The sequence below is a fragment of the Ovis aries genome, chromosome X, assembly GCF_016772045.2.
Source record: "Ovis aries strain OAR_USU_Benz2616 breed Rambouillet chromosome X, ARS-UI_Ramb_v3.0, whole genome shotgun sequence".
Classification (NCBI taxonomy): Eukaryota; Metazoa; Chordata; class Mammalia; order Artiodactyla; family Bovidae; genus Ovis; species Ovis aries.
The window spans coordinates 82,293,726-82,365,016 of record NC_056080.1 but is presented as its reverse complement, the minus strand read 5'-3'; the positions used below and the strand labels follow the sequence as shown (position 1 = coordinate 82,365,016).

General features: G+C 48.0%; 2 protein-coding genes and 2 pseudogenes across 2 annotated transcripts; 2 read left to right on the top strand and 2 right to left on the bottom strand.

The window, feature by feature from the left end:
- Nucleotides 1-23,950: 23,950 nt before the first annotated feature.
- LOC101116546 (paraneoplastic antigen-like protein 5) lies at nucleotides 23,951-25,269 on the top strand (annotated as a pseudogene).
- Nucleotides 25,270-46,752: 21,483 nt separating this feature from the next.
- Nucleotides 46,753-47,951, top strand: LOC106990662 (EOLA-like protein; annotated as a pseudogene).
- A 1,090-nt stretch (nucleotides 47,952-49,041) lies between these two features.
- LOC101106825 (heat shock transcription factor, X-linked member 3-like) lies at nucleotides 49,042-50,505 on the bottom strand. Its single transcript, XM_004022249.4, has 2 exons — nucleotides 50,026-50,505; nucleotides 49,042-49,635 (listed from the first exon to the last, which is right to left on the bottom strand). Exons 1-2 carry the CDS (start codon nucleotides 50,503-50,505, stop codon nucleotides 49,042-49,044), a joined length of 1,074 nt encoding a protein of 357 aa, XP_004022298.1.
- Nucleotides 50,506-55,006: 4,501 nt separating this feature from the next.
- LOC132658806 (melanoma-associated antigen 1-like) lies at nucleotides 55,007-56,759 on the bottom strand. The gene is made up of 4 exons (XM_060407989.1): nucleotides 56,612-56,759; nucleotides 56,428-56,519; nucleotides 55,204-55,530; nucleotides 55,007-55,111 (listed from the first exon to the last, which is right to left on the bottom strand). Exons 1-4 carry the CDS (start codon nucleotides 56,757-56,759, stop codon nucleotides 55,007-55,009), a joined length of 672 nt encoding a protein of 223 aa, XP_060263972.1.
- Nucleotides 56,760-71,291: the final 14,532 nt, after the last annotated feature.

Sequence of the window (71,291 nt, the reverse complement as noted above, 5' to 3'; positions counted from 1 at the left end):
GTGCAAGTGGACAGTGGGGCAGAGGTGCCGGGCATGGGTTTATGCTAATGGGAGTGGTAAGAGTAGCAAGAAGACACTGATGATGCAGGAGAAATGGATGCTGATGGTGATCCTGATGTACATCTGGAGGAGAGATAAATGGGTCCCAGTTAACACATGGCAGGGACAGAAAAAGCTGAATCTGTGGGTCATTATGGAGAGGTTCCAAGGTTGGTGGGTGGAAGGATGAGGACCTTCTTCAGTAGTTGCCTCTGTTTTTCTGTGAGTGAGAAAACAGGATCACCTTTGCAGGGTGGGGATGGGTGTTGGACACTTGAGAAGAAAGGGGAGGATTTGAAAATTGTCTCAGAGACAAGGATGGTGGATGGGCCCTGCAGAGCCTGCTTGAGGTGAGGACTCATGCATTCCTTTGGAGACCAGTTAGCATGTAGTGTGTTGTTCCCTAGCCAGGCTCAACCACAGAAGTGAAACAGGGACACTGACATTGACTGGGGCAGAGGTTATGCCAGGTCAGTGGGCACAGTTTAGGCTGTGCTCAAGGGAACAATAATAGAGAGGTGATGGCAGAAACTATCCAACTGACTTGAAGGTCATGGAAGTCACGGAGAGGGGCAAATGACTTATTGGTTGTGATGAGGTCTAGAGCAGCAGTTCTCACACTGGAGCATGTAATTCACACTTCACTATACCCTGAAGGGTTTCTTAAGACAGAGTGCTGGGCCCCAGCAAGGTTTCTAACTCAGTACATCTGGGTGGGACCTGAGGATTGGCTTGTCTGACAAGTCCAGACAATGCTGAGGCTGCTGGCCCACAGAGAGTCTGGCCAGAGCAGTGGCTGAGGTAGAGAGGGGCCCAGAACATTGAGGAAAGGAACAAAATGCTAGGTAGTTGGAAGCCCTTCCATCTGCACAGATGCAGAATTAACTCAGGAGTAGAGGTGCAGACAGAGACTGTGGCATGTGGTTTGGCAAAGAACAGTCTATTTTCCTGATTCCTGGACTTATGTGAAAAGTTATTAGAAACTGTTATAAACAATTAAATACCATTAAATTGGATAACTGGGAAGAAATGGATGCATTTCTAGAAACATACAACATATTAAGACAGAACCAAGAAGAAATTGAAAGCTTGGAGAGATCAATAATGAATAGATTAAATCAGTAACCAAATACCACTTAATAAAGAAAACCTCAGGGCCAGGTCTTCACAGGCAATTCTAACAAATATTTAAAGAAAAATTAATAACAATCCTTCTTATACTCTTCCAAAAATAGAAGAAAGAACACTGCCAAACTTATTTTATGAAGCCAGCATTAATTACCCTGACAACAAAGTCAAGCATAATATTAGAAATAGGGCTATGCTATGATCCATCAATCCAACTTCTATGTATATACACAAAGGAATTGAAATCAGGCTCTCAAAGCAGTCTCTGCACTGCCTGTTCACTGCAGCATTGTTGACAATAGTCAAAATATGTAAGCAATCTAAATGTGCAGTGACTGATGGATAAAGAACATGTGGTATATACATTAAAATGGGATATGATCCAGCTTTTACAGACCGAAAGAAATCCTGTCATTTGCAGCAACATGGATGAAACTGTAGGATATTATGCTAAGCAAAGTAAGCCAGGCAGAGATGGGCAAACACTTCTTAGTACCACTTATACAAGGAATCTAAAATAGCAAAATCCTTAGAAGAGAGTAGAATGGTGGTTGCCAGGAGCTTGGGGAGGAGGTGAAATGGGGAGGTGATGGTCAACGGATAGCCTTTATGTTCAGGGGACCTGAGTCCTTGAATCCCTATGCCCTGTAACACTTTGAAGTCTTAGGTGGTACAGATGACGAACTTCCCCATGGACATTTGCAAGCTGCAGAAGCCACTATCTCTTCCTCTCAAGAAGCACCTTCCATGCAGCACCTCGCCTAAGCCCCCTAGCTGCCCTGCTAGGTCATTGGCCCATTTGGGGACAAGGAAGTAAAGACCTAAAAAGGAAAAGGACATGGGGAAGCACCTAGCTTGTAGATGGCACAACCAGGACCTCAACCCAGGACTTCAGATTCAGGTTTTCTGCCATAGTCCCCTGGGCTGCCTCCACCGTTGCTCAGATAGCATCAGATCAGGACTCAACAGCCAAGATATTCAGTAAAACAAGATATTTAGCTCGGGACCAGCAGCAAGTAAAGGCCAGGATAAGTGGGCATGTGTGAGAAGTGATGGTGCTGTCCTGGTGCTTGGGCAGCCTCTGGGCCACATGGTCAACTCTGCTTGAACACAGGTTTGCATGCTAAAAACCAGTGGAATTGACCCCAGTGTCTGAGCTTCATGGGGCCTGGTGATCCTGGCAGCCCCTCAGCCTTAGCACCTGTTCAACTAGAAGTGCAGAACAGAGTATCTTCCTTGAAGGCAATGGGAATGGGTAGCAACCAGGCCCTCCACCAGCTACGAGCCTGTTCTGCCTTTTCCCCAGAAGACACATTGATCTGGACTATTACTTCCCATGCCTGGAGCAGTTGTCCTCCCCAAAAGCCTCTGACTGCTAACTAGATTGAGTGTGTATTTTCAATCTCATGGATACTTTCTTTTACTTCCTCCAGGCTGAGAAGAAAGTGATGACTCCTGGACAAGTTTGACTATCCCCAGCTGCCCCAAGTTCCTGGTTCTTCTTCCCTCACTTCCTTCCTCATGCTTTTGTTTTCTTCATGTTTTTGCCCTTCTTAAGTTGAACTTAGATCTCTTAAAGAAAATTAGAGATACCAAGGGAACATTTCATGCAAAGATGGGCTCAAAAAAGGACAGAAATGGTATGAACCTAACAGAAGCAGAAGATATTAAGAAGAGGTGGCAAGAATACAAAGAAGAACTGTACAAAAAAGATCTTCATGACCCAGATAATCATGATGATGTGATCACTCATCTAGAACCAGACATCTTGGAATGTGAAGTTAAGTGGGCCTTAGAAAGCATCACTACAAACAAATCTAGTGGAGGTGATGGAATTCCAATTGAGCTGATTCAAATCCTGAAAGATGATGCTGTGAAAGTGCTGCACTCAATATGCCAGGAAATATGGAAAACTCAGCAGTGGCCACAGCACTGGACAAGGTCAGTTTTTATTCCAATTCCAAAGAAGGGCAATGCAAAAGATTGTTCAAACTACCGCACAATTGCACTCATCTCACATGCTAGTAAAGTAATGCTCAAAATTCTCCAAGCCAGGCTTCAACAATACGTGAACCGTGAACTTCCTGACATTCAAGCTGGTTTTAGAAAAGGCAGAGGAACCAGAGATCAAATTGCCAACATCTGCTGGATCATGGATAAAGCAAGAGAGCTCCAGAAAAACATCTATTTCTGCTTTATTGACTATGCCAAAGCCTTTGACTGTGTGGATCACAATAAACTGTGGAAAACTCTGAAAGAGATGGGAATACAGACCACCTGACCTGCCTCTTGAGAAATCTGTATGCAGGTCAGGAAGCAACAGTTAGAACTGAACATGGAACAACAGACTGGTTCCAAATAGGAAAAGGAGTACATCAAGGCTGTATATTGTCACCCTGCTTATTTAACTTATATTCAGAGTACATCATGAGAAACGCTGGACTGGAAGAAACACAAGCTGGAATCAAGATTGCCAAGAGAAATATCAATAAACTCAGATATGCAGATGACACCATCCTTATGGCAGAAAGTGAAGAGGAGCTAAAAAGCCTCTTGATAAAAGTGAGAGAGGAGAGTGAAAAAGTTGGCTTAAAGTTCAACATTCAGAAAAGGAAGATCATGACATCCGGTCCCATCACTTCATGGGAAATAGATGGGAAACAGTGGAAACAGTGTCAGACTTATTTTGGGGGGCTCCAAAATCACTGCAGATGGTGACTGCAGCCATGAAATTAAAAGACGCTTTCTCCTTGGAAGGAAAGTTATGAGCAACCTAGATAGCATATTCAAAAGCAGAGACATTACTTTGCCGACTAAGATCCGTGTAGTCAAGGCTATGGTTTTTCCTGTGGTCATGTATGGATGTGAGAGTTGGACTGTGAAGAAGGCTGAGTGCAGAAGAACTGATGCTTTTGAGCTGTGGTGTTGGAGAAGACTCTTGAGAGTCCCTTGGACTGCAAGGAGATCCAATCAGTCCATTCTGAAGGAGATAAACCCTGGGATTTCTTTGGAAGGAATGATGCTAAAGCTGAAACTCCAGTACTTTGGCCACCTCATGAGAAGAGTTGACTCATTGGAAAAAAACTCTGATGCTGGGAGGGATTGGGGGCAGGAGGGGAAGGGGACAACTGAGGATGAGATGGCTGGATGGCATCATGGACTCGATGGACGTGAGTCTGAGTGAACTCCGGGAGATGGTGATGAACAGGGAGGCCTGGCGTGCTGCGATTTATGGGGTCGCAAAGAGTCGGACACGACTGAGTGACTGAACTGAACTGAACTGAAAGTTGAACTTGCTTACATCCAGTAGCGTATCTTGATGATATTATGATAATCCTTTGTGTGTGTACCTTTTTTATAGCTGAAAAAGCACTTCCCATCCATGATCTTACTTCAGGCTCAAGCAGAGTGTTGAACAATAATTCCGTTTTGACTTCCCTAAGACTGGTTGGCTTCCTGATAAGTTTATGTGGCTTGAGTGTGACTTTGGGACTTGAAAGCAGAAGGAGACCCCCCCTGAAGCTTCTTAGTGGCCAGGTTAAAGACTGTTGACTATCCCTAGTAGGTAAATTGCAGACACTGAATGCTAGGGATTGACATAGGCTAATGTTTAGCTTGTTTATTTGCCATATATATTTTTTGAACTTTCCATATCCTTTTACAACTAGTTCGTTGCCTTCGATTGAGTTACATAGCAGATTTTAGTTACCTCCTCCTATCTACCTTTCAGTATAGCTGAATTCTTCCCTGAAGGCATGTGGGCATGTATTAGAAAGTTTACATATTAGGTTTAAATTATCTGTGATGTAATTCTTAAGAGGCTACTGACCAAATGAACATCATGTCTGAATTTTGATGGCTGATTGATACCTTTGACTTCATTTCTAGCCCCTAAACTTCACAGGGATCCCCTAAAGTAGGTCTTAGAGTGCATAAACTCCAGAAAGATTATAAAGGGAGAAAGTCAGTTAACATTCTTGAGCCCTTACTACATAGTAGGCATTATAAGAGAGTGATGGCATTAATTCCCATGCTAATCTTGTGCAGAGCATATTTTTCTCCCCAGTGTGCAAATGAGGACATTCAGGCTCAGACAAGAGGTCAGAACCATTGCTGTATCTCTCCAGTAGCTGTAACTATAGTCCTGAGCCTGTATGGAGGTTATGTGGTCCTCCTGGGGAAACTGCCCCCCTCAGACCTTCCCTGAGGCACACTTTCACAAAGAGGGGCAGGTGGGAAATTGCACTCCTCCTCTGGGCATCCTTGGTAAAATATAAGAAGAGCCAAACTGGCCCCCCTCACCCCCTCTTTTCCATGAAAACAGCTCTAAACTGAAATACTCTTAGCTGGGAAGAGATTTGACTCACCGATCTTCCCAAAGAAGTGCTCATCCACCCAGGAGAAGCTCCAGTTGGTTAGCTGATCTGAGTACAGGGACCTCAGTGACATCCCATTTTCCAGTCCAGACTCTGTCCCAAGCTAGCAGCAGCTACCAAGATCCCAGGCACTTGGAACAGGGACACCTTTTGACCAGCTGGACAGATGTAGGCCCATGCAACTGGGTTCCTCCACCTTTGGGGCCAGCACTACTGCATAAATCGGGCTTCCCTGATAGCTCCATTGGTAAAGAGTCTGCCTGCAATGCAGGAGACTCCGATTCCTGGGTCAGGAAGATCCACTGGAGAGCAGATAGGCTACACACTCCAGTATTCTTGGGTTTCCCCTGTGGCTCAGCTGGTGAAGAATCTGCCTGCAATGTGGAAGACCTGGGTTTGATCCCTGAGTTGGAAAGACCCCCTGGACAAGGCAAAGGCTACCCACTCCAGTATTCTGGCCTAGAGAATTTCATGGACTGTATAGTTCATGGGGTCACAGAGTCAGATGCGACTGAGCGACTTTCACTTTCACTGTGTAAGTTTTGCAAAGCAAAAGGACAAACTGACAGTTTTTCTGATTAAAAATGAGGGACTTTTCTCCTAATTTCGAAGAAATTGGGCTGCCTTTCTGAGTGTCTGGTGTCCTCTGCAAGCATTCAGAAGTTATTTTGTGGAAGTTGCTCCACATTTAAATAATCTTTTTTTTTTTTGATGAGTCTGTCGGGGAGAAAGTGGTCTCCCCATCCTATTCTTCCACCATTTTGGGACCACCCCTTCTCTTGATTTAATTAGAAAATGTGTCTCCATCTCTGTCCAGTTTCTGAGCCCTGTGCACATTGGATGGTGGACTTGTCCTTCTTGCAAAATGATCAGAGAAGTACATTCAATTTATTTGCATTGATGTGTATCAGATTTGCTCTGGAGGGAAAAATTGGCACAGCATGCCATGTACTGACACAAAATATGAGCAGGTTTCCCTCAAGACTAGCTCTCAGCCGGGAACTTGGCACATGGTAGGGACTGACACATAAGTGCTAAATGAATTAGTGAAAGGGAAAGAGGTCCAAGATAGGCTGGCTTCCCCACCTTCAAGATACACTCTGTCTTTAAGGGAGTTTTAGAACCAATGTGCAAGATATTGATTTCAATCTGAAAAAATCTCTTTCATGGTTGAAATGGCTCACAATTCTGCAGACTTTAGGGAAAAAGGTGGTTGCATTATACTTGCCTTCTTTTTAGTTGCCTAGAATTTTTAATCATACTTGCTTGACTCACGGTAATGTACATGAACATAATAAATGGTGAGATACTTCATGTGTAAATGTTAAGGTTTCCTTTTTTAAGTGTAATACCTTGGTGCATTTGGCTGTGTCATTAATTTTCTCCTATTACGTGAAGCTATTCTCTTTACAAAAGCAAATAAATACTTTTAAGGAATTTAGAAAGATGGCAATGATGACCCTGTATGCGAGACAGCAAAGGAGACACAGATGTGTAGAGCGGACTTATGGACTCTGAGGGAGAGGGTGGGATGATTTGGGAGAATGGCATTGAAACATGTATACTATCATGTAAGAAATGAATCTCCAGTCTATGTCCGATGCAGGATACAGGATGCTTGGGGCTGGTGCACAAGGATGACCCAGAGAGATGTTATGGGGAGGGAGGTGGGAGGGGGGTTCATATTTGGGAATGCATGTACACCCGTGGTGGATTCATGTCAATGTATGGCAAAACAAATACAGTATTGTAAAGTAAAATAAAGTAAATATAAAAATAAAAAAAGAAATATCAAATATAAAGAGAAAAGACAGAAGTATATAGAAACTATACATGCACAGGAGTTGTGCAATTCTAGGCCTGTCAAATCTTTTTTAAAAAAAATTATTTTTATTGGAGTGTAGTTGCTTTTCAGTATTGTGTTAGTTTGTGCTGTACAGCAAAGTGAATCAGCTATATATATATACAAATATTACCCCTCCCTTTTGGAGTTCCTTCCGATTTAGTAGACCAATCAGATTTTCCTTTTTTTAGACCTATCAGATCTTAATGAGTAATGTTTTATTCTTTGGGACCCATCCTTTCATTGCTGATAGGTGGCTCCTTCGTCCTTACTGAACACTTGCAATCACCAGGAGCACAGTCCCTTACAAGCCCATTCTGTCTCTGGAAATGCATTCCTCAGTTGAGTTACAACCTGTTCCCTCTAACTATCATCCACTGATAATCTATAATCCCTCTCTTATATGCTAACCCCTAAAATATGTAAATATGCTTGTTGGATTCTTCCTCTGTCAACTCTTCCCATTTCATCACCCCTGTTCCCATCAACTCTGGCAGTAATTCTGAATAGACATTTCTCAAACACCCTTCTCAAAGATGCACCCTAAACCACACATCCCAACCCATCCCCCCAGATGTGTACCAACAGGAAAGACTTTTCATCTTATTCATTAGGGCCAGTGGCCCAGGCTTTTAGAATCCTGTTGAATAGTCATTCTGCATATCAGGTGATCCATGCGTCCAAGATTTTTACCTGAAAATATAATTTACATGGAATCTATTTCTTGATCCCACCTGGGGCCAAAAAGAGTTGATCAGGAAGTCATTCCAAAGATAGAAGACATGACAGAGAAATCCTTCCACTACCAAGCAGGGATGTTGGGACCCAGTAATCAGTAGATATTGAACTAGTATCCCTGTGGCCACATTCTCACTGCAACCTCAGCCACCATCTCGCCTACATGAGTACCATTAAGAAATGAAGAAGATGCTTTATCAATTCAAAGGACAAGAACTATAACAATAGCTCCTAACCAGATATTTCTAGGACTCTCTGTTGGTAATAGTATGTGATAAAAACACCCCCCTCCCACCCGCCCAAATAGATTAGTGTTATTTTGAAAAATGACTTAGCAGAGCAGGTTCCCAGCAAGCCACTTGATCCCCATACTCAACCTTTGCTATTCCTCCTTCCCCTTTACAGATCCACACCTATGAGGGCCCCCAACCCATACACCCCATGTGCGGTCCTCTGGGGGACTCTGCTTATTAATGTATTCCACCTGTGAATTTCAACACAACACATTCCTCTTGTCCTGTTTGTCTGCACAGTATCTTTTCCTCATGAATTTCCCAGTGGAGTAAATCTTCCACTTGGGGACCCAAGAGTGGTTATATTGAATTTGAAGTTGAGATTGCTACCCGGTCATTTGAGGCCCCTCTTGGCACTGAATCAACAAGACAGGTGTTATTTTACCTGCTGGCTGATGGCTCCTGATTATTGAGGAGGAATAGAGTTACTACTACACCGTGGAGGCAAGAAGGATCATATCTGTAACCTAGGAGAAAAATATGAAAGTGTCTTTTAGTGTTCCCATATCCAATAATATAAGGTAATGGACGGCTATAATGACTCATGCAGGCAGGACCAGTAGCAGATCAGATTGGTTCAGAATAAAGATTTGTATCTTATGGCCACATAAACAACCAGATACAACTAGATGAGGTTATAGGGAACTGAAGTGCTAGTGGAAGAAGGAAGTTATAAATACTGAGTATGACCTCATGGCCAGTTGCCAAAATAACAACTATAGAAGCTACACATACTTGGTCTTGCTTTGTTATTATATGGTTGACTCGAATGCCCATTATTTTTTTATTTCTCCCATTCCCAAATGCTGTTTTTGAATTGTGTGGGTGTTACTTAATAATATAATTTAACCTATAGAGTACAGTATATCAAAGTGTAATTATGACAGAACTAGAGAAGGAACAGACATCTCCCAGAGAATGAGAGTGTATCTAACGGGACTTTTGCCATCCCACCTTGCTGAAGAAGGCAGAGGTGCATTCACTGATATGAGGAATAGACGCATCATGCTAAGCAGAAGCATGGTGTTGCTACTGTTATCATTTGGAAGAAAACCATGGAGAGAAGAACATTATGGATGATGAGTGGTCAAAGAGGTGGACCGTGCTGGATTGGCTGTTAGCAGCTAGGCTGCATCTCTGCCCCTTTGTACATTTTCTACTCAATATATTGGATAGTCCTTGGAATTACATGTCTCAGAATCCCTCATCAGAGCACCTCCAGGTTTGATTATTGAGCACTTATTCCCTGGCAGTAGCACTGGGCACTAAGGAGTGTCAAAAAGAGGTTATACCTAAGTTTTACCTGGTTTCTTTCCCAGTGACTTCTGGGAAACCTCCTGAAAATCATCCATGACAGTCCAGCCTGCAGCTGGAACCACTGGGGGCTTTTTCCTAGTGTATCAGCAGCAGCCTCCCTCCCCTTGACTGCTCCAACCTTCTACTGGTTGTGAAAGCCACTGATTTCCTGGTCTCAACCCTTCCTGCTTAGGAAAGAGTGGCACTGCTTTTCTGATGGGCTACCCTGTTAATGCTATCTCCACCCAGCCTTCCTCCGCACCATATACTCTGCCTGTGAGTGGCTTCTGCACCATGCCATCTGTCCCATGAAAAATCCCTGCACCAGGCCTTCCTCACTATACACACTGAACACCTTCTGCACAGTGCTGTAGCCCAAGAAGCACCTTGTGTGCCAGGCCCATTATCTAATGACATCTGCAGGATTCTCTTTCCTCTGAACATCCTCTGAACACAGCCTCACTCATGAATGCTCCCTGTGTTCCCTCCTCATCCCATCCCCCTCTGCGCAGTAACTCCTGTTTCCTCACCTCCTCTTCTGGGTGCCTATCATATTGTTATGAGCTATGGATAGCTTAACATAAATGAGAAAGGGTTTCTTATATCCAGCCTATAGAGCATGAAAGCATCAGCAATGTTCCAAACAAAACCCATAATCTTCCTTCATCAGTTCGTTAAGTCCTATGTAAGAAATTCTCGTCCTTCTCAGTCTTGAGTTAGCAGCCTCATGAATCCATCAGCTCGTTCCCTAGAGTTCTGGAAACTCTGGCTCACTGCAGTGATAGGATTTCAAAGTTATTTAAGTAATGGCATCAGAAACTTGTGCCTCAGAACATTTGGCATAGTCCTTTTCCTGAGGGTCTGAGACAGTCCCTTTTTTTTTTTTTTTTTTTTTTTGAAGATACAGCATTGTGGCTTGTAGGTGATTGCAAGCACTTTCAGGGAAGCATAAGTGCAAGAGAAAAGATTTAACATGCCCATAGTTAAAGATGTGGTGAGAGTTCAACACAAAAATAATGCAACTGACAAGGAAATTTGGTTGTTTCTGTGGCGTGAAACATTTAAAAAGATAACTAGAACTATGATTGATAAAACTACACTGTTTGTTGTTGTTCAGTCCTAAATCATATCTGACTGTTTGCAATGCCATGAACTGCAGCATGCCAGACTGCCCTGTCCTTCACTATCTCCCGGAGTTTGCTCAAACTCATGTCCATTGAGTCGGCGATGCCATCCAACCATTTCATCTTCCATTGCCTGCTTCTCTGCCTGCCCTCAATCTTTCCCGGCATAATGGTCCTTTCCAATCAGTCGGCTCTTTGCATCAGGTGGCCAAAGTATTGGAGCTTCAGCTTCAGCATCAGTCCTTCCCATGAATATTTAGGACTGATTTCCTTTAGGATTGACTGGTTTGATCTTCTTGCAGTCCAATGGACTCTCAAGAGGCTTCTCCAGCACCACAGTTCGAAAGCATCAGTTCTTCAGCGCTCAGCCTTCTTTATGGGCCAGCTCTCACATCCATACATGACTACTGGAAAAACCATAGTAGTGGTAGTGTTAGTCACTCAGTCGTGTCTGACTCTTTGTGATCCCATAGACTGTAGCCTGCCAGGCTCCTCTGTCTATGGGATTCTCCAGGCAAGAATACTGGAGTGGATTGCTATCCAGAGGATCTTTACGATCCAGGAATTGAACCCAGGTCTCCTGTGTTGCAGGCAGATTCTTTACTGTTTGATCTACAGGGAAGACCAGAAAAACCATAGCTTTGACTATATGGACCTTTGTCAGCAAAGTGATGTCTCTGCTTTTTAATATGCTGTCTAGGTCTATCATAGTTTTCCTTCCAGGGAACAAACGTCTTTTAATTTCATGACTTCAGTCATCATCCACAGTGATTTTGGAACCCAAGAAAATAAAATCTATCATGGTTTTTAAGTTTTCCCCTTCTATTTGCCATGAAGTGATGGGACTGGATGCCACGACCTTAGTTTTTTGAATGCTAAATTTTAAGCCAGCGTTTTCACTCTCCTCTTTCACCTTCATCAAGAGGCCCTTTAGGTCCTATTCGCTTTCTGCCATTTGACTGTTATCATCTGCATACCTAAAGTTATTGATATTTTTCCTGGTAATCTTGATTGCAGCTTGTGATTCATCCACTCTGACATTTTGCATGATGTATTCTGCATATAAATTAAACAAGCAGGGTGACTATATGAAGCCTTGACACAATTCTTTTCTAATCTGGAACCAGTTCGTTATTCCATGTCTGGTTCTAACAATTGCTTCTTGACCTGCATACAGGTTTCTCAGGAGGCTGATAAGGTGGTCTGATATTCCCATCACCTGAAGAATTTTCCAGTTTGTTGTGATCCACACAGTCAAAGGCTTTAGTGTAGTTAATGAAGCAGAAGTAGGTGTGTGTGTGTGTGTGTGTGTGTGTGTGTTTTAATTCTCTTGCTTGCTCTATGATCCAATGGATATTGGCAATTTGACCTCTGATTCCTCTGCCTTATCTAAATCCAGGTTATACATATGGAAGATCTTGGTTCATGTACTGCTGAGGACTAGCTTGAAGGATTTTGAACATTACCTTGCTAGTGAAATAAGCACACTTGTATGGAAGCTTGAACATTCTTTGGCATTGCCTTTATTTTGGACTGGAATGAAAACTGAGTTTTTCCAGTCCTGTAGCCACTGCTGAGTTTTCCAAATTTGCTGGCATATTGAGTGCAGCACTTTAGCAGCATAATCCTTTAGGATTTTAAACAGCTCAGCTGGAGTTCCATCACTTTCACTACTTTTGTATGTAGTAATGCTTCCTAAGGCCCACCTTATTTCATACTCCAGGATGTCAGGTTCTGTGAATGACCACACCATCGTCATTATGTGGGTCATTAAGACCTCTTTTGTATAGTTATTCTGTGTATTCTTGCCACCTCTTCTTAGTATCTTCTGCTTCTATTGGGTCCTTGCTTTTTCTGTTCCTTTATCATGCCCATCTTTGCCTGAAATTAAACTCTTTAATATCAGGCAAAGCAGCACCAGGACATATCATAAACAGTAAGGGCATTGACAAACCTCCAGGAAATTCATATTGTTTCTGAAACATTCATTTCAATAACATTTTGTCCACACAGATGTAGCCTAGGGAAGGTTAGGCATCTCTTGTGATTTGACAAAGCCTCCCATGAAAGCCAATATATCAAATAAAGTTTTTACAAGGTTAAAGATCCTTTGTGATTTTCCAGGGTCACTCTGGGAAAACTCAAATAGGGTTTCATAATAAAGACTATATCACTCAGGGGAATTCCTTGGTGGTCCGGTGGTTAGGACTTTGTGCTTTCACTCCAAGTGTTTGGGTTTGATTCCTATTCAGGGAAATCAGATCCCAGAAGCCTCCTGGCGTGGCAGGGGGAAAAATGAAAAGTATATCACTTAGGATTTGAGTGTGGGGAAAGTAAAATAAAAGAGTTGTCAGGAAGTTTGAACACTTGGTTAAATGAGATCATGTGTCAATAACAAACACTACTTGTCTATTTAACCAAAGTAACAAAGTGTTTTGAAACTACATATTGATTGAAAGGCAATTGTAAAGAATCTTTGTTCTTTCAAAATTGACAAGGCTTGATCGAGGGCCATGATAAAGTCAATGTAAAGCAAAGATTATTCTGATAAGAAAGAATCTTTGCTTTCTAGACAGATGACTCAAAAAGTAAAGAATAACTGTACAACCATAGTAATTTTATTACCAATAATCTAAGGAAATATTTCCAGTTTAATAGAGAAAATAAATTCTAGTTTTGCATCAGTATACTATTATATATTATAGCTCAGTTTTTAAAATCTTACAAACAAACCCATTGATCTTTAGCCAGCTTTGACCACAAGAAAGAAAATCCCTTTTCTGAGAAGCATATCCATTCAGGTTTTGTTCTGCCCTTTCATCTTTTTCATTTTGGAACAACCAGTCATTTTACTTTATGAAAAAAATTATTCTTTTTCCTTAACAAAAACATATCCTGCACATTTTGTATAGTTAGTTGCTTTAATATAAGTGTTGAGTTTTAAGTTAGCAAAAGATCTTGGAAACTATCTTTAAGGTTGACATACTACATATAAAACATAATTACTGCTAAAATAAAGTTGCATGACAGTAAATTCACTTTCATTAATTCCTGAGAATTTTAAGAGCTTTCAATTCATAAAAATCACTTAATTGTCTCTAAACCATTCATAATGGAAATCCCTGAAGGGCTTTCATAATCTAATTCAGCAATACCATCAGGGTAGGGCATATTATATACACATACACACACATAAACATAAATACAAGATAAATAAGTTCCTGGAGATGTAATGTACAACATGGAGACTATAGTTAATAAAATTGTACTGCACTGTGTATTTTTGAAAGTTGCTGACAGGGTAGATTTTTTAAAGTCTCATTGTAAGAAGAAAACAACTATGTGCATTGATAAATGTTAACTAGACTTATCACAATGATCATTTTTCAACATATACAAATATTGTTATGCTATATACTTGAAACCAATATAATGTTATATGTTTTCAGACATACTTCTTTAACCTCCACTGTTTTCTAGGATGGCAATCAGAACACCTCTTCCCATGGTATCATATTTTGTGATACCTATACCCTGTAATGCCATGTGGCTGAGTGGGGGCTTCACAGAGCCACAGTGGACTTGTGTTATGAGAGCCCTCAGGTAAAATGCCCCACATGGGGTCTGTGACTTTCTGACACCAGCAGGTAACCACTTTTTCTTGGCATGGGAAGGAGATTAATTTAACAGGCTTTCAGTACTTCCTAGTGAAGTCAGGCATGTTTAGTTATATGTTCCCCTTCTCAGACATAGGAAATACCTGCACTTAAAGGGGAGTCTGTAAGTATCTTGCTCAGTAATCACCCAGCTTTCTAGAAAAGAGAAACACAGAATCTCAGTCCCACTCCAGTCCTCCTGAATCAGAACTTGCATTTTTATCAAGATCTACTGGATATGGGTCTCCCAAGTGTCTCCGTGGTAAAGAAACTGCCTTCACAAAAGCAGTTCTAAGAAGGAAGTTTATAGCAATACAATCCTACCTCAAGAAACAAGAAAAACATCGAACAGACAACCTAACTTTATACCAAAAATGACTGGAAAAAGAAGAACAAAGTAATCCCAAAGTTAGCAGAAGGAAAGAAGTCATAAAGATCAGATCATAAATAAATGAAAAAGAAATGAAAGAAACAATAGTAAAGATTAATAAAACCAAAAGCTGGTTCTTTGAGAAGGTAGATAAAACTGACAAACCTTTAGCCAGAGTCACCAAGAAAACAAAAGAGGTAAGAATCAAATCAAGAAAATTAGAAATGAAAAAGGAGAGGTTACAGGAGACAACACAGAAATACAAAGGATTATAAGAGATTGTTATGAGCAACTACATGGCAGTCAAATGGACAACCTGGAAGAAATGGACAGATTCTTAGAAAAGTTCAATCTTCCAAGACTGCACCAGGAAGAAATAGAAATTATGAACAACCCAATTACAAGCACTGAAATCGAAACTGTGATAAAAAAAAAAAAACTCCCCAAAAGCTAAGGCCCAGGGCTAGATGGCATCATAGGTGAATTTTATGAAACATTTAGAGAAGAGCTAATGCCTAATCTTCTAAAACTCTTTCAAAAAATTGTAGAGGAAGGAACACTTCCAAAATAATTCTTTGAGGCCACCATATCCCTGATACTAAAACCAGACAAAGACAAAACAAAAAAGAAAATTACAAACCAATATCACTGATGAACATAGATGCAAAAATTCTCAACAAAATTCTAGCAAACGGAATTCAACAACACATTAAAAAGATCATATGCCATGATCAAATTAGGTTTATCCCAGGGATGCAAGGATTTGTCAATATATGCAAATCAGCCAATGTGATATATGATATTAATGAAATAAAAGATAAAAACCATATGGTAATATCATTAGATGCAGAAAAAGCCTTTGACAAAATTCAGTACTTTGATAAAAAATCTTCAGAAATGGGCATAGAAGGAACCTACCTCAACATAGTAAAGACCATATATGATAAACTCACAGCAAACAGTATTCTTAATGGTGAAAAACTGAAAGCATTCCCTCTAAGATTAGGAACAAGACAAGGGCGCCAACTCTCACCAATATTATTCAACAGAGTTTTTGAGGTGCTAGCTATGGCAATCAGAGAAATAAATAAACAAAAGGAATCCAGATTGGAAAAGAAGTAAAACTCTCACTGTTTGCAGATGAAATGATACTATACATACAAAACCCTAAAGATACTGTCAGAAAATTACTAGAGCTAATCAGTAATTTTAAATTTAGCAAAGTTGCAGGATACAAAATCAGTACACAGAAATCACTTGCATTCCTATATACTAACAATGAAAAATCTGAAAGAGAAGTTGAGGAATTAATCCCATCTCCCATTGCAACAAAAGAAATAAAATACCTGGGAATAAACCTACCTAAGGAGACAAAAGAACTGTATACAGAAAATTATGAGACTGATGAAGGAAATCAAAGATGGCATAAAGAGATGGAGAGCTATTCCATGTTCCTGGGTTTGAAGAATCAATATTGTGAAAATGAGTATCCTAACAAATGCAATCTACAGAGTCAATGCAATCATTGTCAAATGATCAATGGCACTTTTCACAGAACTAGAACAAAAAAATTCACAATTCATATGGAAACACAAAAGACCCCAAAGAGACAAAGCTATTGAGAAGGAAGTCTTGAGAAAGAAGAATGGAGCTGGAGGAATCAACCTTCCTGACTTAAGACTATCTTACAAAGCTACAGTCATCAAAACAGTATGGTACTGGCACAAAACCAAAAATATTGACCAGTGGAACAAGATAGAAAGTGCAGAGATAAACCCATGCACCTATGGGTACCTTATTTTTGACAAAGGAGGCAAGAGTATACAATGGGGCAAAGAAAGCCTCTTCAATAAGTGGTGTTGGGAAAACAGGACAACTCCATGTAAAAGAATGAAATTAGAACACTTCCTAACACCATACATAAAGATAAATTAAAAATGGATTAAAGACCTAAAGGTAAGACCAGAAACTATAAAACTCTTAGAGGAAAGCATGGGTAGAACACACTATGACATAAATCACAATAAGATCCTCTATGACCCACATCATAGAGTAACAGAAATAAAATCAAAAATAATCAAGCAAGACCTAATTAAACTTAAAAGCTTTTGCAGAGCAAAAGAAACTATAAACAAGGTGAAAGGCAACCCTCAGAATGGGAAAAAAAATAGCAAGTGAAACAACTGACAAAGGATTGATTTCCAAAATATACAAGCAGCTCATATAAGTCAATAACCAGAGAAACAAACAATCCAATCAAAGAGTGTGGGAAAGACATAAACGGACATTTCTCCAAAGAAGACATACAGATGGCTAACAAACACATGAAAGGATGCTCAACATCACTCATTATACAAATGAGAGAAATACAAATCAAATGAGAGAAATACAAATCACAACTACAACGAGATATCTCTTCACACCAGTCAGAAAGGCCATCATAAATAAGTCCACAAACAATAAATGCTGGAGATGGTGTGGAGAAAAGGGAACTCTCTTGCACTGTTGGTGGGGATGTAAATTGATACATCCACTATGGAGGACAGTATGGAGATTCCTTTAAAAAATAGGAATAAAACCACCATATGACCCACCAATCCCACTCCTAGGCATATACCTTGAGGAAACCAAAATTGAAAAAGACACATGCACCCCATTGTTTATTGAAGCACTAATTACAATACCTAGAACATGGAAGCCACCTAGGTGTCAATCAGCAGATGAATGGGTAAAGAAGCTGTGTTACATATATACAACAGAATATTATTCAGCCTTAAAAAGAAATGTGTCTGAGTCAGTTCTAATGAGGAGGATGAACCTAGAGCCTATTGTACAGAGTGAAGTAAGAAACAGAAAAACAAATATCATATACTAATGCATATACATGGAATCTAGAAAGATGGTTCTGATGAAATTATTTGCAGAGAGGTAATGGAGACAGAGACATAGAGAACAGACTTATGGACATGGGGGTGGGGAGAGGGGGACAAGGAGGAAGGAGAGGGTGGGATGTATGGAGAAGTAACATGGAAACTTACATTATCATATGTAAAATAGATATCCAGTGGGAATTTGTTGTATGAATCAGAGAACTCAAACTGGGACTCTGTAACAACCTAGAGGAGTGGGATGGGCAGGGAGGTGGGAGGGGGCATATGTATACCTATGGCTGATTCATATTGATGTTTGGCAGAAACCAACACAACTCTGTAATGCAATTATCCTTTATTTTAAAAAGAAAAAAAAAAGGAATTAACCTGCAAAGCAGGAGATGCAGGCAGATGTGGGTTCGATTCCTGGGTTGGAAAGATCCCCTGGAGGAGAGCATGGCAACCCACTCCTGTATTCTTGCCTGGAGAATCCCATGGAGAGAGGAGCCTGGCTGACTATAGTCCATGGGGTCACAAAAAGTCAGAGATGAGTGAAGTGACTTAGCATGCACCGGATTTGTGCATACCTTTCACTGCAGTAACCTGAGCTGCAGGCTTCCCAGATGGCTAAGTGGGTAAAGAATCTGCTGGCGACCCAGTCATATGTGGGTTGGAGCCTGGTTTGGGAAGATCCCCCAGAGGAGAAAGCAGCAACCCACTCCAGTATTCTTGCCTGGAGAATCCCGTGGACAGAAGAGCCTGGTGGGTTTGGGTCCATGAGGTCACAAGGGTCTGACATGAGAAGTCACTCGCATGCCACAGCAGCAACCCTGAGCTCCACCCACGCCCTTTTCTAGACCGGCTGGTGGGGGTCCAGTGTGCTCCTGCCAAGATTTCCTTCAGTGGAAGAAATCACTGGAAAAGGGTGGAAAGCTGTTTGGCCACTAGGTGGGTAGTACTAGATGGTGAAGTCAAGAAAATAATGGGAGAATGGATGAAATGTAAACATTTTCATGCACGTGTGGTTTTTATAAGAAGCCGTTGTAGTTTTGCCATCCTCCGCTAGAGAACAGTGATTAAAAGAAAAGGATCAGGATTTCATTTAGTAAGCACCCCTGGGGCTTTGTTTTTGCACCCAGTGCTGAGCTGAACCCTTGGAATACACAAATGGAGAGCATGACTGGCAACTGTTACACCACAGCTCCTGTCCAATGTGGAAGAACCCTGCCAAAGAACCATAGCGACTGCTGGGCTTATGGCTGGGTGCCATGTGGTGGCTAACCTTTGAGCGAATCCAAGGCTGGATTCTGTCCAGCTCTGAAAAGTAAGGTGCTCTGCCAGGAGCCAGCACGGGAGATCCCACCCATGACAAGGTCATGTGAAGGAGACCTGACAAGCAAGGCTTCAGGACTCGAGGGACTCCCTGGGCCTATCCCACCCATGACAAGGTCATGTGGAGAGACCTGACGAGCAAGGTGGATCTGGACTCAAGGGACCACCGGACCTGCTCGAGCATCTACCCCAAAACCGGAATCTGTCTGTCTTACTATTTTATGCCTTTCAGCAACTCTTCTGACATTAACAGGGGGCTATCCCCGACCACCTTTTTCTGGAAAAAATTAACTTAGGGCTCTAGTTGATAAATCTCCTGGGCATGAAAGGAGTATTTCAATTCAAACCCCCTGTTAGCATTCTAGCTTACTTGGCAGGTTCATCCAGACTCTTGCAATATTGTTGAGCCAATGCTTGCTGCCAAATTCCCACATCCCTTATCCATTGTGTTCCTGGGAGTGCATATAGTTAAGATGTAGAAAAAACAAGTAGTAGCCTTAACATTAGCAACATTAGACTTTGAGTTAGTAAGTTATTTCTTTGCTGTAACCCATTGAATCTTTGCTCCATAAAAATGTAACTGTACTTTAAGGGTGACGCAGGCTAAGGAATTTAACAAAAAATGTTTCAAGGGAAAGTAAGTGTTTTAGCTGACCAATCTTTATCCAAAAGGGGTCATAAAATGTCAACAGGCCTCAGGGGCAGAAGATAATGTACAAAAAATAAGACCCTTGTTTATGAAACGGTATGCAGGAAGAAACCTGGTATCAATAAAAGTTAATACTGATGGAATGTTGAGCTGACTGCATTTTTCACTTTGCTCAATGTACAACTCAGGGTATAAAAGCTCCCTCTGAAAATAAAGTGGCAGGCCTTGCTCGCCAAAGCTTGGTCTCCCCATGTCGTTCTTTCTTTCTCTTTCCTTTTCCTTTTCCGGCTGATTCCCTGGAGCACAGGGGCCCTCTGAGATCACTTTCCTGCCTGTGCTTCTAAGACCCACTTGAGAAGGTGCCCAAGATGGGGCACCTTCAGCTATACAAGAGGGCGCCTGCGGCCTACATGAACAGAGCAAGTCCAGTGCTGGGGCTGTATTGGCTTTCTGCATAAACCAAGGAATATCAGCCTCTTTCTCTCCTCTATTTTCTTAACTGCATAATTGTTTCCTTATCTCTTTCTCTATCTCTCTCAGTCACTGACATCATTCACGCTTCAGATAACCCTAGATCCAACTGGGGCTGAACCCCCGTAGTGCCCCTAGTTGAATTCCAACTCTGTCCACCTGGGTGCAGCAGGGCCAGGAGCGTGCTTGGGGCAGGGCAGGCGAGGGCTGCCCCTGTCAAGGAGGGGCCATGGGTGCCATGCTACTTTGGTGCAGCTGCAAGTGGGTCATGTGCAGTTGTGTGGGGACCACGTGGGAGAGGGGGTGGAAGGGCCTGTCATTGCACAACCTCTTCCCACCAGCAGCTCCTGGACTGTGTGCACAGCAGCAGCAGCATTAGCACCGGATGCGTGGTGGTTGTGGTGCTCGGGCACTTTGACCTGGAGGCATCTCCAACAGGTCAGGGCCTGGGACACAGAGTGCAACCCAAACCACATGGGATTCCCCAACAATGACCCTTGCCATCTTTGTGGTGTCCCAGGGCCTGGTGGCTACATGTTTCCCCTGGAAGTGGGATCCCATTATATCAGGCCTGGCATGCACAGTACCATGCCATTTCCAGACATTGTGACAAGCCTCGGAATTGCAGGGGCCCTCTTGCACACCTAATCCTGCTCACAGCCATTGCCATCAAGACTGGTAGCTCTGGGCCTTACCCTGGAGGGAAAGTGGCTTCAGCCCTTCCTTTCCTAGGCTCTACCAACTTCCACTGACCAGACATTTTCCCGCTCTGGAATAAGGGGTGTTGGAGGTAGAGAGTGTGTGAAGGCTTGGAGGAATTTAAGAAGGCGGACCTAGGTGAGGGTGGGGACCATAGGGTGGAGGCTTGGGGACAGTAGTTGGATTTGAGTGAGGTCAGGGCTTAGGACATGCATTGTGCTTGGGAAGAGGTGGGACATGGCTTGAGTGGGCGCAGGTATTGGGCTTAGACAGCAGCAAGGCTTCCATAGGGATGAGACTTGAGTTGGGAGGTTGGGTCATGGGAAGGGGTGGGGCTTCGTGGGGGCAGGGATTTAACTTCCACTGGGGTGGGGCTTGGCCTCAGGGGCTGAGCTCAGTTGGGGGTGGGGCTTCATGGAGGTGGGACTTGGATGGGGTGGGGCTTGGTGAGGACCTGAGTCAAACATGCCCATAGACTTGGTGTCAGGGGTGGGACTTAAGACCTCTGTTGCACTTTGGTGGAAGTGGGACTTGGCAGTGGGGGCAAGGTGTAAGAGTGAGTGACAGAGTGCAAATCGCTCAGTCATGTCCGACTCTTTGCAACCCCATGGAATGAACTCTCCAGGCTAGAATACTGGAGTGAGTAGCCATTCCCTTCTCCAGGGGATCTTCCGAACCCAGGGATTGAACCCAGGGCTCCCACATTGCAGGCAGATTAAGGTTTAAGAGAGGGGGTGGAATTGTGGGTGGAGTAATAATAAATGAGGAGAGTGAAGAAGTTGACTTAATGCTCAACATTCAGAAAACTAAGATCATGGCATTCGGTCCCATCACTTCATGGCAAATAGATGGGGAAACAGTGGAAACAGTGTCAGACTTTCTTTTTGGGGGCTCCAAAATCACTGCAGATGGTGATTGTAGCCATGAAATTAGAAGACGCTTGCTCCTTGGAAGGAAAGTTATGACCAACCTAGACAGCATATTAAAAAGCAGAGACATTACTTTGCTAAGAAAGGTCCATCTAGTCAAGGCTATGGTTTTTCCAGAGGTCATGTATGAATATGAGAGTTGGACTATAAAGAAAGCTGAGTGCCGAAGAATTGATGCTTTTGAACTGTGGTATTGGAGAAGACTCTTGCGAGTCCCTTGGACTACAAGGAGATCCAACTAGTCCATCCTAAAGGAAATTAGTCCTGGGTGTTCATTGGAGGGACTGATGTTGAAGCTGAAACTCCAATACTTTGGCCACCTTATGTGGAGAGCTGAATCATTTGAAAAGTCCCTGATGCTGGGAAAGATTGAGGGCAGGAGGTGAAGGGGACGATGGAGGATGAGATGGTTGGATGGCAGCACCAACACAATGGACATGGGTTTGGGTGGACTCTGGGAGTTGGTGATGGACAGGGAGGCCTAGTGTGCTGTGATTCATGTGGTCACAAAGAGTCAGATACAACTGAGTGACTGAACTGAACTGAACTGAATAATAATTGAGGGCTTCCCGATGGCTTAGCCAGTAAAGAATCCACCAGAGATGCAGGCAGACGTGGGTTCAATCCCTGGGTCGCAAGGCCGCCTGCAGAAGGAAAGGGCACCCCACTCCAGTATCCTTGCCTAAGAAATCCCATAGGCAGAGGAGCCTGGTGGACTATGGTCCATGGGGTCACAAGAGTCAGACACGATTAAGCACACACACTGCAGCAATAATCGTAGCTGCACTAGCGCTGAATACCAATTGAGCAGTTTTTTGTACCACTGTATCAGAGTGATTGTGAAGACTTCTGTGGACTTAGAATTGGCACAGCCTGAGCAGGACCTTGTGAGGCAGAACTTCGGCCTTGCCTGGAACAGATCCAGTGAAGCAGTGCTGACTGCTGGAGGGCAGGTCTCTTGCTGCCTGTGGGTAGAATTCTAGCATTTGCACTGCCACTGGATCCCTAACCAGTGTGCTGAATAGCTGTGAGATGGGAGAGTCCTCTGTAACCCTGGGAAAAAGCAGAAGGGGCAGGGTTGCCTGCCAAGGTTTACAGGGTCTGCAGGGTAGGGTCACACCTAGGGTCAGGGAAGTCTGTTCCTGCAGTGAGACACTGGAGACCCTTTTGGGGTCCCTTTCTGCCTCTGATTCTAACTTCCAGACAGCTGGAAACCATAGGAGACTGTTTTTAGCTCTTGATCCTTGCTGCCCACCCCTCATCTTCCCCCTCCCCCCAACAAAAGATACTTCTTTGGTTAGATGGTAGTGACATCATGTGTTGCTCCTTAACCTTACCTACCACATGACACCCTTCTGTGATGGAAACCCATGGCCCATTCTGTTCTCAGTATCCATGGAAACACCACAGCTTGTCACACATTCTCTTCACCCACCAGTTTCATTGCCTTATGCAGAGCCCCAGTCATCTTTCTCATCTGTCAGGCATTTTCTGAGAAAGGAGGGAACTGGATCTCTTCGTTCTCAATCTTTGCCCCAGAGAAGTGGGTACCAGGTGCCCAGGGACTGCACAGCCCTGAGCCAGGGCATGGGCATGAGCACACACCCACACCCACACACACACAAACACACACACACACAGGCTTTGTCAGGCTCTGCCCCCAAACACACACACACACACACACACACACACACACCCCACCCCTCTTGCTTGGAGGGCTTTGTCAGGCCCCACCTCCTACCTCTGGCCTTTTCACCACAGGCACCTCCAGGACACACAGCAAAGTCCTGGGACTTTGAGGAGAAGCCAACAGGAAGTGGAGGTCAACAGGGAGGGGATGAGGCAGGGGAAGCTGGGCCTAAAGAAAACCCTCCATCAAATGACTGGGAAAGCCCTCGGAAGCAGGGGCTGAATCCCTGTGACCAGAAAAGGGAGTGGCATAGTGGAGGGGTTTTGGTGGGGGTTGGGAGGGTGAGCATTAATGATGTTCTCACTCCATTTGCATTTTAGGCTGTGGAAAATGGAGACTATTCTGCCTTCATACTTGGCACTGACCCAAAATTCCTTGACTCCTGGTCACACTTTGTGAGCTGATTACTGCCTTTAGTATTAGACCAGTCCATAGAAAGTGGGAGCAATGGCTGTGACTCAGTTGGAGGATTGGTGCAGAGGAATGGACCTGTACTCTAGGAAGGCCTTGCTAATCGTGGGGATCCCCATGGAGTGTAGTGAGGTGGAAATTAAAGAGACCCTGAGGAGGGGCTTAGAGTCCCTCTTAACCTACAGGGTCCTGGGCACAATGTTCAGAAGGGAAGACCATGCTAAAGCAGGTTTTCCTTGAATTGACTGATACCATCAACTATGCTACAGTGCCCAGCTGGATCCTAGGAAATGGAGGTACCTGGGAAGTGGTGGTGAAACCCTGTAGCCCAGATTAGGAATTTATCAACAGACTGAAGTACTTCCTAAAAGATGAGGGCCGAAGAATGGTAGATGTGGCCAAAACACCGGGGTACAGCACTCACTCGGAGGGCACAGAGCCAGAGGGCATTGCTCAAGTCAGGCAACCAGTCTTACAGCCTCTGAAAGAAAGCCTGTGGTACTGAAAACTCAAGACATTTTTGGGAAACTCTCTCCCAGGCCCAGATGAAGAGAGCTTTGAAACCTGGCTAGACCAGGTGACTGAGATGATGCAGCTATGGCAGGTGCATGAGATAGAGAAGAGGTGGTGTTTGCTGGAGAGCTTATGTGGCCCTGCCCAGTCCATCATGTGGGTACTGAGGGCCAGCAGTGACTCTGTGACACTGGAGGAGTGCCTAGAGGCCCTGATGCAGATCTTTGGGGATAAAGAGGACCATAGAACCTCACAGTTTAAGTTATTCCAGACCTTCCAGGAGTCCAGAGAGAACATCTCTGTTTTTTCGGTATGGTTAGAGCCCCTGATTCAGAAAGCCAGGCAGCACAGCCCCTTGTCAGTGAGAAGCACAGACACAATTCTCCTGAAACACATCCTAGCTCGAGCCTCCATGACCACGGCCCTCCATGGCAAGCTCGAGCTACTGGATCAGTGAGAGTGTGCACCCACTTTCCTGCAGTTAATGAAGCTCATTCAAGATGAAGAGGAGTGTGAAACCACCATGGCAGTAACCGAGGAGTACCAGAGTCAAGCAGAAAGGGTCTGCAGGGCATCAGAAGACAGTGTCCTGATCCCTCAGGTCATGGTATAGGCAAGGTCATTTGCTGAGAGCAACACTCAGACCATCCAGGAAGGGATCATCCCATTTCTGAAGTGCAGGTGGCTGTCCTCCAGCTGTGACACTGGGGAGGAAGGCCACAGCCAGGCATTATTTCCTAGGGCTGAGAACAAGCCTATGGCAAAGCCCAGGCCTCAGCTGGCAGCAGAAGAGTCAGAAAACAAGAGAGAGGCTGGAGCCATTGAGCCACCCTAGGCCTTAGGAAGGATAGGCTCAACACATCCAGGCACCCCTCTGCTAGCAGGCAACAGATAAAGTGTAACAGGGGAAGAGACAGTCTACACAGGCAGCGAGGGCCTTGAGTGGGGCAGAGGGACAGGGCAGCCTGGCCCAGCCCCCTCAGCCTCTACCAGCTGGAAGGTGCTCCACCAACCAAGCCAAAATCAGTTCAGGGAGGTGCAGGAGACCCAAGCGGGGGGCCACATCATGTGCAGCAAAAAGGGGTGCCAGTGCCTCAGACAGAGACCCCAATATAGCAGAGGCTGAAGAAGGGCAGTCCACACAAACAGTGGGGGCCTTGAGTGGGGCAGAGGGGCAGGGAAGCCAGGCCCAGCCCCCTCAGCCTCTACCAGCTGGAAGGTGTTCCACTAACCAAGCCAAAGTCACTTCAGGGAGGCACAGGAGGCCCAAGTAGGGGACTGTCATGTGCAGCAAAAGGGGTGCCCATGCCTCAGACAGAGACCCCAACATAGCAGAGGCTGAAGAAGGTGTAATTGGGGGCTCTGGCATTGGCCCTAGCTTTTGGCCACCTGCAAACGCCGACCCTGTGGGCTCTGAGCTACTGATGCTGATGGGCCCCCCAGGGCACGTGGGGCCTAGAGGAGCCTCTCTGGAGGCCATCTCCACCACAAGGAGCAAGCACTGGCAAGGCAGAGCTGTGGGGCACACGGGAAATACTCCAGCAGGAAGACTGCAGGAACTAGCCTGTCTTCAGGATCATCTACACTTCCCTAGGGAGTCCCCAGGAAGGCAGCACCCTGGAGCCTTTCTGCAATTGAGGGCAGAGGACCCAGAGGCCCACGGCACCCAGCACCAGCCTACAAGCAGTCTTCCCCCACCCCAGCCGCTGTAGCCTGGAAGGGCTGTAGGGACAAGGACAGCAAAGACTGTGAGGAGATGATAAGGCCCTGGGTACCTGGTGGGCCAGTACTCCAAAACTGGCTTTGCTGTGAGTGAGTGTGCATGTAAACTTTTGTCCCAAAGGAGGAAAAGGAGAAGGAGGAGGAAAAGGGGAAGGAGGAGGAAGAGGAGGAGGGAGATGCAGGAAGAGGAGGAGGGAGATGGAGGAGAGGGAAGAAGAGGAGGAGAAGGATAATTCATTGGCAGGAGGGAGGGTTGTTTTGTTCTGCTTAAGTTTGAGCTTGGTCACTGGAGACCTGGAACTCGCCTGGGGAAGTACCACTCACCAGCTGTCAATGCTAAGGTCAGCCCCAAAGCCTGCTAACTGGGAACAGCCCTTAGTGGCCAGCCCAGCTTCGGTGAGGAGTGCCTGCAAACAACTGCTGCCCACACTGGCCAGAGAGACTTTAAGGGCCATGTCATGGTGCCTGGGCCTCCCCCTGCCCCTCCAGAGGGGACCCCTATTCAGTATCCCTTGGGGCAGGCTGCTCCTTGTCCTGGGAAGTCCAGATGTGTCCCTGTACGCCCCCTAGTGATCCAGGTTACAAGGAACTCCTCCCTGCCGCAGCCCCTCTCCCCTCCCCATCAACACACAACCCAAAGCAATCATCCACTTCCTCCCACCCTCTGCAGAGCCCTGAGGTGCCCATGAACCCAGGCCAGGTGTCCCCACCTACCCAGTCACCGACCCCTCAGCCTTGCCACATGCCCTGAGCTTCAGCACTAGCCAAGGCCCTACCTGCTGTGGTCCCAGGTCGTCAGCTCAGTGTGTGCTTTCCTGGTGCAGATTCGGGACTGGTTCTGTTTGGTCTCCTGGATATGTGCGTGTGTTCTTCTCTGAGCATTTCCCCCCACTGTGGGGCAGAGACACCCCAGCCCACTCACAGGAAATGGTGGGAAGGAGGGGATGGATGAGGGCTTGGCCGGCGCCCACCCCAGGACCTTGGAAAGGAAGATCTGCATTGGGGCTGCAGAAGGGCTTTGGGAGGCCCCCCAGGACCTGTGCTCTGGTGGGCCACCCATGCTTCCTCAGGACTCGGTGTCCTGGGCTTGGTACAGAGTGCCCTGCTGTGTGACTGTACTGTGCCTGTCATAGGGCATGTGGGCCCAAGTGGGAGGGGCTGCCATGAGGGGATCAGGCATTGCCAGCACCCACCAACCTGGGAAGACACCACGTGTGAGGCCCTCGGGAAGGAGGAGTGTGGGAAGAGGGAGGGCCACCACGTCTGGGGAGGGAGGGCACCCTGTTAGGGACCCCGGGAGGTTGGGAGCCAAGACCGTGATCTTCAGTGGACAGTACAAGTTCTTCTCTGTGTTGTCATTCCCTGTCTTCAATAGTTTCAGTCAGTGTGGATGAGTGTGAATTCATAGATACAGTGGATGTGATGTTAGATATACTGGGTATGATGTCAGAGACGGTGATGTGTTGTCATTAACACAGTTGGTGTGATGTCATATATAGTGGATATGATTGCTTTTCAATAAAGTTTCCTGAAAATTTGAGCTGAGTCTCATCTCTGATCTGGACAGTGGAGGGGAGGGGTGAAGGGGGTGGGGGGAGTGACAGTGGCCTGGTATCCTGAGTTGGTGCTGTGGTGCAGTCCTGGAAGTGTCTGAGATGGTCTATGTGGCCCCCTGGGCTGGATGGAGCTGGGTGACACGGACTTGTGGGGAGGAACTGTGGCTGGTTGGGTCCCCAGGAACCTCAGGGAGCCCCCAGGAATAAGTGGATTGGATGTGGGGGGAGGGCAGGGCCAGCAGATAGAACACCAGGCTCCAGGATCCCTGGCAGCTCCATGGGTGCTCCAGGCACCCAGATGGTTCAGAGATCACGTGTGCCATCCCAAGGACCAGCCAGCCACAGAAGGGTCCTGGTGTGAGGTCAAAGACCACTGTCAGGATTGTGGTGCAGGATTTCAGGGTTGGGGTGTTTGCCCACTTTCCTGAGATCAGTCTACCCCTGCTGGCCAACAGCAGCCAGCCTGGGTTTGGGCAACCGGGGGTGGTGGGGGCAGTGGTGTGATGTCCGAGGAAAGGAGGGTGGGCCAGCAAGAGTTCCACAGGCCTCAGGCCCTGAGTGTGGGCCAGCAGGAGTTCCACATACCCCTTTCCTCAGAGGTGGGGAAAGGCTGACAGCACTGTCCTCCAATTTGAGCCCAGGGCAAGGTGGCCTGCTGAGAGGCAATGGCACCCCTCTCCCTGTCCCACTCCCCCACACTAGCCCTGTGTTCTGGGAGCAGGCAGGAGGCAGACATCACACCCACTGTGTTTAGGACAACAAAACCACTATATCTGACATCACATTCACTATATCTGACATCACATCCACTGTATCTGTGTCATCACATCCACTGTATCTCTGTCATCACACCCACTGTATTCTTTCTGCAGCCTGGAGAAAGAAGAATGTGCCCCTGAACTTGAGTGCACCATCACTGCAGTGCAAGTGGAGGCAGGAGAGAGGAAGGGAACTAGGTGCCCACAAAGATCCAAAGGGGCTGTTTAGCCAGCTACTCTGGTGGTCTTTGGACACAGAACGCAGGTCTTCAGAGCTGGCCTCGACCAAGACCCATGAACACGCGGGGAGGGTGGCTCGACCCTTCAACCCCAAGGGACCCTGGGCGGATATGCTTGCTCCTGGTGCTGGTGCTCCATTGGGAGGGGACATTGTTATCAGGAGGTGGAGGAGGGAGATGGACCGGTTGGGTGGTCCAATCTGCAGAGCAGTGGAGCCTTTCCTATGTTACTTTCACCACAATATACATTGCTTCCGGTTTCAAAGGCTTTAGCAATAATAATGGATGGCATCAGTGACTCGATGGACATGAGTTTGAGTGAATTCTGGGAGTTGGTGATGAACAGGGAGGCCTGGCGTGCTGTGATTCATGGGGTCGCAAAGAGTCAGACACGACTGAGCGACTGAACTGAACTGACCAGTTTTCCCAGCACAACTTGTTAAAGAGACTGTCTTTTCTCCATTGTATATTTGTGCATCCTTTTTCAATGATGACACAAATAGACAGAGAAAGATACCATATTCATCCTAACCTGCATACAGATTTCTCAAGAGGCAGGTCAGGTGGTCTGGTATTCCCATCTCTTTCAGAATTTTCCGCAGTTTATTGTGATCCACACAGTCAAAGGCTTTGGCATAGTCAAAGCAGAAATAGATGTTTTTCTGGAACTGGCTGATTCTGGGTCCGCAGCTTCCCCAGAGACTTTGGTGAGCAGTGCATTCGCCAGGGTGGAAGGCGCTACTGATCCAGGAGACACATTCTCAAGCATGAGGCCGTCCTGCGTTTGCCTGTATGTGCATGTATGACATGTGATCCACACGGTCAAAGGCCTTGGCATAGTCAATAAAGCAGAAATAGATGTTTTTCTGGAACTCTCTTGCTTTTTCCATGATCCAGTGGATATTGGTAATTTGATCTCTGGTTCCTCTGCCTTTTCTAAAACCAGGTTGAACATCAGGAAGTTCATGGTTCATGTACTGCTGAAGCCTGGCTTGGAGAATTTTGAGCATTACTTTACTAGTGTGTGAGATGCCAGCCATCCTGGGAATAGCCGCCAAGGCTTCTCACACCCAGGGTAGCCATTTCGAAGTGAGGCACCCCTCCCTCATGACTGAACCAACTGCTTGAGCACCATGTCCACCATGTGAGCTGAGGTAGGTTATGTGTTTACATCGAGCACCTGTTTCCTTGATTTCTCTTTCTGCTTTATAATTGTTAGTGTATAGGAATGCAAATGATTTCTGTGTATTGATTTTATATCCTGAAACTTTACTATATTCATTGATTAGCTCTAGTAATATTCTGGTGGTGTCCTTACGGTTTTCTATGTAGAGGATCATGTTATCTGCAAACAGTGAGAGTGTTACTTCTGCTTTTCCAATCTGGATTCCCGTTAATTTATTTTTCTTCTCTGATTGCTGTGGCTGAAACTTCCAAATCTATGTTGAATAGAAGTGGTGAGAGTGGGCACCCTTGTCTTTTCCCTGACTTTAGGAGAAATGCTTTCAGTTTTTCACCATTGAGGAATATGTTTGCTGTGGGTTTATCATATATGGTTTTTACTATGTTGAGTTATGTTCCTTCCATGCCTGCTATCTGGAGGGTTTTTATCATAAATGGATGTTGAATTTTGTCAAAAGATTTCTCTGCATCTGTGGAGATAATCATGTGGTTTTTATTTTTCAGTTTGTTAATGTGGGGTCTTACATTGATTGGTTTGCAAATACTGAAGAATCCTTGCTTCCCTGGGATAAAGTCAGTTGGTCATGATGTCTGATCTTTTTAATATGTTGTTGGATTCTGTTTACTAGAAGTTTGATGAGGATTTTTCATCTATGTTCATCAGTGATATTGGCCTCTAGTTTTCTTTTTCTGTGGCATCTTTGTCTGGTTTTGGTTTTAGGGGGATGGTGGCTTCATAGAATGAGTTTGGGAGTTTGCCCTCCTCTTCAATTTTCTGGAAGAGTTTGAGTAGGATAGGTGTTAGTTCTTTTCTCAATTCTTTGTAGAATTCACCTTTGTAGCCATCTGGTCCTGGGCTTTAGTTTTTTGGAAGATTTTTTATTACAGTTTCTTTTTGCATGCTTGTGATGGGTCTGTTAAGATTTTCTATTTCTTCCTTGTTCTGTTTTGGGAGGTTATATTTTTCTAAGAATTCATCCATTTCTTCCAAGTTGTCATATAGCTGATGCTAGTAATCTCTTATAATCCTTTGTATTTCTGTGTTGTCTGTTGTGATTTCTCCATTTTCGTTTCTAATTTTGTTAATTTAATTCTTCTCCCTTTTTTTTTTCTTGATGAGTCTGGCTAATGATTTGTCTACTTTATTTATCTTCTCAAAGAACCAGATTTTAGTTTTGCTGATTTTTGCTATAGTCTCCTTTGTTTCTTTTTCATTTATTTCTGTCCTAATTTTTGATTTCTTTCCTTCTACTAACACTTGGGTTTTTCACTTCTTCTTTTTCTAGTTGCTTTAGCTGTAAAGTTAGGTCATTATTTGTTTTTTCTCTTGTTTCTCGAAGTAAGCTTTTATTGCTATGAACCTTCCCCTTAGCACTGATTTTACCGAATCCCGTAGGTTTTGTGTTGTTGTGCTTTCATTTTCATTTGTTTCTATGCATATTTCTCCTACTATTTGTTGGTTATTCAGAAGTGTGTTGTTTAGCCTCCATATGTTTGTATTTTTAATATTTTTCCCTGTAGTTGACATCTAATCTTAACACATTGTGATCAGAAAAGATAATGGAAATTATTTCGATTTTTTTTTTTCAATTTACCAAGGCATGATTTATGGGCCAGGATGTGATCTATTCTGTAGAATGTTTGGTGTGCCATTGAGAAAAAGGTCAAAGCCATTGTTTTGGCGTGAAATGTCCTATAGATATCAATTAGGTCTAACTGGTCCATTGTATCATTTAAAGGTTGTGTTTCCTTGCTAATTTTCTTTTTGGTTTATCTATTCATAGGTGTGAGTGGGGTATTAAAGTCTCCCACTATTATGTGTTACTGTTATTTTCCCCTTTCCTACTTGTTAACATTTGCCTTGCATATTGAGGTGCTCCTATGTTGGGTGCATATATGTTTATAATTTTTATATCTTCTTCTTGGATTGATCCTTTGATCATTATGCAATGTCCTTCTTTGTCTCATTTCATGTTCTTTATTTCAATGTCTATGTTATCTGATATGAGTATTGTTATTCCTGCTTTCTTTTGGTACCCATTTACATAAAATATCTTTTCCAACACTTCACTTTCACTCTGTATGTGTTCTTTTATTTGAAGTGGGTCTCTTATAGACAGCATATATAGAGGTTTGTATTTGTAACCATTTTATGATACATCTTTTGTCACCTATCACTCCATTTGTCCATCCCTCTATCCAATCATCAATCGATCATTTCCCTTGGTGCATTGTGGCAAATTATAGACATCAGTATGTGTCTCCTTAAGTATTTCAGAGAGTATGCCATTAAGCAGTGAGCCATATTTGTTTACAGCAATTTTCTTTGGATATAAACTTTACATACAATGAAATCTACCAATCTTTTTATTCCCAACCATGTTACTTTTTAATTGAAGTATAGTTGATTTACAATGTTGTGTTAATGTCTACTTTAAAGCAAAGTGTTTCAATTATGCACATATATGTGTATATACACATTGTATGTCTGTGCACATTCTTTTAATCTTTTTTTTTTTTTTTTTTGGCTACACTGTGCAGCATGTGGGATTAGTTCCCTGACCAGGGATTGAAACTGCATCCCCTGCAGTGGAAGTGTGGAGTCTTAACCACTGGACTGCCAGAGAAGACTCATATATATGTTTTTCCATTATGATTTGTCATAGGATGTTGAATACCATTCCCTGTGCTCTACAGTAGGAACTTGTCTATCCATTCCATGTACTCAAGTTTATATCTCTTAACTGCAATCTCTTCCTCCATCCCTCCCCCAATTCTCCCTTCCTTGAAAGCCAAAAGTCTGTTCTCTATGTCCATGAGTGTGTTTCTGTTACATACATATGTTTGTGTGTGTGTGTCATATCTTAGAGTCCACATTTAAGTAATATTGTTTGGTATTTGTCTTTCTCTGTGTGCTTCACTTCACTTAGTATGATCATCTCTTGGTCCGTACATGTTGACTGAAATGGCCTTATTGTTTTTGCTGTACAGATTCTTGGATCCTTTTAACCATACTTAGAGGTATTCATCTGTGATTTGTTTCCCTGATATATTGTTAAAATGTGTGTAATATATCACTTTTGGGATAGTACATCCATTTTGAGGCTATATTAGGATTTTTCTATGTATATGTCAGTCAGTTCAGTTCAGTTCAGTCATTCAGTCATGTCTGACTCTTTGAGGCCCCATGGACTGCAGTTCCTGATGCCAGGCTTCCCTGTCCATCACCAACTCCCAGAGTCTACTCAACCTCAGGTCCATCGAGTGGGAGATACAGTTCAACCATCTCATCCCCTTCTTCTCTCACCTTCAATCTTTTTCACCATCAGGAACTTTTCCAATGAGTCAGTTCTTCACATCAGGTGGTCAAAGTATTGGAGTTTCAGCTTCAACATCAGTCCTTATGAATATTCAGGCTGATTTCCTTTAGGATTGACTGGTTTGTTATTCTTGCAGTCCAAGGACTCTCAAGAGTTTATGTGGGTATGAATAAATATTTATTGTGTTTATGCTGCCCTCTTGTTGAGAAATAGAAGAATGCTTATGAATGTGGTTTATAAAATGCTAACTTATTCTTTACATGTTGAAAAAGCTAAGGTATAAATCTATTAAAAATTAATACATGCTCTCATTCCTTGGTGCATTTTGTGGTAAATTGCAGACATCAGTATGGAAATCTGGAAGTTTTTCAGCAAGTGTGCTATTATCTAGTGAGCTATGTTTGTTTAGAGGAATTTTCTTTGTAATATAAGCTTTACATACAGTGAAACATACCAAACTTTTTTTTCCAGTCATGTTATTTTTCACTTGAAGTATAGTTGATCTGCAATGTTGTATTAATTTCTGTGAAAAGATTTATTTTTACACGTATATACATTGTTTCTGTGTGTGTGATTACTATATATATATATATGTACATATATATATATACATGTACTATATATATATATATATATATATATATATATATATACACACCAGGTAAGTCCCATAGATATTCTTTTTTATATTCTTTTCCAGTATGGTTTATCATAGGATGCTGAATGTAGTTCTCTGTGCTCTGCAGTAGGAAATGGTTGTTTATACCTTCCATATGTAATAGTTTACATCTGCTAACCCCAACTTCCTATTCTTCCCTCCCCGAACCCCCTCCTTCTTGGAAACCATAAGTCTGTTCTCTATTTCCATGAGTCTGTTTCTGTTGCACAGACATGTTCGTTTGTGTCATAATTAGATTCCACATATAAGTGGTATCATTTGCTATTTGTCTTTCTCTCTCTGACTTATTAAACTTTGTATAATAATCTCTCAGTCCATCCATGTTGCTACAAATGGCATCATTTCAATTTTTATGGCTGAGTACTATTCTGTTTTATATATGTGCCATTTCTTTATCCATTCATCTGTCAAGTAACATTTAGGATGTTTTTATATTTTGGCTATTGTGAATAGTGCTGCTATGAACATTGGAGTGCCTGTATCTTATGAGATTACAGTTTTCTCTGGGTTTATGCCAAGGTATGGAGAAGGAAATGGCAACCCACTCCAGTATTCTTGCTTGAAGAATCCCAGGGATGGAAGATCCTGGTTGGCTGCCGTCTATGGGGGCACACAGAGTCGGACACGACTGAAGGGACTTAGCAGCAGCAACAGCAGCATGCCCAGGAATGGAATTTCTAGATCAGAAGATAATTCTAGTTTTACTCTTCTGAGGAACTTCCATAGTTGTCAATAGTGGCTGGACCAACTTACATCCCCACTTACAGTGTAGGAGGGTCCCCTTTTCTTCACATACTCTTCAGCTTTGTTATTTGTAAACTTTTTGATGATGAACTTTATGACTGGTGTGACATGATACCTCATTGTAGTTTTGATTTGCATTTCTCTAATAATTAGGAATCAGTTCAGTTCAGTCCCTCAGTCGTGTCCGACTCTTTGCGACCCCATGAACTGCAGCACGCCAGGCCTCCCTGTCCATCAGCAACTCCTAGAGTTCACTCAGACTCACATCCATTGAGTCAGTGATGCCATCCAGCCATCTCATGCTCGGTCGTCCCCTTCTCCTCCTTCTCCCAATCCCTCCCAGCATCAGGGTCTTTTCCAGTGAGTCAACTCTTCACATGAGGTGGCCAAAGTATTGGAGTTTCAGTTTCAGCATCAGTACTTCCAATGAACCCCCAGGACTTATCTCCTTTAAGATGGAGTGGTTGGATCTCCTTGCAGTTCAAAGGACACTTAAGAGTCCAAGAGACTCTTCTCCAACACCACAGTTCAAAAGCATCAATTTGTCGGTGCTCAGCTTTCTTCACAGTCCACTTCTCACATCCATACACGACCACTGGAAAAACAATAGCCTTGACTAGATGGACTTTTGTTGGCAAAGTAATGTCTCTGCTTTTTAATATGCTATCTACGTTGGCCATAAATTTCCTTCCAAGGCGTAAGTGTCCAAGGCGTAATTTCATGGCTGCAATCACCATCTGCAGTGATTTTTGGAGCCCCCAGAAATAAAGTCTGACACTGTTTCCACTGTTTCCCCATCTATTTCCCATGAAGTGATGGGACCAGATGCCATGATCTTCATTTTCTGAATGTTGAGCTTTAAGCCAACTTTTTCACTCTCCTCTTTCACTTTCATCAAGAGGCTTTTTAGTTCCTCTTCACTTTCTGCCATCAGAGTGGTGTCATCTGCATATCTCAGGTTATTGATATTTCTCCTGGCTATCTTGATTCCAGCTTGTGCTTCTTCCAGTCCAGCGTTTCTCATGATATACTCTGCATATAATTTAAATAAGCAGGGTGACAATATACAGCCTTGACGTACTCACTCCTTTTCCTATTTGGAACCAGTCCGTTGTTCCATGTCCAGTTCTAAGTGTTGCTTCCTGACCTGCATATAAGATTTTGCAGAGGCAGGTCAGGTGGTCTGGTATTCCCATCTCTTTCAGAATTTTCCACAGTTTATTGTGATCCACACAGTCAAAGGCTTTGGCATAGTCAATAAATTTGGCCTTGGAGTATGGAATGAAGCAGGGCAAATGCTAATAGAGTTTTGCTAAGAGAACACAATGGTCATAGCAAACACCCTCTTCCAACAACACGAGAAGACTCTACACATGGACATCACTAGATGGTCAACACTGAAATCAGATTGATTATATTCTTTGCAGCCAAAGATGGAGAAGCCCTATACAGTCAGCAAAAACAAGACCAGGAGCTGACTGTGGCTCAGATCATGAACTCCTTATTGCCAAATCCAGACTTAAATTGAAGAAAGTAGGGAAAACCACTAGACCATTCAGGTATGACCTAAATCAAATCCCTTATGATTATACAGTGGAAGTGAGAAATAGATTTAAGGGACTAGATATGATAGATAGAGTGCCTGATGAACTATGGACAGAGGTTTGTGACATTGTACCGGAGACAGGGATCAAGACCATCCCCAAGAAAAAGATGTGCAAAAAAGCAAAATGGCTGTCTGAGGAGGCTTTACAAATAGCTGTGAAAAGAAGAGAAGCAAAAAGCAAAGGAGAAAAGGAAAGATATAAGCATCTGAATGCAGAGTTCCAAAGAATAGCAAGGAGAGATAAGAAAGCCTTCCTCAGTGATCAATGCAAAGAAATAGAGGAAAACAAGAGAATGGGAAGGACTAGAGATCTCTTCAAGAAAATTAGAGATACCAAGGGAACACTTCATGCAAAGATGGGCTCGATAAAGGACAGAAACCGTATGTAACTACCAGAAGCAGAAGATATTAAGAAGAGGTGGCAAGAATATACAGAATAACCAAGTAGGCTACATAGGGAAAATTACGGATACTATACATAGCTTCTTGGTATCATCAATTTTTGGTTTCACTACCAAAAGTGTTTAGGTCAAGCTGGTGAAAACACTTGGGTGCTGAAGTGTTCTGGGTGATGGAATGGTGGAAAGCATGTCAAGGACCTGAGGCAGCAGGAAGATGTTGTCTCCTGCACAGTTCAGGGAAGAGGCTCCCAGCTTCATGGATTCCTGGTCCTGCTACAGCCCCCAGTTCACAAAGCCTGGCAGTTTGACTCAGCTCACAGTGCCTTCTGTCTCAAGGGCCACTATATACATCTTTGCTCAAAATCCACTGATGGCCCTCAAGTCCCAACACAGGCCACATCCTGTAGAACCTTTGGCACTGGGGTCCAATGGTGTCCATGTTCTCCTCCTTTCCTAATTGGAGGCTCTTCACTGTCTCCCTGTCTCCCAGTTGCAGACTTCAAAGTACTCACCTGCATTCCCACTCATTCTGGGGAAAGCTCTCTTTGCAAGAGATGCCTCTTCAACCACTACTCAGAGTAGGTGCTTTTTGGTTTACAAATTACTTTTGTGTGAATCATCCCATGACTGCCTCACTCCCGTCACATACACCAACAAATGTCTCCTAATGGGGACATTTCACACTGTGCTCATCCTTCAGATAAAGAAATGGAGACTCGGAGAGGGAGTGATTTGCAGAGACTCAACGCTCCAGCAGTGGTGGTGCTGGGAACTAATCCAGGTTTGAGATGGCAGGGCAGAGTGTCTGCTTCCTCCTACACTGTCTCTGTGGAGGACCAGAGCCTGCCCAGCCTATCAGGCCGCTGCACATACCTCCTGCATGCAGCCTTGCCTCTTCAGGCAATGGATGAAACTTCACAGCACACCAAAGTCTCTAGAAATCCTTTGCCAAAAATCCCTCAGGGAACCTATGCACATACTGTCAGGCTGGGGGCCCCCTACAAGCTCACCTGCTACAGCTACACACCTGGGCTCAGTTCCCCCCATGGGTCTGACCCTTCTGAGGGCCCTTCCCCCATTTCCCAGCCAAGGAGACCCTCTTCACTATAAGCCCCAGTGCAGATGGCCCTCCTGTCTGAAAAGCCCTCCATGGTCCCTCAGTGTGAGTCAGGGGTTGGTTCCCTACACTTCATGTTCCCCAAACTCTGCCTTGTTTCAGGCTCTGTGCTTTACAGGTCTGCCTGGAAGATGTGCTCCAGCCTTTCCAGCCCCCAGGCCTGAGTGATGCATGTGTGAGTGGACAAGTGACACCCTGCACGGTGGAGGAGCCTCTTGCAGGATGGGTGTCCTTGGACTTGAATGCACTTTGTCTTGTGAGGTCTGGCACCCAGACCTGCCCTCTCCCATCAGGCTGCGCTTACACCAGGGCTAGCAGGTGGCTGGATGGCCAGTGCACTGGAAGCAGTTCTGCCCGACCCAGTAGTTGTCTGATGCAAAAGACGCCAAGAGCTCCTCCCACCGGGCTGTGTGCAGGGCAGAGCATGGTGCCACACAGGCAAAGGCAGTTGGTGTCCTGTGTGTACACACAGCCACTGCTTGGGCAACAATTCCTGATTTCAGTTTTCCTGCTTGGTCAATAGCAATCACAAGGTCTCAGGCACTGTGAGGGCCCGACCATCAGGTCCCACTGTGAACACCTCCAATGCCTGTCTGTGCTCTGCACCTCCGGATGGGCTGGCAGGAACTGTCAGGTCAACATCGCAGATGATGGGATGCCCTGCTCAACCATGTCTGCTCCCTGTCCCCTTGGTGGTAAGTCCCCAGCCAGCCTCTTGCACCAACTCCCTACCTTCCCCACTCCCAGGAACAGCCTCACAAAGGACCCATCCTGAGAAGGCTGGCCCTGGAGTGTTCTGAGGAAAGGTGGTGAGATGGGGGCTTGGTACAAGATTGACATCCCCTGCCCCACGGGTTATGAGGACCCATCCTGGGGAAAGTCAGTGTGTACTCAGCCCTGGGCTCAAGGCCACAGCCCAGCTGCTAGAACTTGTGCTGGGCTGGCAGGGGGAGAGGAATTCCCTGGCAAGTGAGAAGATCCAGGTGTGTGGAATGTGGAGGGGGGAATAGAGGGGAGTGACTTCTTTGCTTTGCTGTCTGCAGGGTGATGACCAGCCTAGGATGAAGAACAGTGAGGACCAATGTGTGTGTGGGGGTGGGGGGACAGAGTCTCCCCAGTAGCTGACAAAGCTTTAGGTAGTGGATAAACATCAGCCCAGGATTCAACAGGTGTGGCTGAACCTCAAAGACACTGAATGTTCCACCAAGGCAGGACTGACCCACTGGCATTGGATGTCCTCCTGGGAAAACAAGCATCACTGACATGAAGGCCAGGGAGACTAGGCGGCAGACCCCAGAAGACCAGGACATCCAAGACGTCTCTGAACTTCTGAGCCTGTGACAGCAGCCCACCTCCCCCACCCCATAAAGAGCTAGTGCCCCCACCCTCAAGGGAGCAAACTGGACCAGAGGCCTCCCTCACATGTGCCCTCCATCCCAGGAAGCAGGGGAGCTGGCGGCCCTGATCTGTGGCAAGACACACAGCACTACCATGATGATAACCAAGGAAGCATGGGAAGAGCTGGTCACCTACTGCCCGGCTGCCAAGCAGAGCGAAGTCATTGTACAACACAGGTCAGGCTCACCATGCCTGGTGATGGAGGAGATGGACGACACACCCTTCATCCATTCTTGCTTCCCAGGGACTGCAGCAGAGGTCGTGGGCTCACACTGAGCTGCCAGGAGCCAGGAACCATGATGAGGGCTGCCACCTCCCAGGAGGCGGGACCCACAGAGGAGGGAAGGTGGTCCATACAACGTGGCCTCCCAGAGCTTTGATAGGTGGGAAACCAACCAAGGTACAGTCCAAAACGACACTGAGGCCAAGGGCAGCCACCCCAGTAAACAGGTCAAATTCCTCACCCAGGTTGGGCCCCTGAGCCAGTTCTCAGGTCTGCAACTGAGGAACAGGGATGGGGCGGCTCCCTGGGAGAAGGACACTGCAGCACCACAGAAAACAGACGTGGGAACAACCCTAGTCCCTCCCAAAGGGACCTAGGGCACTGAGATAGTGAGCCCACGCAGGCAGGTGGGACCACCAGAGGAATGGAGGTTGCCAGATACAGGGTCAACTTGACACCAACTTGAGAGACTCTGTGGCCCCCTTGGGACTACCCCCTGGGCTGGGATTTCTGGGCACAGGGGTTCAATGGTCAAGGGACATGGGGCCAGTCCCCAGGATTCATCAGTCGGTCTTGAGCTGCAAGGGTCTGGAGGCCTGGAATGCACTATCCCCTAGAACCAGGTCCAGGGCTTAATGAGACGTCTGTCAAGGACTCCTTCAGAACCTGGGGGAACATGTGATGTGAGGAAAAGATGGTAAGGCCGAACGGAAACCCTGCATGAACTCCAGTGAGTAAAAGAGAAGTGCACAGAAAAAGGGAGGGGATACATGCCCCGCTCATGAACTGGAGAACCTGCTCACCTCTGGTGGCAACTCATGGGCATCCTCTGCTCCTGACCCCTCACACCCACTCTGTGCTTGGCCAAGTCACCATGGTGGGCACACTAGTACTCAAGGGATAGCTGGACTGGTCTCCCACCCAGAGTGCGAGAGTCCCCTCACTGAAGTCCTTTCACCATGGGTATGGGATGACAATGTGCACTCCAGTCCGCCCTCCCTGCTCCTTGTTCTCACAAACTAAACTGTTGGATCCATTCTGTGAGCTGCAGCCTGGTGTCTAGAAGTCCTCTCCAGTCCTGGTGGGCGTGGCACCCGGGTCGTGGCCATCCTGCCCAGATGGAGGACAGTGAAGAGCATGTAGACCCCAGAGCTTGGGAGTGATGGACACATGCAAACCAGCATCTCCCACTTCTGTCTCAAACATGATGTAAAGGCCTGTGATGTGAATGCGAGCAGGGCAGCACCAGAGGCTCACAGAAGCTTCCCAGTCCCCCTGGATGGTGCCCCATCTCCTAGGCAATCAGCACCCTGAGCAGTGGCAGCAGAGTGGCCATCCGTGTCCGTAGGTCCCATGCGTGCCGTGTCCTCTCAAAGAACTGCAGCAGAACTGAGATGAAATCAGAAACTTGTCTGGTTCTCAGGCTGGCCCCTCCATCTGGGCTGTATGCAAAGGGATGTGGTCAATGGGAGCTGCCCTGGTGACAGAGGGGAAGTAGGTCTGGCTGACCTCCTGGAGCTACACGGCTGCCCCTGGGCTTGTCCCGTGTGTGGGAGTCCAAGGCCCAGAACCAAAGCTAGGCAGGGACTGAGGAACTGACATGGAGGTGAAGGAGCCCTTTCTCATGGGCAGAGTGCTGGACACCAGGGCAACATCTCCTTGGGGACTGCTTGCCCCAAGTGCCAAGCCTGGGGGTGGATGGCAGCCCACAGTGGAAGGGTCTAACAGACACATGCTGACCTGTGGGGCACTTATGGCTCCGAGACACCAGGTGAATACTGAGTCCATTGCTAGCCTGAAAACAGAAGAGAACGAATCGGCAATACAAACACCAGGAAGGGATGAGTGCCCAGACCCCAAAAGAAGTGCCCACAACTCAGCACAGAAAGGACACACAGCTCAGTGGGGATATGGGCAACAGGCATTTCAGAGAGGAAACCACATTGGCCAAGGAGGACATGAGGGAAACCGAGAATCTGTGTCGAGCCCTTCCAGGTCAGTGCTGCCTGCAAACGCACAGCAGGAGCAAAGTAGAACCCTCACCAAGCCTCAGAGACCCAGGTGGGGTGGGAGGCAGCACCCCCTGTGGATCGGTCTACACATCTGGGCATGTGTGGAGAGCTGGTGCCAGCAGCAGGGATGGGACAGGTGTGGAGAAACGCCACGGAGCAGGGCCTCACAGCTGCCCCTATCAGCAGCCACACATCATAGGTGTCCAGTTCACTGGGCAAGGTCTAGTTCATAACCAGGATGCAGAAAGAACAGCAGCAGCCTACCTACCATTCACAGGACCCTCCCTCATGATCTGAAACCACTACCAGGAGGTTCTGGAGTGTATGGAGGTAGCTGATAACCACTCTTGGGGCAAGATCAGGGCACCAGCATGAGGGAGTTGGGTGTGGTATTCATTCGGGTCCCTGCAGCACTGAGGCCTCAAGTCCAGGAGGCAGTCTCTGACCCTCAACTCATGGCAGGGAGACTTCTGCAAAGAGAGAGCATGCTAGAAGGGAAAGTACTGCTCGGAATAACATTCCCACGGCAGCAGTTGCATGGGTGCCTGGCTAATGGGAATCAGTGAGACATCGACCCTGCCATGCTGGGACTTGGTGACCCTCGGCGGTCCAGACTTGTGCACAGCAGCCACAGCCTGGATGGAAGCGGAGGGCAAAGACATCAACAGGAAGATGCAGGGTGCCCCAGAACTACCAGATGAGAGCACGTGACACTTGGGCAGACAGAAAAGGGATGTTACAGCTGTGCTTGGAAGGAGGACAGTAGGTTGTTGGGACAAGAGGAGCCAGCAGTCCAGGGGCAGGAACTGCATGAGCTGAAGTGTGGGGTCCCTGATGTACTCTGCACAGAGCCTAGGTCCAGCACAGCCATCCAGAGTGCTGGGAAACGAGGAAGGAGACCTGGGACCACAGGAAGCCCCCCAGGGCACCATGGACAGGTTGGGGCTTGGGCTCAGCTGTGCTTTCCATCCGGGGTTGAGGACAGATATGTGTGCGATGTGACACAGAATCAATGGTGGAGGAGAAGAGACAGGGGTTCAGGCTGGTGGGGGGAGCCTAGGCTGACAACACTGGCCCCAGGCCATGAGGCCTGAGCTCAACTAGTAGCAGTGGGGACAGGAAGAGGAGCATTTACTGTGATCAGGCACTTGGGAGGCAGGGACACAGCAGCCAGGGCGGCAGTCAGGAGCAGAGTCTGGGCTGAGCCCCCAGCCAAGAGGAAGAGTTCAGGAAACAGTTTTGAAGGCAAAGCTGCCTTTCTCTGAGACACCTCAGGTCCCAGGGACAGCAGGTAACACAGGGAGGATTTTCTTTCACATCTGCAAAAAAACAGATAGACTGTTGCTCAGCACTGAGCCAGCAGTCCCAGGGTGGCTTGGAGGGAAGCCAGCCTGGGTTTTCAGCCCAGAGATGGGGAACTCCTCCCAGAGGTCGTGCCTCTCTCTGCTTCGCTGGCCCCTGGGGTCCACTCTGAAGCTCAGATGCAGTCACAGAAGACACTGGGTCACGGTCACTTTGACTCTCACCAATTCTCACAGACTGGACGCCTATGGCAAGGACTCAAAAGGGCAGTCTGGCCTCTGCCATGAAGCTGGACAGGCCCACTCTCCGTGGGTTTCCCACGTCCACAGCTCCATCCTTGTCAGCTACGTCCTGCCTCTTGTGTTTCCACCCTACCCAGAGCCCTGCCCAAACCCCACCCCAGCCCCACCCAAGCCCCGCCGCAGCCCCACCCAAGCCCCTTTTGTCCCAGTCCTGCCCTGCCCTGCCGCAGGCCTGAGTCGAGTCCTTCTCCAGAATCTCCACCTCAGCGCCATCTTTCCCACACTCTTCCTCCCACACTGCTCCTTCCACCTCCTCCCCTCTCTTCCACCAGGCCACTCACTTCCTGGTCCTCCTCTAGGTCCTGCTTCAGGCCGCAGGTCTTGAGGCTCCTCCTGGCCTGACCTTCCAGGTGCCTCAGAGCATGATGGATCTTAGTTTGTCTCCTAGTGAACAGGGCCGGTGAGGGAATGCACCTTTGTTCGTACGTGTGTGTCTACATAAACTGCATGCCTAAGTGAGTAAGGGAAGCCATATACACTGGAAATGATAGGCGTCAGTGTTTGTAGGCTGATGCGACTGAGGCCAGCCAGTACTGTCAGCTGTCTCTGTCCCAGTGGTGGACCACTGTCCTGCCTGGTGGCCGCAGCCCAGACATCCCAAAGCGCCCATGGCTCACTCTGCTTGCAGGAAGGCGGGACCTGCCTCGTGCACAGATGTTACCTCCAGGCAGGGGTTTCCAGGCTCTGGGACCAGAAGCGCCTGCCGGGGGACCAAGCTGGACCTTCTGGCCCCCTCCATGGCCACAGTCCCTGCCCGCTTTCCTTCCACGTGTGTATCCCAGCAATGCCCTGGGACACATGGGGAGATTCCAGCAGACCTGCCCTCCAGCCTCCTAAACCACCCTTGGACTGTGACCTCACGCTGTCCCCTGCGAGTCGCCCCCACCCAGCCTGACCCTGCAAGGCTCAGCTGCTTGTTCACAGTTCCCCTCCTAGTGGGGCCCAACCACGAGTCCATGGAGGGTGGCCCGCTGACTGGCAGGTCCTGGATCCTTCCAGAGTGGCAGCTTGAGGGAAGGAGTCATTTTCTCTTGTTCTTTGTGGGGTCTCCTGGGCTGTAAATCACCATCACTCCTGGGGGATGGGTTTCTGTGCTGCAGGCTGAGGCATCATGGGGGTCCCTGTGCCAGCCGTGTGAGGACAGGCCAGCTGCTGTGATGAGCAGAACCCACCCTGAGGGAACCTGCACGTGTGTTTCTCATCACTTAGGCCCTCCTGGGACCCCGTGATCTGAGGCCCCTGCTGAGGAGACCATGGTGGCTTGTTGTCCAAGATTGCTGTATTGTCACTGGTGACTTTCTCCCTGTTCCTCTGGTCCTTGGGCAGGTAAAGATGCCCAGTCAAGCAGATGGAAGAATGTTTTCTCTGCTGGCCACCAAGCAGGCACCCTCTGCTTCAGGCTGTAGGAGGGCTTGTAGCCACTTCTTACTCAGGGACTCCACCCACATAGGTGAGATTCGGAGGCCCTCAGGAAGGAGGGGTTGGGTTGGCTGAGAAACTGAAAGGAGGAAACTGGGCAAGCCTGGGATCCAGTCACATACCCCAGTAGAAGACATAGCAATGGCCAGCCCCAGGGGACAGCCAGGTCCTTGTAACCAAGCCAGACCCAGTGAACAGTGTGACCCTTCATCACCCAGCAGGTGGGCAAACGTTTAACCGAATGATGATGTTTGGGACCAGCCAGTGCATGAGGACATGACACCCTTGTCTGTGGTTGGTGGAGTGGAAACAGGGGAAGCCTTTGTGGAAGGCCGTTTGCTGGCATGTGTCAGCACCTCAGGTGTGTGCCCTGTGCACTGGGCCGCCTCCTGCATGGCTCTTCAGTGAGTGTGTGGTCACATTGAGTGGCTGTATTAGCAGAATTTTTGCCTTCCCTTCCATCAAGAGGGAAACATCAGTAAATTGTGGGACCCCCGACACTGGGAGGTGTAAACAGACACCGTGTAAGGGTGAAAACAGACACATGAAGATGTGCAGACATGGAGGAGTGTGCCTGAGGTGCTGGGAGTGGAGAAGCTGTCCCCCACTCCCTGCTTACCCCTGTGGAGAGATGTCCCAACAGAGCTGACTTTCTGACTTCATTTGCCAGCAGTCGCATCAGGATTACACCAGGTGTCTCATATTAGGAACCGTGTTGGTTTAGGAGGCCTGGCAGCCAAGGTCGAGATGTCAGCTGACGTTGGCTCTCATGAGGGCTGTGGAGAGTCTGTCCTATCTCTCCCTCCTCACTTCCAGGGCATTGCTGGCCTTGGTGGGTGTGTCTGGGCTTGGAGAGCTCCACCTTCCTCTTCACCCCAGTTCCCCCGTGTTCCTGTCTGTCTCTAAATGTGTCCTTTGTATGGGGATAGCCGTCCTGTTAGAGGAGGGTCCATGAGCTCACTTGACCCCCATCAGCTCTGTGAAGACCTTTCCTTTGTCTGTAAGGTCACACCGAGGTACTTGGGATTGAGACTCCAGCACTTGACTCTGAGGAGACACGATGTGAGTCCTCACACCCTGCAAAGGGTCTGAGGTAGGAACACACTGAAATGTTCCAAGGATGGAAGGATAACCTTCATGGCTACCGGAGGTGAATGCAGGGGCGAGGAGAGCAGGCCACTAGGGTAGGAGCCAGATCATGTGGGGCCTTGTGGGCCTGTGAGAACTGTGGCTCTGCTGTGTCAAATGAAGGAAACCCAGAAGGCCCTGTGCCAACCCAGAAGGCCCTGGGTTGGGTGTCCCTGGGACCTTGTTCCTGTCCTCATAGCCATGTGGAAACGGAGGCCCCTTGCGAGGTGCTGAGACCCTGCTGAGGTTCAGGCTTACAGCTCTGCTCCTCTGCTTCCTCCCCGGCTCCAGTGAACAGGGACCCCACTCCAGGTACAGGGAAAGAAGTGCGAATTGAGGTGTGTGTGTTCAGGTCCCCTGCAGTCTATGCCTCAGTGCCACCTCAGCCATTGAATGAGGTGACAGTAACCTAGTGTATTATTTGAGGTCTGAATTCTGTGATACCTGAATGGTGCTGTCCCAGGCCCTGGTGATGACATGGATCACACCCATCCCATTAGTTCCTGTTCTCCTTTGTTCTTTCTCGAGGCTCTGGGCAGGGGCCAGGGCATCTGCTGACAGTGGAGGCAGTGGTATGGGAAGGGCTAGGAAGAAGGTGGGGGGGAAGGTGTGGGGAAGACACCTGGCAGGGCCATCTGAGGTCCAGGGTGCCCCAGGGCTGAGTCCAGGTTGGTTAGCATGGATCTGCCCTTAGCAACCCTGGGCTAAGATGGGGGATCTCCAGAGCATGGGCAATGATGGTGTTGTGGAGCTGAAGGGTGGGGTTGTGGCAGGGAGTGGGGGAAGCCAAACCCAGGACAATGCCTGTCTGTGCTGGGAGAGGACCAGAGCCCAGCCTCTGGGCTGTGAAGCCAGGGGGCTTGCCCTCCCTCTTCAGTGCTCCCAGGGTTTCAGGGCTGTCTGTCTTGGAACTCACCTCGTGCCTCTCTCCCACTGTCCCACTCTCCTTGCTGACCTCCCCACAGACTGCATGTAATGGATGGGTCTTCTGGGTCACCACCCCTCTATCAGTGGATTGCATGGAGATGAATGGAATGAGCCAGCTTTCTCTGACCCCTGCATTCTGTGTCGGCAGATTTGGAGGGTGCTCGGGCTCGTGAAGCTGAGGTCCAGCCCAGGGCTGTGAGCTTGCAGGCCACTGAATCACACTCCTGACCTTTGTGGTTTTGTGTTTCCACAGCCACATGAGGCCCTGGGAGCCCTAGGAGCCCTGGGAGATGAAGTTCAGCTATCTGTTCTTTTGACAGCCTTATGTGGGTTTCATCTTAAATGGTGTCAAGAACCTGGAGATGCTGTGGCAGCCCGTGTTACATGGTCACTGGCACTGTACCCTGGCCATCCACATGGTGCACCAGGACTGGAAAGACTCAGCCTGGTGGGAGCTGCTGGAGCGGAGGCTCAGAATGAGCCCCACCCAGATCCAGGCCTTGCAGGGGAAAAGTTCGGCCATGGAGTAATCGTGGGTAAGTGACACCCCGCCTCCTGCTGCCTGCATGGGCCCTGGCACTGCCCTGGATCTCAGCTGGGTTGTACTTATTTGTTTTCTGTTGAACCAGTTGGTGGGGTTGGGCGTGGGGACTGAGGTTTCTTCAGAGGGACAGTGAGGGTCCATGGACTGGGAATTGGCGGCACAAGGTTCCTGATCACCACTCTGGGCCTCAGTCCCCGTTTGCGCTTGAGGCAGAAGTGGGTCCAGGACTGCACGTGGTGCTTGTCTGTGTGTGTGTGTGTCCCCACATGTGTGTCTGTGTGCCTGGCAGAGACCATGAGAGGCAGTAAAGTACCCAGCCTGGGTTCCATACTCACATTGCCTAAAGCTGGGCCTGAGCAAGTCCCCTGACTCCCCAGGGGTGAGGCCCCACAGCAACACCTGTCTGCTGGTAAACCCCTTGGGGACCCGATGTCTGCTGGCCCCCTCTGGGGCCCTCCTGCTCTGTCCCTGTGGCCTGCAGTGGGCAGACTGAAAGCTACCCATGTCCTAGTGGGTTCCTGGAGCACCAGGCCTCTCCCTTTCATTCCACTCCCTCCCTCGCTTGGCCTCGCCCCAAGTTCCCTTTGCTGAGGTTAGCCCTCAGCCAGAGGACCCAGTTCACCTCAGGTTCCCTCCATGATACAGTCTTAGTCTCAAGCAGGTGCAACTTTGAATGACCTTGTTCTCATTCTGTGTCCTGTCTTTGCACACAGGTCTTGTGGTCATTGGGGGCATTTTGCTGTGCCTAGAAAACCTAGGTCCCAACTAGGTGCAGGAGCTGAAGAATCAAGCCCTGCTACCTGACCTGTGACAGAACTATGTGACTGTGCTCGCCAACCCCCGCTGGCTGCTGCAGCCTGTCCCTGGGAGGGGCAGAAAGACATCTTCCAGGTGGACATCCCCCAGCACCTGATCCCCTTTGGGCAGGAGGCCTGTCCAGACTGAGCTTTTACCATGCAGTCACCACCGCACTCTGGACTTTCCCATCTGGTTGTGTCTGAATCGGCCCTGTGCTGCAGTGCCTAGTCGGTGTGGGGCCAGGGGCAGGGACTCCCCTTGTGTGATGCTGCTCTGGACTCTGCGAGAGACTCCGGGACTTTGAGCTTTATGAATTGATGGTCTTGCCACTCATTTTGGCCCTGCTGGGTCTGGGTGGTTGAGAGAAATGTGTTGTTTGGAAACCGGTTAGTGTTTTTCCCTCTGTTCTGGTCCAAACTCCCTAATGTTGGAACAGTGTCCAGCGGGTGATGGGGGAAGGCCAGGGGCGGGGCTGAGTGTAAGCAGGCAGAGAGGCCCCCAGGCCCAGAAACAGGCTGTGGTTTGTCCTTGCACGTGACACTTGTCCTACTGTAAAGTGTCCCTTGGCTCTCAAAGTATGTGTGTTGGACACAGTGCCTGGCCACCTCACATCCAAAGATAGGCTTCTAAACACAGCTGTGAGGGCAGAGTGACAAGGGCTGGTGTTCACCTTGTGGAAACCTTGTATTTGTCTTTGGCTTTGGGCTAATGTGTTTGCAAGGCATTTAGTGGCTGGGGTGACCCTGCTTTCCAGTGAGCCTCTTGAGGAGGCCCCTGGATAGGGAGCTGGGATGCTCAGCTGCTGATCAGAAACTTGTTGCATTGTTGGGGGATCCTTGAGGAGCCCCTTCTGCTGCAGGGTGTATGACTCATGGAAGGTGACACCCCCACAGTCAGGAGCCCAGTCGGGCCGTCTGCTGAGCAGCAGGCAAGGCCCAGGGACCAGCACTCGGCTCATGGGTCAGACCCTTAGATGAGCCTGTGAAATGCTGCTGTTTCAGATGAAAATGGACCATGGGGACCAGACTGAAGATTGCCTGGGGCATGGGCTTCCAGCCTCTTCTAGCTCACCCTGTGCCATGTGTGAATACAATGGACAGATAGAAAGAACACAGATTCGTAGTTCTCGTTTGATTGTTTATTTACTCCAGTGGAGTTTTGCTTGAATTTATTAGAGCCAGAAATCTATTTTTGATTATAAGAGAGTGCTTTTGAGTGTCCCTAGGGATCTGGCAGCTCAGGGATTGGGCTTGTTCTTGAGCTGCTCACAGAGGGCACACTTATAATCTGAGGACTCTCCCTGCTCCTCCTCCACCTCAAGGGCCTCTTCTGGGGTCATGACTAAAAGGCCCGCCATCAGGATGGAGTAACAGGTGTTGTACAAAGTCATCAACGATTCATGATCTGGGTACACCGGGGGGCTCTCGGGCAGTTTCCCTGGGCTTTCCCTTTCAGCAGTAGCCGAGGGCACAGATATGGCTTTGCTGGATGTGCCCTCTCCACTGGGGCTGCCCTGATCACTGGGGAGATGGTTTTGCCCAGCCCGCCTGGCTACATTGCCCACAGACCAAAGGTCAGAGAACACAAGTGAGCACTGGCTTGGGGTTCTGTGAGCAGTTGGCATCCCCTTCTGGACTTTGTTGCCAGCCTCTTGGGTAAACTCGTTGTGGTGGAATTGAGGAGAGTGTCTGGTTGTCACCACTCGCTTCTTTCTCTTTGGGGTTGTTGTTGTGCTGGTGGCAGGCTGAGAAGTTGTTCTGGGGTTGCCTTTCCTCTGGATGTTCTGCAGAAGGAGAGGCTTGTCTCTCTGAAAATTGGAGTTACGATAGATCTGAAAGAAAATGAATCACTTTAGCCATGAGAGGGGAAAAGAGCCCTTCCTCACCACCCTCCTCCCCACAACAGTCTAGGCCATGCCTAAGTATGAAGACAAGGTCTCTTCATTCCTGGCAGTTATGAGGCCCTAGCATGTTGCTCCCTAGAGCTCCCCCAGGGCCGTCTTCACTTGAGGTGTTACTGGCCCTCCCGGACATCAAGTGGCCCCTCAGTGTCTGGAGTCACCCACATGGATCCTGTCTAAGAGGGGTGGTAGAACACAACAGACCCTGCTTTCTCTTCTTTCCTTAACCACCCTCTCACGAGAACATTCTCCTGGGAAATGAAACCCGTCCAGCACTCAGCTCATCTAGTCTAGTCTCCCCGGAAGGGCTTTCTACGTTACCATGAGCTTCTTCCCTGCAGAATGACTCGAAGGGCAGATTTTCCTGAACCCGTACAGGTTCAGTTCGCGGATGAAGCTCTTGATACTGTCTGTCTCGAAGATCTGGTCCGTGCCTCTGCGCTGGAGTACCTCCATCTGGAAGAGATCTGCCTCAATGACCACTGTATCTCCCTCATCGTTCCAGTGCACAGAGGTGAAGGCCGCATCCTCCACAATCCTCCAGAGCTTCCTGGGGAAGGACAGCCCAAGGATGGCATTGTTCTCTTCGTTGGCCATTTCTGGGTTTGGGACCTGTGGGGGTGGATTGTCACGGAGGCCTGGATCTGGGCTCTTGGGCTGGTCACCCTGCTTCTCCAAAGCCTCCGCTGAATCCAGGTTTGGATCTGGGGAGGAATCATGGGTGTCCCCTGCTGCAGGCTCCCTGTCAGCTGATAGGATCAGCAGGGCTGCCCGTGCCTCATGGGAATTCTGACTAGCCATGGAGCCAGTCTAGCTAAGGAACATTATCTATCCAAGCAGTGAGTGCTCAGGAAAAATGGGCCTCAGACCATGGTCGGGGTGCCCCATAAATACTCTCTGGAGATTCTAGAATCTGGGTCTTGGGACAGGCAGCCAATTAAGTGGTCAGCTTCCTTAACTGTTTCATGATGTCACAGAGGTGATGTGGAGAGGCAGCCCTGGACCAGTGTGGAGGGGGCGGGGTCTGGGGATGGAGATGGGATCCCCAGCTTGTCTCTTGTCTAAAAGCACAGAAAAGTATTTTTCAGGTTGCCTACAAGGACTCTCCTCTGCTGCCAGGCACATTGTTTCAGGGGCCAGGCCCTGGCTGGGTTGACAAATGTGTCCCTAACTTCACTCCCCTCACTAATAACGTACAGGCCTGTAGCTGGCTTCTGCTAAAGGGCCAGGCCCTGGTGAGTCCTAGGTCTGCTACCACCAAGAGAGATCCCAGGGATCAGATGGGCCCCTGGTGACTGTCCCTCCCAGAAGATGGGGTCTGTAGCAGGCTGATTTGTCTTGCCTGAGTTGGTGGCTCCCCAATCCTTCCCCCTCTTCTAGCTTTGTTGTCTTCTGGCTGGTGCTGCTGGTTGGTTGGGCCCACTCAGTTCGCCCCAAAGTCAGAGTCCAGTTGTCTTGTCCCCACCACCCCCCAGGTCGAGCTCTCCCCATAGTAGGGCTGTGCTCGAGCGCAGTGCAGTGACCTCATATTCCACTTGACTGTTCCCAAGCACCTGAGACACAGATTCCCCAGGATGTTACGTGGGAGGGCAAAGCTAGGTGCTCCACTGAGCTTGCAGCCTCCCGAGCTCTGCCCACCCACAGGTATCATCCCACTGCAGATGACAGGCTGTTGTCTTCAGTTTCCAGTTTTTCCCATAAACACCACTCTGGTGGCCCTAGAGTGTTCATTTTGGGAACACCTGTGTGTGCTTTTCCCATACCCTTCCCAGAGCCTTAGATTCAGCCTCCCTGGAGGCTGTTTCAAAAGCCTTGATGCCTTTCCTCAATGGGGTGGTTGGGCTTCTGCTACCCCCGGTCCTGGCAACCCACATCCAATTTGGGTCACTTTGAGTACCTTCCCTTTGAAGGACTTGATTGGGGGCTCAAGGTACAGCCGGTTCTGTTGAAAACAACCACTTCACTGGTCCTCTCCAAGGCCAGCTCTGATCTTCCCTGCCCCTGCCCCTGTCCCCACCACCACTGTGGATCTGTTCTCCATTACCCAGATGGCAGGCCCATTGAATGATTTTATGGGTTAGGTACTTAAGGGCCCTCCTTTACACACACTCACTCCCAGGGACATGTCTAACTTGTTGAGCTAGATGTGACCAAAGGAAGCCCCCGTCTACCTGTATTTGAAAAAGGATGAGAGTGCGGGTATGGGACTGGACGAAACCTGAGTGAGTCACTGGTCTTTACCACATGTGGGCAGTAGAGGAGTGGGTTTGGAGATGCATGTTCTCTGGTATTTGTGGGCCACTGTTCTTGAAAATTACTCTGTAGGAAACAAACTGGCACCTTGGAAAGGCCCGTATTTGAGGACCCTAGGGCATTGTCTCCCAGTTCTGCCAGTAGCAGGGTCATTTTCCCTGTGTGAAGGCCAAAGCCTGGTATCTGAAAGGAGAGAGCTAAGAAGAGGATGTGGAAGAAGCTCTCCCAGGGGCCTTTCTGCCTAATGACTGGTGGCATGGATGAGATTCAGGCTTCAACTTGGGCTTCCTCATGGCCTTTCTGCTTAAAAGCAGGTTGACAAAGCTTTGCTTCCCATCTGACTGGGACACAACTCTGGAGGCTATAAACGTTGGTGGGGGCCCCTGGTGGCTCCTCTGAAGGTGACAGAAGGTCATGGTATCTGTGGGTAGCCTGGCTAGCTGGTCTTTCTTGCTCCCTTCCACGCTTTGGGCCCCTCCTCACCCCCTGGGTCCTGAGGGAGCTGCCTTTTCTGGTCCCCCTCCTCCAGGAAGCACCCAGGCCCTGGCAGTGTGTTTGTGTGTCGCCAAAGGGGTCTTTGTCAGCCGTGGCTCAGGACACTTGTGTTGTGCACACACAAGCTCTCATGACATCCAAGGCCTGCCTTTCTTCACCTCACTCTCCTGCCCCTGTGCTTGGTGTCCACCCTCCTGTGTCCCCAGCCCAAAGGCCCTCCAACTGCTCCCCTCCCTCGCTGCAGCTCGGGAGATCTGGAGTCTCCAGGGTCCACCTGTGTTCCCTTCCCTCCCATATCGGAGGAGCCTCCTGTAGGGTCTTATCCCAGTGGGAACTGGGACCATACAGTCAGGCTTTCCCTCCCTCCTGCTCAGTGATGAGCTGGTCAGCCTAGTAGGTTCAATTGGGCAGGAGGCCCCATGGCAGCAGCAGGAACAGGGCACCACCCTCAGGCTGGAAGCACTAGGACTGGACAGAGACGCCGGCCCCAAGCAGAGTCAGTTCTCAGCAAAGCACAGAGCAGCCCCACAGGGCTTCTGATTCTCCTTGTCCCCTTCCTTCCGCAGCCCTGATTTTTGTCACCTCAGAGGCATCATGTAGCACTGAGAAGAGGAATGTATGAGAAGTCGCAAGGTTGGACCGTGGCCTGGGGTGGGCGGGAGGGGTGGGGGCTCCAGAGTAATTGAGACCAGGGCTCTGAGCCCACCCTGGCCCTCACTAGCACGTGATCCTGAGAAGATGGCCAAGCCCCGTGGCCTCAGTTCTTCATCTGGGAGGCGACCGGGTGTGAGGAGCCCCGTGTGTTGGGTTGCAGGATGGACATGAGGGATGAGACAGAGCTCGCAGGGCCTGGAAACTGTGGACCCTGTGATAACAGGGCAGGAATCTTTCACACAGTTGTCCCCAGAAAATCCTCCACTCTCCACTGGATAGGGTTGGCTACTTTGTGGTCCAGGGGAGGTTAGAGAATATGCACCTCAATAGGGTGTGGAATTCCTAATTAGCCAAACAGGATGTTTCATAAATAAAACTAAGAAACTTTTCTACTTAAACTGTAGTGGACCATAGTGTTAGTCACTCAGTCATATCTGATTCTACAACTCCATTGATTATAGATTGCCAGGCTCCTCTGTCCATGGAATTCTCCAGACAAGAATAGTGGAGTGGGTTGCCATGCCCTTCTCCAGGGGGATCTTCCTGACACAGGGATTGAACCCAGGACTCCCACAATGCAAGCAGATTCTTCATTGTATGGGTTACCCAGAAAGGCCCATTTCCCATTAGAGGACCTGTGAAATTTGGGTGTGGAGGAGTGTTTCAGCAGGACCCAAGCAGCTCCAGGAAACAGAAGCGGGAACCACTCTTTGCATGTGTTCCAGGTGGTCTTGCATCCAAATACTTACCTTTCATCATTGCAGATAAATGTTTTCTTTGATTACAATGCCCAATTGCAATGAAGATAATTAAAAGATAGTTAACACCTTGAATTCTGGGCCCCCAGGACCAGGAAAGAGAGGCTCAGTCCATGGATTTCTGGGCATCACTTCAAGGGAGTGAGACAGGAGTTCTTCAGGATTCCTAGCAGATAATGGGTAGAAAACACCTGCACCATCCTTGTGGTCAGCAGCAAAGTGACAAGAGCCAGGACCCCTTCCATGTTGCCCCAGAAAGAGATCTCTCTGGGGTTTATCCAAGAGCCAAAAGGACACCTTACAGCAATGTCCCATTTCTCCTCACTCCCATGATACACCTCATGTGACTGTGGCTCCTAGACCATTGCTCCAGATGTGGGGGTGTCCTCCTTCTCCCAGTGTCCCCACTGCTAACACAGGGGCTTTCATGGAGCAGAGGCTCCATAAAGGTCTTTTCAATAAATGCACCAGTGAGGAGGGGGCTGCTTGACTCAGATGAATTGCTACTTCTTTTGATAACCCAGGCAAATCCACATAAACTGAGATCCCTTAGCTGTACAAAATGAACACACACAAGGTATAAGAAGCAAGAATTCACTACTATCACTTTTTATTTTCTAATTTTTCCACCAACTATATCACTGCTAAATAAATTCACATTTCCAAAATCATTCTAATTCTAATTCCATGTTATCTTGTGCAGGACCACAGAATAAAATGGAAGTGTTCCTAATCTCTTTTACAGAACAGGAAAACTCTTTATCTTGAACTGGTTAAGTACAAACACAGTATGATCAACGTCACTGATGTAGTTAGGTACTGGAATGCATTATCTTCTATAAAAAGGAATAACATTTGAAAAATTCCTAAAGAAAACAGAGATGAGCCTCCATGTCATTGTAGAGGACAGGAACACGAAGATGCCACACACCGGGTTCCCCCAACGGGCCCAGACCTTCACTGCTGAGAAGGCTGACTGTTCCCTCTTCAATCACAGAGGGAAGAATCAGCCTCCTTTCCTGCCCCCTAGGACAAGCTGTTGGACATGGCCTGGAAGGAGCCTGGCTGCTGCTCTGGCTCAGAGTCCTCCTTCCTCCTCCCTCGCAGTCTTTGCAGAGGGATTGGAAGGAGCTGGGACCCCTTCAACCAACTCTGTCCAGATATTCCATGTCTTTAAACTTGCTGGTCTCCACATAGCCCTGGGGACCCCCCAGGAACTCGTAGCAAGCAGGGTCATCATCAGGCACCTGCCGGTACACCAGGTACCCCTCCCGCACCCACACTTGGGTCAGCAACTCCCTGGGCTCCCCATAGATGAAGTGTTCTTACTGAGACACACCCCTATCCTGCTGAGTGCTCCCCAGATCTCCTCCTCAGGGGAGTGGCCGTCCTCCACAGTGATCAGGCACAGGATCACCACCGGGAGGCCGGCCTTGGGCAACCTCTGCCCATCGCTCAGCATCTCACTGAGGATGAGGCCCAGGGAGGAGACCAGGATATAGGTGTACTCACTGGGGTCCACCTCCTTCACCTCCAAGCCAAAGACCAGCTGCAGATACTCTGAAGCTTGACCGAGAACCACCAGGAAATGGTCCTGGTAATCTTTGAACACACTGTTCAGCACTTCTGCCTTTGTGATGGGCTCCTTGGCAAGACATCTGCTGAACTGGAATTGCACCAGCTCATTCTTCTTCACCCGCAGTGCATTTCAGAGCCAGGATCTGGCATCTTCCTGGTCGTGTGAGATGCTTGGCACTTCATCTTGCCTGCTGAGGTCATGGTCTTCATATTGGCTCCCTGGAGTGGCAGCCAAGACAGCGGGAGAGGGCCAGACACCCAGAGGGCTCTGGGGGAGACTGGGTGTTGCTGCAGCAGCCACTTCCTCCAGGGTGCCCAGGACCGAGAGAAGGAGGAGAAGGTAGCTGCATCTCCTTCCTCTACTTGCTCCTCCTCCCTCCACTTGCTGCTGCTGCTGGTCCTCCTCCTCCACCTCCTCTATCTCCTTCACATCCTCCTCCACCTCCTCTTCCTCCTCCACTACCTCCTCTTCCTCCACCTCCTCCTCCTCCACGTCCTGCTCCTCCTCATCCTCCTCCTCCACCACCTCCTTCTCCTCACCCCAGATGAACTGTGCCTCCATCAGGCCCTCTTCCTCTCTTGGATCCTGAAAGACTCTCTCAGGTTGGCAGAGCTCATGCATCTCTTGCATGATGACCGGGACTGACGTGCAGACAGGAGTGGGGAAGGGGGACAGATGGGGACCCTGGGCCTGCAGGAGAGGGTGGTTGTGAATGTCCTCGGCTGAGAAACCCACCCTGGGTGGTCTGACTCAGGCCACTTACCAGTCTCCTCTTGAGGGGTGCTCTCAGGCCTCATAGAGGAGCTCCTCCTCAGCGGCCTAACCCCTGGCTACCTGAAGGAGGACGTGAGGTGGCTCACCAGTGTGCAGTCAGTACAGCTTGAGGGTGTGGGGCTGACATGGTGGGGGGGATTAGGGCTTTTGGGGGCTCCCACTGTTCTGGGATGTGGAGTCCCTGCTACACACTCAGGGTAACCAACTCACCTTGACTCTTGGCACTGCCTGGACCTCCTCAACTCTCTGACCTATGGACTCAGGCCTCAGACCTCCGCCTTTGCCTCCTGGTTCCTGGAGCCCTGTGAGAGAAATGGAGGGGCACCTTGGGGGTAGACTGTGGCACAGACTTGATCCTTCTGTGTTGGTAGGAGGGGTGATCTCTGTGAAGTACCCCCAGTTGTGAGGTGGGTGGTCTTCTCGGGGTTCTCTTGTAGTGCCCTCTTTCCTCTGGCACAGCCTGGCTCCTCCCCTTTGGGGACCTGCAGGGTAACTAAAAATAAGACCTGAGTCTGCACAGAAAGTACTGAGGGGCCCCACATGTGGCCACACCTGTCCAGGGCCTCCTGCAGGGTCTGGGCTGGGGAGATGCTTGGTCTTCACCTCCTCCTCACATCCCGACTGGTCTTCTACACTGACCACAGAGGTGGGGGTCTTCTCAGTCCTTCCTCGGGGTCTTAGGAGCCCATCCTCTGCAGATCTGAAGCCTCCACCCTCGGACCTAACACCTCACCACCCAAGGGCCCTAAGCCGGAGGTGAATGAACTGCTCACCCCACTCTGGGGCCTCCAAGACCCACCACAGGGCCAGGATGGCATCTCTGCCCTGGGGTCTAACAGCCTCAACCCTTCCTCCACATGGAGCCTGGACTCTCAGGCAGGACCCAGGATTCTTCCATCTGCCATTTTGAGACACGCCTACCTCACCACCACCCCCCTCCCACTCTCACAAGGTCCTCAGTCTCTCTGAGACCCAGATGTCAGGAAATGCTGCACGAGGTCATCCTGCCTGGGGACTACCAGGGTCCCCTGTGTTCTGGGGTCTGGCCTCAGTCCTCCCTCAGGGTCCTCACCCTGATTCCCATTAGGACCTGAGCTCCATCTTCTCTGCATCTGAAGCTCGGCTCCTCACACCATGGCCCCAGTCTCTCTGAAACCCGGATGTCAGGAAGTCAGGAAAGTACTAGTTAGCTCTTCTTATCCCAGGGTCTCCCAGGGCGGACGACAGGGGCAGGGATCTCTGAGTTCCATCAGTCTTCCCTTTGGGTCCCTTCAGTCCTCCCTCAGGACATTACCTTGTCCCCAGGCAGGACCTGGGATTCTCTCCTCTCCCAATATCTGGCCCTGTCCCTCTTACCAGGTAGGCAGTCTCTCTGAGACCCGGATGTCAGAATGTGAGGACCAGCCTAGAGTGCTAATTCCACATCGAGATCTCCCAGGGCTGAAGGTAGAAGCAGTGACCTGTGGTGTTCCCTCAGATTGGGGTCCAGGATCCCCTGAGTCCTCTGTCAGTGTACCCTCTTTGACTTCTTAGAGGAACTGCACCCTCCCCTCTGCCCACATGAGATCCCACCTGTTATTCCTAGGTTCCTACTCTGAGACCCTGATGCAGAAGTCAGGACACCTTGTGAAGTGCTCATCCCACCACCAGGGATGCCCAGTGCTGGCAGTTGAGGCGTGGAACTGTGGGGTCACCTGTGTTCTCCCACTGGGTCCTCATCCTGAGCCTTGGCAGATCCTGGGATGCCAAAGTCCTCGGCAGAGACTAGACCCTCACATCAACGGCCTCATTGCCCTGAGGCCCCAGGAGGAGACTGTGGACATTATATCAGGGCTCCAAGCTCAGGGCTTCTTAGTGGCTGAGGATACCATGGGCTGAAATGATGTCCTAGGAGTCACTCAGCCTTCCCTATGCTCTTCGCCTTGACTGGCTACTCTGGGCTTTGCCCTCTGCCCACCTGATTTTTTTTCCCTTAGAGACCCAGGCCCTCTCGAGCCAGGACACCTGAGAGGGAAACCGGGATTGGGGGGCTCATTCCCACAACCATGCTGTGGTTTCCCAGGGCTAAAAGCAGTGATGGCCTGTAGGTTCTGGGGCCCCAGACCACCCCCCTCAGCAGTCTACCTTGACTCCTAGCACGACTGGGCTTCTTCAATCTGCTGACCTGAACCCAAGCTCTGTGACCCAGGCGCTCACATCTCCCCTCCCAGCGAGATCAGTGCCTTCACATCTACACACCAAACCCCGTGGTCTCTCAGGGCTGTCAGGAGGGCCGCACATGCCTCCCCTGAGGCCCTTTATTCTCCTCTGTTTCTCAGCTCAAGTCTCTGCAGGATGTGGGCCCCTCCCTCTGTTCACAGGAGATTTCTTCACAGACCAAGCCTCTGACTTCCCGAGTTCACTGAGGATGCCAGGCGGGGGGCTCAGTCTGACAGGCCAGCCCAGAGTCCCAGGAGTCCCAGTAGCATAAAGCTGTATTCTATGGGACCCTCTGTTCTGGGGTGACTGGACTCCCTTGTCCTCACTGGAGGGGGCCTCTTTGACCATTTAGAGAAGGCTGAAGTCCCAACACCGACGCCTGAATGGGCACTGTGGCACCCGTGACAGTGAGGGAGCACAGGGAACCACACTTCTTTTCATGGGGGCCTGTCACCAGCCACCAGATTTCAGAAACCTTTTGTAGAATAGATGTTTTAGCTGAAGAGGGTGAACAGCAGCAGGTGAGTTAGAGGAACCCTCGGTTTGATGATTAGATAATATTACCTACTGGAGTGCCATGATTTTCACTGTTTAATCCTCATTCATAGAGAGGAATACATTTCACATGTCTGTGTGGTGTGTGTCCAGTATATATGTATAAAGACTGCAGATTACATGTGCTTATATATGGACATACCAGGTATATGTAGGGGGCATGTCCTGTAAGCTCCAGTACCCAGACAGAGGTGTGTCCATATGGCCCAGCCGTATCTCCCTTGACTGTCAGGGAGACAGGTCAGGCCCCTGGGGGGATGGGGCTTTGCACCCACACGAAGCTCACTTTGAATACATATCCTGCTACTGATAACCATGAAATCATGGACACTCAAAGTCTGGATTTCTCCAGCTGTAAAATGAGCCTTGTAACAGTACAAGGTGAAAGCACTGGTGTGAGTTTCCATTTGATGTGATCTATCTATAAAAAGCCTGGTCAGTGGATGTAGCTATTGTTCCTGAGGGTCTGAGATGTACCTTCCCCAACACTGGAAAGTTTCCTAACCAGTACATATCTTCTTAAACTCATGTTCATGATGGGTGCAGTTTTTCTTTTCTCCCTGAAAATCTTTTATGGAGAATGGTACATTTCACAGGTCTTAACTGTTACATATGACATAACTGGTCTAGACTGAGCATGGGTGTTAGTCACAGTGCTGGACCAGGGAAGGGCAAATGCTCTGGGCTGTGGGAAACAGCCAGAGGGAGGAGCATAAAGACCTCCTCCACGTGGACTCTCCTGATCCAAACCCCCTTCACAGGGCTCTGAGAAAGACATCCTCCTGTGGGACCTACTGAATGTCTAGGGAATGTGTCTGACTTGGACCTATCGCCTCCTCCCCCAAGTGCATGTTTCCTTGGGTGTGGAACCTTATTCCAAATATCCTCTGTGCAGCCTGGAGCTGGAGGGTCTCCTCTCCACCCCATTACTTCAAAACCAGCCTTCCTCACATAAAGTCTTTCAAGGTGTGAAACACTCTGAGTTACCCATTCCTGATACTAAAGTGCTGTTCTAGCTACCATCTTCAATTTTGTTTTCTGCTTTTCTTTCTGAAAAGCAGTCAGAATAGGAATTATGTCCAGAGGAAGCGAATCTGCTCACTTAATGTGCCCAAAGCTGCCTCCTGATGGTTCAGGCAGGACTCTAAAATACTTTAGTCTGGCTGTGTCTTTCCCAGCTTGATCCCTAGTGATCAGTCGACCTAAGAAGTCACTTGATGATGTCACACATCCAGGCACACACAAAGAATATCTACACACCTATTAGAATGGCTCCACTCTGCTTCTGGGACAACACCACACTCTGTTGAGGATTTGGACCATCGAGAACTCCCATTCATTATTGGTGAGAATACAAAATGGCACAAGCATGTTGGAAGACAGCCTGGCAATTTCTTATAAAACTAAACATGCTCTTACTGTATGATCCAGCAACCATATGGGTCTTCACCCAAAAGACTTGAGAACTCATGTACACATGAATGCTATTAGTGGCTTTACTTATTATTGCCAAAACATAGATATAAACGAGACATCCTTGAGTCAGTGTAAGGATTAACTTTGGCATATCTAGAAAGTGGAATTTCATTTACAATTATCGAAACAAATAGAATGTACAACACCAAGAGGGAATCCTAGTATAAACTATCATCTCTGGGTGCTTATGACATATCACTGTAAGTTCCTCAGTTATAATGAATGTATCAGTCTGGTGGTGTTCTTAATAACAGGTGAGGCTATGTTTGTTTGGAGCCAGGAAGTAAATGGAAAAATCACTGTACTATCTCTCTATTTTTGTGTCCTTGGAAAAGTGCTTTAAAAAAACAGTCTTGGTCTTCCCAGGTGGCTCACTGGTAAAGAATCCACCTGCTAAAGCAGGAGATATGGGTTTGATCCCTGATCCAGGAAGATTTCACATTCCTCAGAGCTACTAAATCAGTGTCCTGCAACTATTGAGCCTGTGCCCTAGAGCCCATGGGAAAATGGATAGGCTACCCACTCCAGTATTCTTGGGCTTCCCTTGTGGCTCAGTCAATAAAGAATCTGCCTGCAATGAAGGAGACCTGGGTTCGATTCCTGGGTTGGGAAGATCCCCTGGAGAAGGGAAAGGCTACCCACTCTAGTATTCTGGCCTGGAGAATTCATGGACTGTATAGCCCATGGGGTCGCAAAGAGTTGGACAAGACTGAGCAACTTTCACTAGAGCCCATGAGCTGCAGCTACTGAAGCCCAAGTGCCTAGAGCCTGTGAAGGACTTCTGTAAAAGGTATAATGAGACCCGAGGGCCTGGGCTGTGGGGAGAGTGACAGGAACCCTGGTGCTGCTGGGCCCTGGTAGATGCCGGGTAGCCCCACTCTTCCCCCTTCCACCCTCCTCCCCGGGGTCAAGCATCATCCTGGACTCTAGAGCTTCTTCCATCCCTGTGCCTCCACTCTGGCTGGCTACCCAGCCTCTGCCCCTCCTCTTCATGGTTCACAATCAAGACCTTGTCCAGGTGGGCATGGCCCTCGGTCTCAGAGCTAAGACACAGGGCCAGCCTTGAGGCACCAGCCTGCTTTCACTCCTGTCTGCTGCCAGTCTGACTCTCTGATACCTGGGAGGGAGGGCCTGTGACCTTGGCTGGTGACCTTGGGCTGCATGAAGGACAAACCACTTCTCGAGTGCACCTTGGCTTCCCTTTACAGGGTGAGCATATCTCTGAGAACCTTCCGATTTGACCTCACTGCCTGTCTGGTTGGACTCTTTCGTGTGCCTGGAATTACATACAGTGAGCTAGTTTGTTTAGAAGTGCAACAGATATAAAAATTAATCATCCTATTGGAAAGTGATTTTTGAAAGCAATATCATGGTAAGGCATATTTTTCTGCCCGAAGCTGTTGACACTTTTGATGGGAGAGGTCACTTCTCTACATGTCACCTTTGGCTGATGCTGAGGAAGTGCTCCCAGCCTCCAGGTACCCTCACGCACTCACTCACTTCTTTATGGTAAAGGCTTTTGCTTTGATTGTTTTTGCAGCTTCTTCATGTAAAATTTCCGTCTGCTCTTCTGCTTGACGCTCACAACACTGCTTCTTTTCTGGCTGTTGTTCTGGGTGCTTGTGCTGCCTGGAGACAAGAAGGAACCTAAATGCACTGTGAGTTGTGAATGTGTAGCCATAATTATCATAGAAGCCCACCACCCCCACAGCAGAGGGACAGTTGGAGGCAGGTTAGAGGGTGAGATGCGCAGATGCCTGTAAGAACGGCAATAGAGAACTTGGGATCTGCAGCCCCTACTCTGCTTCTGTAACCAAAGGCATCCGTGGGCTTTCACACCCACTGCTGGCCCCTTTCTAGGTGGCTTTGGGACCTCTGTACCAGGAAGAATTAGACTGGGGAGCAGTTTTTCTCCTGCTTGATGAGGTCCCAGGTTTTGGTTGTGTGTTTTCTAGTCTGGGTCCAGGACCACACCTTTTTTCAGGACCAAATTTATCAGTGAAACCAATATGAGATGGCCAGCCAGTGGTATAAAAATGTTTTCTTCAGATGAATATAGAGTCTGGAGGGCTTCAGGAGCGCTGTCAACACAAAAGCACAGTTACCCCGAGGGGGTGACCATAACACACGTGTACTTTCCTGTCACTGGCTATTTAGTAAGAAATTACTAACTAGCATAGGAAATAACTAGGTGGTTTGGCTTAAAGTTCCTATTGATTAAATCTAAGTGTACTTTCAAAATAAATCGTGATGTACATCACTCTGGGCACACCCGGCAGAATCTCTGGGTATGATTGACAAGTACCCTGTGTCTGACACTTACTAGGTATGAGACAGTGTGTTGGCTACTTTTCACCAAAACCTGAAATCCTTGTCCTAGGTGGAGTTTGGAGAATTCAGACAGATACCCTAGACAGGGTTGTGAGCACCCATGGCTCAACCAGGATTTGAACTTAGTCGGGCTGGTTACAAAATACATTCATTTCATGTCACAATATCTGCTGCCTCAACAGCACCCAGCTCCCTTGCCCCTGACCCTCTGGCACCAGAAGGTGACTCTGCTCAGGGGTCCTTGCAGTGACACCACAAGACAATACCTCTCTTAGACCTATTTGAGGAAAAGCCAGACCCCTGTGATGTTTGGGAGCCGCTGCTGGAGCACTTCCTCCAGACGGTGGCCAGCTGCTCAGGGAAGGCCATGTGCACCGCATCCATGGACATGGCCAGGTTGATGGACTTGAGCAAGTTGGAGGAGGCCTTCTTGCCGTGGCTAAGGGAGAATTCATTGCCCAAGTCCACTTTTTCTGAGCCACTGTCCATGATGTCATCTTCATCCCAGAGGCCATGACACTGAGGAGGCAGGGAAGGGACAGCTCAGCCTGCTGTCCAGACAGAGGCTGAGACTTGGCCCAGTGACATCCTAGCCACCAGGATATGTCCCTCAGGATAGGAAACCACACGTCAACCAGGGCAACTGCAGCTGATGACACTTCTGGACAGTGGAGACTGCTAGGAGAGCACAACCTAAGTGTTCCCACCAAACACTGACCAATAGGCAGGTGAGGAAGTGGTGGATGTGTTAACTAACCAGACGAGGGTCCTTTCACCATATATATACTTATCGAATCACCACGTGTAAACTTCTGACACCTTACAATTTCACTGGCCAATTATACATCAACAAAGGATCCTTTAGTTAAAGCTATGGTTTTTCCAGTAGTCATGTACGGATGTGACAGTTGGACCATTAAGAAGACTGAGTGTCAAAGAGTTGACATTTTCGAACTGCATTGCTGGAAAAGACTCTTGAGGTTTCCATGGATAGCAAGGAGATCAAACGAGTCAATCCTAAAGGAAATCAACTCTGAATATTCATGAGAAGGACTGGTACTGAAGCTGAAACTCCAATACTTTGGCCACCTGATGGGAAGAGCTGACTCATTAGAAAAGACCCTGATGCTGGGAAAGACTGAGGGCAAGAGAAGAAGAAGTTGACAAATGAGATGTTTCGATGACATCACTGACTCAATGGACATGAATCTCAGCAAACTCAAGGAGATAGTGAAAGACAGGGAAGCTTAGTATGAGCTCCCACGGAGTCACAAAGTGTTAGACATGACTTAGCAACTGAACAATAATACATCAACAAAGCTGAAATTAAAAAAATACAAAAAGACTGGAAAACCAAAGCAAGGTCAGGGATCCTAAGAAAGCTTATTATCTACCTATACGTAGCTTTGCAAACTTACCACACACCAATGACACAGGAAAGAACACCTCAAATGGAGGGTTAAGGACTGGTAGTTTGCAAAGTGACAGAAGGCAAAGTGAAGGTCTTGTTCACAGTCCACATAAATAAAAGCCTGTGTGAAACAGCTCACCAAGTAAGATATAGGCCAAACACACATTCACATGTATGTGTGTGTACATGTATGTGTGTGTTGCAGCCTGGTGGAGCAGAGACCAGAATCTGCCCCATGACTTGAGGGTGTGGCAAACTGTGTCCTCGTGATTGCCTTAGTAAGCATGCTGAATGGACATTCTTAGGGAGGGACGTGCTCTCTGCTCCACTTCACTATATCCACCTGCGTTCATCCCCATGGAAACAAAACAAGATATTCCTAATCAACAGCAGAGCCTTCGCTAATCAAGCTCCCTAGGGTAGGTATTCCCTAATGATCTCATGTGACTTCTGCCAATAAAAGTGCGGCTGAAAGGAGCCATTTCGTCTTCTTGTCATGGAGAGTAAGAGGGCTCCCAGACTCCCCTCTTGCCAAATTATATGTGTCTGTCTTTTCATTATGTGCTCATCTCCGTTTCAGGTCTTTCTCACCCACTGTGCTGGATGTGGCATGTTGAGTGCCTTAACTTAGGCCAAGCTTGTTCTGAAAAGGAACTAACAAAGATATTATTGGACAAAATTAATATAAGATATGTTATATCAATACAAGGAGACACAGTTAAAACAAGAGAAGGAAAGTGAAATTCTGACCGTAAACACATCAATACATCCAAAGTGTGCTGTGTGACAATCTCTAATGTGTAGCTGAGTGGCATATCATAAGTTCAGCTTATGTTTCACAGTGTCTGAGATGAGAAACCCCTCAGGTGCTCAGCAGGATGACAGGAGGTACAGATCCTGAGACGGTTACCCTGCAGACCTGTCTTCCCAGAGCAATGCAGGCATGGCTTTCTCAGAAGTGCCCTCTCTGGGAGCACAGTCTGGCATCCCCAGGCCCATGGATTGGACAGTCTCTCACTAAACCAGTGGTTTCAGAGCAAGAAAACCATGAGAAAAGCAATGCTCCTAGAAGGGGATGGGTCAAGGTCTGGCTGGAGAGGAGACCCCAAATTCTAGCTCCCCAATGATCTTCCTTCAACTCAGGCACAACTTAGTGAATCCAACAATAAGAACCACATACCCTTTGGGCAATTCCCACAAACGTGGAACAATCAGGGTACCTTCATCCCAGGGTGGGCTTCACAGGTGGAGCTAGTGGTAAAGAACCTGTCTGCCAATACAGGAGACATAAGAGGTGTGGGTTCGATCCTTGGGTCAGGAAGATCCCCTGGAGGAGGGCATGGCAACCCACTCCAGTATTCTTGCCTGGAGAATCCCATGGACAGAGGAGCCTGGCGGGTTATAAGGCATAGGGTCGCAAAAGAGTCAGACATGACTAAAGCAACTTAGTATGCATGCATGCATCCCAGAGAAGAAATAGGGGGAAATTTCCCCCAATTGATCACAGACTACAATATTGAGTACACAATGTTGAGAAAACGAATGAAATGAACAAAACTGTTAACAAAGAAAACAAGAGCACACAGATAGACCCTGCCTGTGGCATCCCAGCCCCTCGCAATCCCACCGCACGGTTCTTGGGAACATGCCAGGGGCGATAGGCAGGCAGTACCTTCAGGCTGGAGTGGTGGGAGAAGAGTGCCAGCACCTGGATGAGATCGTAGAGCACATAGGCATCCTTCTTCTCCACCCCAATGATGTTGAGTGGGTGGAAAGGCTTGTCCTTGTTCAGTTCCACATTCTTGTTCCAGGGGAAGAACCCAAACTAGAAGAATTACTTGACCACAATGGCCACCTGCACAGATGCGAGAAATTAGAAGAAATGACTCCCTTTAAGAATAGTTCTAGACGAGGAACAGTGATACAAATATTAAGGGGAAAAGTCTCAGTTTTTGTGCTGGGAATGCACAGAGCACGTGGAATAACAAATTAGCCTTCCACAGATACCAACTTCAGGACAAGGCCACAACCGCATCTCCAGGGTCTGTGACTGCAGACACATTGGGGCCATGGAGTTTACCCCTGACTCGGCTCAAATGACTTCTGCTATTGTCAGGGAGTGGGCTAGTTTCTGGGCTTCCCAGGTGACACCAGTGGTAAAGAACCTACTTGTCAATGCAGGAGATATAAGAGACGTGGTTTTGATCCCTTGGTCGGGAAGGTCTCCTGGACAAGGGACTGGCGACCCACTTCAGTATTCTTGCCTGGCGAATTCCATGGACAGAGGAGCCTGGAGGGTTACAGTCCATGAGGCTGCAAAGAGTCAGACATGACTGAAGTGACTTAGCATGCATGCAAGGGCTAGTTTGTGCTGATTCAATTAGATACTCATACAAATATTCAGCTGTTAAATGAGGTCATTAGGACCAATGTGAACAGGAGAATCTTCATTCTGCAAATATGGCTTTAGTTCATACAGCAGGGGTCAGGCAGGTGCACTAGAGGGAAGCCTACCTCCGTGTAGATGATGGCCATCATCCAGAAGCACCTGCTGGACTGGGGGATGGACAGTATGGCTCAAAGGAAGATAAGGATGGGCAGCACAAGGGTGATCATGGAGACGGAGACCATGTGGTTGAGAATGATGAGAAAGTAGCACACCATCTTGGAACAGGCCACCAGCGTGTTGTACAGTGCGTAGAAGAGCAGCAAGAAGCATGACTGCCCCACATAGAACTTCTTCAACTCCTCCAGCTCATTGTCATAGAACATCCTGCCAGAATACTGGCCTCAGTTCCTCCTGGGCACTGGTTCCACGTGGCAAGACCCTGCCCACCCCTCCCTGCTGCCTGAGTCCCCAGGTGTCCTGTGCTGTCAACCTCCTATCATGTTACAGACAGGGGCATGAGCACGCATGTGGTTCTAAATGCGGAGGAGACCTTTTCCACGTGGTCTTTGCACCCAGCAGCCCAGTGGACACTAACGGTCACTCTCAGCTCCATCACTGTGGCCACAGTTCTTATTTGATCATCAGCAGCTTGCTGGTTGTCTGCTTGTGGGTCAGGGGTGGCAGGGTGCTGGCCTCCAGCCAGTCTGAGTTGCTGTTGTCTGAGCTGCCCTTCATGTGGGTCTGGCCCGCTGAGTCATCCTGGATAGGTGGGACAGGCGCTCAAAGCTGATGGCCTTGCTGTAGGACAACAGGGCCTCCACAATGCCATCCTCTTTGGGTCCTGTGGGGACTCAGCCTCCTGGATCTGTTTGGGTGCCTCCTCGTCCTGCTCAGCCTCCACCTCCTCAATGGTCTCTGTGGTCCCCTGGCACGACTACAGCATCGTGCACAGTTTGGGCTTGCTGTTGGGAGACACGGAGTGTGCCACCTGGCCTCAGCAACCCCCCCCAGCCTCCCATAGCACCCACCACACTCCCAGGCATGTTGAGGGAAGCCCCTTCACTCCCCATGCTCCATCTGCTTTGCTAATTCTGGATAACCATGTCTGGGTGCAGAGACAGGAAGGGTGTGGGTGGCGGTTCCCAGAGCACCAAACCTTCCCATGCATAGCTTTTCAGTCTCATCGATGTTCTTAGGCACGGGGTCCACTGTTTATTTCTGGTCAAGACAGAGTGAGCACAGCTCACCTCCCAGAGCACAGATTATAAGGAAAGATGCTCAGGGAAAGGAGATGTCACAACTGGCTGGGTCCACAGGTTTTGGCTGAGATGCACTCTACTGTCAACAGACCCCAGCCCTTAAGGGGAGGCCCAGAATGGTTGACCGTTGGCAAGATAAAGCCTGCTTTGTCCTTCATGCTGTCTCCTCCCTGCACTTCCATCCTGTGCCTTTTCTCACTGGTGCCTCTGACACCTGACTGGACGCTCACCCTCATCCTTTTCCTGGCTCCCCACCACCTGGCACGTGGAAGCCCCACCACCACTCTCTGCCCCAGTGTCTCTCCTTGGGCTGCCCCCACTCTCCCCTCTGACTGCCTTCCCGCTCTCTCCTCCCAGTGGTGTTGCACTACCAGCTCCTCTTCCAGCTTCATTTTCCAGGAGACCATCTGCCCTGGTCTTCATTCTGCTTCCGTGTTCTGTCTTCCTTTTGCATCTCCCCTCTCCTTCTCACTCTCCCTGACAGGTTCATGCAAGAAACACTGGAAACAAAAGTACAGCAGCCACAGTTGTCAGATCAAGGCCCATCTGCTGTGCTGTGTACCTCAACACACCTGGGGCCGAGAAGAGGGGAAAAAGTCACTTGGAGATGGCAAGTGTACAGTGTGTGCAGTGGTCATCTGTTAGGCTGAGAAGTGATCATCTGAGAAGGTGCTGCTCCCTGAATGGCATGTGGGATCATCTGAGGTCATATCACCAAGATTCTCAAAGGTGCAGTCTGTACCCATTCCTCTGATCATGGACACTGGTGCACACATGTGAATGAATGAATGCATCTGGCTGAGCCCTGAGACTGAAGAGCCAGACTTGCATGAACTCTTGATCCTAATTCGGGGGTGTTCAGTGGCCCCAAGGCTTTGGCCCTACATGGGCACAGCACATTAAGCTCTCGGAATGCCAAGACGACATTTTCTGGCTAAGACTTACCTTGATTAGACATGGCCATGAAACTGACTGGTCACTCAGTTTTCAGACCACTGGAGCCAGCCCCACACCTGGTTCTAACTTTCAGAGGGACCATAACCTATCACAGGCATGCTCTCTATGGTTTTTGATGAGGTCTGGCCCCAAAGGAATTCAGGTGAATCCTGGTATGTTCAGGAATCAGCAGATTGGAATGGAATAGCATGTGCCCACCAGAGGACATCTGAAATGACCATGGCATTCCCCGAAATACCTGGCTCCAGCCTCCTGCAGCTCTGAATGTACATACATACATATCTGCTGGGGACAAGGACCTAACACTGTTGACTTGCCAACACTGCCCTTAGTTTCAGATTGGGTTATTTGGGTGGTTGTTTTTTGTCAAAATAAGCACAATACAGCTTGTAATTCTGTGCTCCTATTGACTTTTCAAAGAAGAGTTTTGAATTTCAAGCAAGTGATTTCTATGCATGATTATACTTTTTGTTGTGGGATTTAATGAGGAAGCATAAAACCAGAATAATCTTTCTCAAACCAAACAAGGTCTCCCAAGGTAACATAATCTACTGCATAATAATATTATTTTACAAACAATGGTTGAATATATGCTAACTTTCATGTCAGTTGGGCATGTAGCATGTGGACAGATTCATTCTGTATTGACCAAATGTGACTACATACAGGAATTGGGATTATTTCTTACTGTGTGGATCTCTGAACAATTATGAGAAAGTTTCCTACTCTTCCTGACCCATTTCTTCCCATGAGGACTGCCTACTGGCACCCTTAACCAAGGAGGAAACATGTTTGCTCCTTTGGAAATACTTTCAAAATGGAAAACAATGTTTATAGTAGGATTTTTAAGAAACTCCTAATAGACAAAAAGCAAAAAGTAGTTAGTTGAATAGAATGCTGTCCTGGGAATGACCAGTTGTGTCCCACGAAGAATGCTGGTTGTGCTTTCATTAGTCACGTATCTTCTTAAGACAAAAGTGAACAAAAACACACAGGTCACAATAACTCATCTGTGCAATGACATGGGAAGGGGTTGACATGGTCATGGACAAAGTATGCATGGGTGAGCACCTAGAGGCTAAGCTGCTGCTCTTGGCTGACAAGGAGGACACATCCATGCTGAGCATTTTACGGAACCCAGGCCGAGCACGCTCACTCATTTTAGGCAGTTACTGGTCCATATAAATCATGAAGGGTGGGCTGCCTTGAGAACAGGATGATTGCTTCTGTGTAGCCATCTAGTCAAGGCTATGTTTTTTCCAGTAGTCATGTATAGATGTGAGAGTTGGACTATAAGAAAGCTGAGTGCCGAAGAATTGATGCTTTTGAACTGTGGTGTTGGAGAAGACTCTTGAGAGTCCCTTGGGCTGCAAGGAGATCCAACCAGTCCATCGTAAAGGAGATCAGTCCTGGGTGTTCATTGGAGGGACTGATGTTGAAGCTGAAACTTCAATACTTTGGCCACTTGATGTGGAGAGCTGATTCATTTGAAAAGACCCTGATGCTGGGAAAGATTGAGGGCAGGAGAAGAAGGGGACGACAGAGGATGAGATGGTTGGATGGCATCACCGACACAATGGACATGGGTTTGGGTGGACTCCGGGAGTTGGTGATGGACAGGGAGGCCTGGCGTACTGTGGTTCATGGGGTTGCAAAGAGTCAGACACGACTGAGCGACTGAACTGAACTAAACTGAAGCAGCTAGCAGTGCAAACAATTACAGAGACATAGTGTTAAAACAGCACTGGAACACAAGTCACACACGTCAGAGACGCAGATGCCCATGCAGCAGACCACACACCACTCCAGCAGCACGGACAGCGGCCACCTCAGCGGGGCTCCAGGACAGAGAAGGGAAGATGAGACAGGATAGCACTGGGCTGAGAACAGAACTGCTGATAAAGGATGAAGTGTTGTTCTCTAGGTGGAACAGGGAACTAGAATAATGACAAGTCCTGACCTGTCTCTCACAGAGCAGAAATCATCTTTACAGTTGTACAGCTGAGTTTTTTTTTCCAGCAACAGGAAATATATTTTATTCAGAGCCCACCCTTCCCCAATCCTGAGTTCAGTTCTTATGCAGAAAATACCTGCTCAAGTAAAATTTATACAAAAATGCCATTTAAAAAACATAGTTTCCAAAAGAAAAGAAGGAATCTCAGGATTGACTGCAACAAACTGAATTTTCCACCCATTTTCTGAGTTCCAGTGAGTCAGTTCTTTGCATCAGGTGGCCAAAGTCTTGGAGTTTCAGCTTCAGCATCAGTCCTTCCAAAGAATCTTCAGGACTGATTTCCTTTAGGATGGACTGGTTTGATCTCCTAGCAGTCCAAGGGACTCTCAAGTGTCTTCTCCAACATCACAGTTCAAAAGGTTCAACTGGCGTAAGGTTTTGGCATAGTCAATAAAGCAGAAATAGATGATTTTCTGTAACTTTCTTGCTTTTTTGGTGATCCAACAGATGTTGGCAATTTGATCTCTGGTTCCTCTGCCTTTT

Excerpts from the sequence above, each read along its gene's own strand:
- LOC132658806 (XM_060407989.1), bottom strand. The coding sequence starts at position 56,759 with ATGTGGGGCCCCTCAGTACTTTCTGTGCAGACTCAGGTCTTATTTTTA. Across the intron at positions 56,520-56,611 it reads CACCCACCTCACAACTGGGG|GGCTCCAGGAACCAGGAGGC; the intron begins GTACTTCACAGA and ends TTTCTCTCACAG. Across the intron at positions 55,112-55,203 it reads GAGCACTCAGCAGGATAGGG|GTGCCTGATGATGACCCTGC; the intron begins GTGTGTCTCAGT and ends GTGTACCGGCAG.
- LOC101106825 (XM_004022249.4), bottom strand. The coding sequence starts at position 50,505 with ATGGCTAGTCAGAATTCCCATGAGGCACGGGCAGCCCTGCTGATCCTA. Across the intron at positions 49,636-50,025 it reads CTGCAGGGAAGAAGCTCATG|ATCTATCGTAACTCCAATTT; the intron begins GTAACGTAGAAA and ends ATTTTCTTTCAG.